General features: G+C 40.6%; 1 pseudogene; it reads right to left on the bottom strand.

The window, feature by feature from the left end:
- Nucleotides 1-54,894: 54,894 nt before the first annotated feature.
- LOC130868000 (beta-arrestin-2-like) lies at nucleotides 54,895-56,114 on the bottom strand (annotated as a pseudogene).
- Between the last annotated feature and the right edge of the window lie 15,975 nt (nucleotides 56,115-72,089).

Genomic DNA, 72,089 nt, shown 5'->3' with positions numbered 1-72,089 from the left:
AAAAATGTTGTTAACAATGCATATACATGTTGTATTGGCTTTGCTTGGATTGAACATTAAATTTGATTTAGAACTTAGTCTTTTGAATTATTCCTTTCCTGGTAGCCTGAAAATTGATTTTCGTAATGGAAGCCTGTGTTGAAACTGTGGATGGGGAGACGTGGATCAATACAGACACCGAGTTACCTGTTAGTCACAAAGGGACTTTCTCTTGTCTTTGGTTGGGAGCGCTCTCTCTCTCTCTCTCTCTCTCTCTCTCTCTCTCTCTCTCTCTCTCTCTCTCTCTCTCTCTCTCTGTGTGTGTGTGTGAAAAGGAATGTATCAAAAGTGAAAAGTGTTAAACTATATAAAGTGTATAAGAGCTTATAAAAATGCACACTCTCTTACAGATAAAATCTAGAACTTCATAGAAAGACAATCTTTTTCCACTTTAAAAATATTGGCTGCATTTCAGCAGGGCAAAATCAATGCACAGTTGTAAAATATTTCATCCCCAGGTTCTCTGACCTTTTTTTAAAGTCAGGTGCAATCAATCAAATCAATAAAGTAACATCAACCAAGGGCTAGGCACCTCTTAGGAAGTTTGGTTCTCTCTTGCTTGGAAGGAACTTGTTTTGTTTTGCTTCTTTACTTGTTTGAATGCTCTTTTGTCTTTGAATTGGTAACATATGCACGTGACAGAAAGTTCAAGATGTGCAAACAATAGAGCATGAAGAGACTCCTTACTACAGTATACTGCCCAACAAACACAGTTCCCCTCCCCAGTGATAACCCTACAACACAGGAGCTAATCCCATGCTAGAACACATAGAATTGTGTCTGTCTTTTCAGGATTGTGTCTTCATTAGGTTTACTATTACTGTGACTAAACACTATGATCAAAAGCAACTTGAGGAGGAAATAGTTTATTTTGTTGGGAGCAGTGAACCCCCAGATCCTAAATTTCTTGTAAACAACTTGTTTTCCCCTGATCTGAGTGCCTACAGCTGCTCTGAACACGAGACCCTCAGGAGTTCCTGATGGCAGCGAAATGGTTTCTGGTGCATTTCGTTGGGGCGTGGCTATCCCTGTATAAGCTGCCCCTGAACACAATAAAGGGGGCATTTTTGAGGCATTCTGGCATCAAGGATGACCTGTGTCTCTGTCTGTGTGTTTGTGTGTTTCAATCTCCAGCCCCTTGCCCTGTGCTAGAGATCAGATGGGCGTGGTGCACTGGTTTGTTCCTTATGGCTTGCTCTGCCTGCTTTCTTATAGAACCCAGACCACCAACCCAGGGACAGCACCACCGATCATGGGCTGGGCCCTCTCCCATCAATCACTAAGAAAATGCTCTACAGGCTTGCATACAGCACAGTCTGATGGAGGTATTTTCTTAATTGAGGTTCCTTTCTCTCCGATGATTTTAGCCTGTGTTAAGTTGGCATAAAACTAGCCAGCACAGGTTACATATGGGATTATATATTACAAATGTATTTTTTTTAATCTTAGGTGTATGCATGTTTTCCCAGCATGTGCCACATGCCTGCAGTCCCCACAGAGGCCAAAAGAGGACAACAGGATTCCTGGAATTGGAGTTAAACTTGTGAGGGCTGTGCACCAAGCCCTGGTCCTGCGCAAGAGCAGAAGTGCCCTTCATCACTGCACCATTTCTGCAGCCCCATGAAGGTATGACTTTTACCAGGCTTTCTTTTTCTTTTTTTCCATTTCAAGAATTCAATACTTACTTTAAAAGGAAACATTAATAGAAAAGACAACACATTTAGGTCGTGTGTGGATTCATTCCTTAGCTATTGGGAACTGGGAAACAATAAATGCGCATGTGCAATAGAATTTAGCTAGAGAGTCATAAGCAGATGAATGGATAAAGAAAGTATATGTGCTATGTACAGAGGATAAAATTTTAGTCAGCTGTAAAGAAAAATGGATCTAAGACGTTTGTAGGAAAATAGATGGAACTGGAAATGATTATGTTCAGCAAGGTAACTCTGGCTCAGAAAGACAAATGCCCCATGTTTGATCTCAGTTGATCCTAGGTTTTAATTTTTTTTTATGTATTTCTTTATGTGTGAATGTGGGGATAGGTCACAAAACTAGAAAGAGAACAAATGAATGTAAAAGGCATGAAAGCAGAAGAGGGGATGGTTAAGGGCGGGGCAAGGAAATAAGTCAGGGAGTTAGAGCAAAGTACAAAGTATGGTTGAAAATACCACAAAGGTATTACTTGGTATGCTAGTGTGGAAAAAAAGCCTAATAAAAGAAGATCTCACATGGAGAAATTTTAAGAACATTTGACCTTCTTAAGAATCCTTTCAAACTCCTCTCAGAAACACAATTTCTAGAGAAAATATAGACACTTGAACAATATAGATATCTGAACAAATATAAATATTTGAACTTCACACACATGCATGCATGCACACATATGCTTTTAGTATAAGTGTGTGCTGTGTATTGTTTGGTAACTATTTGTATAAAAAATTTTGTCATGAGTCTGAAATCCAAATTCACCTGGCTGCCCTATCTAGAAACCATTTTTCTATTTACTGGAGATAGAATCAATCCTAACTTCAAACGTTATGATGATGAGTGAGTGTCTGCTGAAGCAGAAAACAAATATTGCTCTTCTAATATCACAGCTACAAAAATGACCTCCAACTTCTGGCCTCAATATTTCTCTTAATTGCTTTCATAATCCCAAAGAAGAGCCGTGCCTTCCTCAAGTGTTTTATGTAATGCTTTGAGCTAAGACCGTCACGTAGAGTCCTTGGCAATAAACAAATGCCATGTGTTTAAGATCTCTCTCGAGAGGGCTGGAGGGCTGGCTCAGTGGTTAAGAGCACTTGTTGCCCTTGCAGGGGACCTGAGTTCAATTCCTAACACCCACTTGACAACTCACAGATCATTTGTAACTCCAGTGCCAGGGGATCCATCCACAGGCACTGTATACCCGTGGCATAGAGACATACATGTAGGCAAAACACCCACACACATGAAATCAATTTTAAAAATTTAAAAATGTCTAAAATTTTGTAATCCTGCATTTGAACCCCTAGATGAATTAAATGCCCATGGAGAGTTTATATGTAATTCTGATAAGACTTTTTTTCCCCCAAGCAGTGCTATATAAAAAAATTAAGGCAGATTATAATTAAGCCAAGCTAAATGTCTTATTGGAAAGTTAAATATCAACCATGTAAAATTCATATTTTGTTTTCTTATGAAGCCTTTTGGGGAGCTAAAAAATCAATGCAATGTGATTTAGAAACAGCTTGTTTTTTTTGTTTTTTTTTTTTTTTTTTTTTTTTTCCAGATTCAAACACGGGTACAGTCTTCTCTAATGTCACTGACTTTCCAGGGCCTCTCTACTCGTGGGGTTCTTCTGAGCTAGCCCTCACACTAGACTGTTATTCTCATCCAATCTAGAACACTCTGGTGACTTTGCCTGACATGGAGGCAGTGGCTGCTTTGTGGTTCAGCACTGCCTAATGCATGAAGTTGGATCTTAGAGGTGTATGCTTGTGCTGTACTGTGTGTGTGTGTGTGTGTGTGTGTGTTGAAGAAACACTATTTCTCTTTTGCTGAACAGGAATAAGATCTTAAGGCACTTTTTTTGAGACAGTGTCTCACTATGCGTAGAAAGCACAGTTTAGACTAAACTTTGGAGAATCCAGGATTGTCAATCATGCAGGCTTATTTTCTTTTTTTTGATTTTTTTTATTAATTTTTATTGAGCTCTACATTTTCTCTGCTCCCCTCCCTGCCTCTCCCCTCCACTTTCAACCCTCCCCCAAGGTCCCCATATTCCCAATTTACTCAGGAGATCTTGTCTTTTTCTACTCCCCATGTAGATTAGATCCATATAAGTCTCTCTTAGTGTCCGCATTGTTGTCTAAATTCTCTGGGATTGTGGTTTGTAGGCTGGTTTTCTTTGCTTTATGTTTAAAAAACACCCATGAGTGAGTACATGTGATAATTGTCTTCCTGGGTCTGGGTTATCTCACTCAAAATTAACCAGCTTGCATTCCCACCAGCAGTGCAGAAGTGTTCCCTTTTCCCCACAACCTCTCCAGCATAAGTTGTTATCAGTGTTTTTTATCTTGGCCATTCTTACAGGTGTAAGATGGAATCTCAGAGTTGTTTTGATTTGCATTTCTCTGATGACTAAGGATGTTGAGCATTTCCTTAAGTGTCTTTCAGACAGGCTTATTTCCTGCAAAGGAAGGAAATGAATGGTGCCGGGTCATCTGCAATGCCAGCAAAGTGATCAAACAACTCGGGAATCCTTTGCTATTCTATTAGGAGCCAGACGCCACCCGAATTCCCCCAATATCCTGAGCATTGTTTAGGCCCCAGTCCTGGGTTTTGTGACTAGAAGTCATCCCTATGAAAGAGATCACAAGCATTTTCCATCCTCCACCAATAGGATCTATCCTTGTGCTTGTTGCAAACCCTTCCTCTCTAGGTCCTAGCCCTAGCTATGTTTATCAGCCAACAGAATTCATTCTTAGTGTCAAGGTCCCAGGTGTTTTGCTATTTTGCTAGGGAGAGTCTACGTAGCTATGCCTAAAGCGTGGTTGTGATAATTGTCATGTGGTAACCTTTCCCCCAAGTTTTACTATGCTTAAATGTGAAAGAAAAGTAAACTGCAAGGTGGTACTTACTAGCCTGGCATGGTGGCAAACACCTTAGCCTGGTCTAGAGAGAGATTTCCAGGACAGCTAGTGCTCTATCACACAGAGAAAGCCTGTCTCAAAAAACCAACCAAAGAAAACCAACAAAAAAAGATGGTACTCAACTTTCATTCTTCACTTTGAGCAGATGGTCTTCCAGCTAGCTTTGAGGTTTGCAGGGTCATTGACAACTGTGTAGTCTGGCAGTCTTGGAGCTCCTATAGAGTCTACATTGTAGACCAAGCTAGTCTCCAACTCACAGGGATCCACCTGTGCCTGCCTCCCGAATGCTGGGGTTAAAGGTGTGTGATGGATCCCAAGAACTGGGATCCAAAGCGTGAGCTCTGTTTTCCTTTCAGACTGATTCAGTCTCACGCAGCCCAGGGTGACCTTGACCTAACAGAGATCAGCCTCTCTCTGTCTCCCAAGTGCTGGGATTATACCACTACTCCCAGTGGTATTAAGGAACCTGAAAGAAGGCAGCATTCTTTCAGATGAAGAAGATCAGCCCTCTCTTTTGATGAACTTATAGGGGAAAAACACTGGCTGTCACTACTCCATCCTGTTCTTCAGAGAGAGGAGTATGGTCGCTGTTTGTGTAGCCATATTTCTTTTTGTCATAAAATGTAAGAAGCAAGTTAATGATGTTTAGACCTAATTACTTCAATATGCAATGATATCTTAAATTTCCTCTAGACATAATTAAGAACAAAATACAACAGAACAATGGCCTGGATTGATTCCCAGCATGATGGTCCAACACTTGGGGGGTAGAGCAGGAGGAGCCAGGGTTCCAGATCACCCTCAGTGCCATAGTGTTTTAAAGGCCATCTTGGAACTCTTGAAATCCTGTTTCAAAACAAACTTGATGAGTGCATACCAAAGCACTCAAGATGCCAAAAATCCTTGGCAATATATCTGTAGGAATCATCTTGGGAGAACTAGCTCACCTCTCTGAGCCTTGGCTGCTTCTGTAACATGCCGCTCACAGGACTTCCTTCTGTGAGACAGTGTCTACAACATGTTTACCACAGTGCCTGATCCTGATGCTCAGTCTAAGTTTTATTCTTTTGTTCAGATGGCTACAACGAAAACCCTTAGACTGAGAAATTTGCAAACAAGAGCAATTTATTGCTTACAGTGTACAGGGTTGGAAAGCCCAAGATCAAGAAAGAGCCCGGTAGGGATCTGCACTGTTTTAATGATGGCATCATGCTATAGCCTCACATGCCAGAAAGGTCAAGGTCATTCCCTCATATCCTTCTTATAAGTCTTGATCTCATTCACTTATAATTACCTCTTAACAGCACTGAATCTTCATACTATCATGGGGGATTCATTTTCAATGCATAAATTTAGTTGGGGGAGGACTCTTTAGAACATAGCAGTTAGACTGTGAAATGAGTCATTACACAAAGGAAGAAAAGAATACATCTCAGAAGACTTCTATATCAGTTGCTTTCCTGCTACTGTGAGGAAATACCCTGTCCAAATGTGTTTTAGTTACTTTGCTATTGCTGTGAAGAGGTACCTTGACCAAGGGCATCTTATAAAAGAGCGCATTTAATTGAGAGCATGCTTACAGTTTAGGATGGTGAGACCATGATCATCATGGTGGGAAGCATGGCAGAAAAAAAGAAAACATACTGCTGAGAGCTTATAGCTGTGGTTCTCACCTTCCTAATGTTGTGACCCTTTAATACAGTTCCTCATGTTGTGCTGACCCCCAAACATAAGATTATTTTTGTTGCTACTTCATAACTGTAATTTTGCTGCTGTTATGAATCGTAATATAAATATCTGATGTGCAGAATATTTGATACGTGACTCCCAAAGAGGTCATGACCCACAGATGGAGAACCACTGGCTTACATGTGTACACAACAACCACGTGGCGGAGAGAGAGAGAGAGAGAGAGAGAGAGAGATTCTTTTGTTTCATGGTTCCAGAAGAATAGTCTTTAATTGTAGAGGAGGCATGGCAGCAAGCGGCCAGAGCAGAAAGCTGGCTGATCACACATCTTTCATCCATGTGCAGGAAACACACACACACACACACACACAGAGGGGGGGGAAGTGGCGTAGGGATGGGTCTATAAACCCTCAAAGCCTGCCCCTACTGATGATCTTCCTCCAGTAAGGCTCCAGCTTCTAAAGGTTCCACAACTTCCCCAAACGGGGCCTCTAGCTGGGGACCAGATGTTCAAATACATGAGCCTAGGGGAGCCATTTCTCATTCAAATCGCCATGCCTCCCAAACAAAGGGAATTGAGTTTGGCCTCAAAGGATATTACAGAAATACATTAGCAGAAAGAGGGTGAGCATAAGCAGTAAAAAACAGGGAAAAATGAAAGCATGAGAATCAGAGGATTGAATACAAAAACAAGATGTACGTGGGAGTCTCAAGGGAGGGTGGCCTACCTCGTGTTCTGGAAAGTAGCACTAGAGTTTTTGATGGTCTAGGCCTTTAACTACAGTGCTCAGGAGGCCAAGGCCAGAGGATTGCAATATCAAGGCTAGCCTGGGATGCATAGTGAGACTATCTTGCCAGAAAAACTAAACAAACAATTAAAATTGAACAGTCATACTTTGCTTCTATTGCTTTCAGAGATTCCAATTGGGTAAGAAAAGAAGGCCTGGAAAACACCCTTTGTTATGAAGCCAAGATATGGGGCTTTAAATGAGTTCATTGTCATCTCTAGTCCAAGGGCTTAAGAAAGGGACAATGAATAAAATAAGGAGAAGAGCAAATGTATGCTGGGTGGAAATCAGTTTGATAATTTCATAAACACTGAAGGTCCAGATTCCATCCCTGAAATTTAAAGTTGCCTTTAGAAAATGATAGGAAGATTCTTCTGTGTCCTATGTACCAAGCTTCCCTTTTCTGTTTTGACTTTTTACTGTTACTAGGTGTAAACATAGGTCTTCCCTTATCGTCAGGGGAAGATGGTGCCTTTTGCTCCTTGTTATATACTCCTCCCTCCCTCCTCTTTCCCCCTCCCTTCCCCCTTCTCTGTGTGTTCTTGAGTGAGGAAATAAGAAGACAACCTTGGATGTTGGTCTTTACCTTCCATCTTGTTTGAAATAGAGCCTCTCGTTTGGTGCTGAGCTTGCATATTTCTGGGGATACTCCTGTCTGTGCTTCCCATCTCGCCATAGGAAGGCTCGCCACAGGCTACCTTTTCTTTATTCAGGTTCATGTAGGCTAATGGGATCCAAGTAAAGTTTGGGGATCCAAATGTGCACGTTACTCATGGGCCACCTCACCAACCTGCTTAAACACACACACGCACACACACACACACACACACACACACACACACACACACACACTGTGATGCCTTGAGATAACTGGTGATGGAAGGGAGTTGCAGAAGCCCTGGAATGCATTAAGTGTGGGACAGAAAAGTTCTAGGCTGATGGCATCAGGAAATGACAGTGATAGTGGTGTCACACCAATCCTTGGTGGCCCAAGCTGGGCTCCAGTCATCACTTCAACTCAAGTAAACAACTTAGAGATTGAAATCCTCTAGAATTCCAATATTGTAATACGTCCTGGAAATGAAGTGCTTTGATTATTAAATGACCCTGACAGCAGGTGGCGCTATTTGGGAAAGTTATTAAAGCATTAGGATGTGGAATTTTGCTCTAGGTAGTGGGTCATTAGAGACAGCCCTTGAGACTTTAAAGCCTAGCTCCACTCTGCTGATTCTCTGCTTCCTGAGTGTGGATGCAATGTGACCAGCCAGCCTTCTGCTGCTACTCCCGTGCTTTCCCTGCTTGCTGCCTATTTACCCCACTGGGATGGACTGTACCCCCTGAAACTGTAAGGCAAAATAAACCTTTTCTCCGTTAACTTTCGTCAATGTATTACGTGACAGTAGCTAGAAAGTAACTTTGACCCGCAGCTATTAAAGCTGCCTGGGTTAACATTCTTAGAACTTTTTGTGGCTCAACTCACCTGATCAGATGAAATTTCATCATTTCTCCCTTCCCTTTCTTCCCCCAATCTCTCCCGTACACCTGTCCTTGCTCTTTTTCAAATTTGTGGCCTCTTTGTTCATTACTTGTTGTTACATGTATACATATATATTCCAAAATATAACTTGTTCCACATAAGTTAATTTACAAATGCCTTGGTGTTAGAGCCAGCATCTTTTCTAGCAATTTTATCCTTCAAATTGTATATACTATATGTTGAAACAGAAACTATGTGGTAGGATTTGCTATGCTTCAAAACACCTGGACAGAACAACCAGTTGGAATTTGACCCAGCACCAACAGTCGTAAGTTCTTCTAGAGAATTCTCATGTTCTTACTTCTCCCATTCTATTGGGATAAATGAAGAGAAAGTGCCACAGTGGAGTTAAGTTAAAAGAAAAGCAAGCACAAAGTCTTAAGGCTGTATTTCCAAGCCCCAGTACTCAAAATGAAACCTCTTACGTGAGGTCTGGGTGTGTGTTGGGACCTTGTGTGTAGAGAGCCGGTAAGCATGTCCAAGGTTGTCTTGTTCTGTTCCACTCTAGTGATGCCTGCGTGGTATAATCAGACCATAGGGGACCTTTTGAAGGAGATCTGGCACTTCAAACTTCTTTCCACACATTGTCTGTGTTGGGAGTGTGAAATGAGAGACCATTGTTGCTATCCCCTCTGTGTGGGGAGTGTGTTAATCTCTTGGATCCTGCCTGATCAACTGACTCGGGCTCTTTCTACAGTCACAAGTGAGGACAAATTGCACTTAGCCTAGAGTCTCTGTCTGGATGCTTGAACAACCCCTTGGATCTGGGGTTAGGCTTCAATGCTGGATTGGAAACTGTGAGGTAAGTACTCAGTGTAAAGAAGATGAACTGAGTTTATGAGTGTGGAAGATAATAAGAGTAGATTGATATCAAGGACTGTGGCTCATAGATGTGTATGAAGAAACTTGTGGGGCTATGTTATGCAATGCAATGTATTTTTGTATATTGGAAATAAAGAGAGATAATCCAGGCACTTGTCAACCATCAGAAGTCAAACCTGAACACCTTTCAGTAACTAGTACAGCTAAATGGGAAAGAGAATTAAGTAGTGCTGGTTTGCACAAAGGTATAAATTCTCCAGTCTGAGTGTGTGCGTCTTTGTAATGGCAACCACACATAAGATCTAACTTCAAAAGGAAATGAGCCAGCATACTGTTAGAATCCAGTCAGTCCAAAGGTAATAAGATAATATGGAGATAAAAGATAACACAGAGAACAATGGAGTGTAAAGACAGGTGAGCTCTTTTCCTGAATTGCAACCTCAGTAGCACAGACATTGCACAGACATATTAACACTAATCTTAGAGAAGCTGCCCTTGTGAATGTGGATAATGTATTGAGAGAAGCTTAATTAGTTTGGAAGGTGTTGAAGTAGCAGAGAAGCCTAATGAGCTAGTTGTGCCGTACTCAGAATTGATGGAGGAAGTCTTCTCTCCTGAACACTTCTCGGGAAATAATAATGTATCCGTAACAAATAAATGTAATGCCAAGGAAAAGTCAGATAACAGTTGACCAAGTAGCATACTGTGAAGACCCTGGGAGAAATATCTCATTCTAAAAAGAAACCTGAAGAACTCTGCAAATGCATGTCCTGCCCCCAGACCACTCCATGCTTAATGAAAGAAAACATGACACGGGACAGGATCAACCCAAACAAGGCAGCAACATTGAATTTGAAACCATTTCCACTGATGATATGCTTAAGTAAAACTGCGGGGGAAGTTCCTGGAAAGCAACAGGTGCAGCCTACCTTTGAGTTTTATATCTCCTTACACAGCCTTGTAAATAAGACCAAGACATTTCACTTTCTTAATAGCCAGAGGGGAAAATAAGATTATGTACTGACTAAAGACCCTTTCACAAGCCACTGGCTCTCAATCCTCACTGCTGTTGAAACATTTCTCCCAGTTTGAAGTCCTATCATGGTCATGCTATTGCAGTTAGGATGACAAGTGAATATTTAGTATAACGTGTGATGCCCTAGATGATTGACTCCCTGCCTCTATCCCTCATCATTTCTTACTCATACTGGAGCTTTTGGCCATAGGCATATGTGCTCTCACCACTTGCAGCATGGGTTTTTTTCCTCTGGGCAAAACACAATCATTGCCATCTTGGAATAGAGATAAATTTTTCTGCTAACCATGGCAACAAAATAAGCAGAAAAATGCAGCAATAGCTTTATCCATACTAACAGTAATGAAGTTCTTGACACTCTCCTGTAGAAGAGTATGTGTCCACAGGACCCTTACTAAGGATTTCAGCTATTACTCCCCCTTGTCCCCCAGCTGCAAATTATCTTGGGAATGCTAGAGTACATAGGAAGTGGAAGGCTCACCGAAAGGGAGACACCATGATGCAGATTCCATGAGGTCATCATTTATGATGGGTTGGGATTTTGCAGCAGCTGTATTGAGGTCACTCATACTCCATTCATGCTTCTCCAAATGAGCCCAATAAATGCATTGGTTCAGCTGGTTGGATTTGGGTAGAAACCTTCCTTTGGCCTTCCATTGGTGCTCTTCTGGGTAGTTAATGTACCACTACTCTCCTCTGATTTGGGTTGCTCCTATTGTCTGCCATCTTTCGTGTACTGCCTTCCCCATGATGAACCCACTCTCACATTCAAGACTCCTCTCTTTTGGTCAATTTAAATAATCTTGGCTTTGAGCTCTTTACTGAATTACATGTTTTTCTCTTGATCTGTCCACTAAAAATTATTTCTTTTGTTTTTGAGATAATATAATTACATCTTTTCCTTCTTCCCTTTATCCCCTCTAAACCCTCTGATATGTCCCTCCTTGCTCTCCTAAATTCATGGCCTCTTTTTTTTATTAATCATTGTTACATACATGTACATTCCTAAATACATAATCACACCATGCTCAACCTGTATAATGTTACTTATATGTGTATATTTCCAGGGCTGACCACATAGTATTAGATAACCAATTGATGTACTGTTCCCTGGTTTTGTCCACTCTCAGCATTCCCTAGTTGCCTGCAGTTCTTTGTATAGGATTTGGCTACCTGGGCATTTCCCCTGTTTAAAACTTATTTTTCAGCTTCCAGAAAGTTAGATAATTGCATTTCATTTGATCTTACACTAGCAAGCTGACATTCCAACAAGAATATGATTATGTTGATTAGTCTATTGTTTCTAATTTTGAAACTGTCTATGCAATGAGAATCACTTCAAAAATACTTTTATGAGCAGACGTGGCACAGACACGAAGGTCCAAGCATGAAACAGTGAAGCCCACACTGAGAGCAGATCGTCCCACTACAATTAAATCAAGTAGGTTTTTTGGGGGCTGGCCTGCAGAGTGGTAGGCCTTTTCTTGGCAAGGTCCCTGGCGAACGGGGAGCCTGGTCCTGTCCCTGACGATCCTCCTGGGTGGGGAGAGTGTTCTTGGCCCGCGGTGGGACACAGGAAACGAAGTGGGGGCATTCCCCAATCCCCTTGTCTCCCCGGTCATTCTGAGGGAGCTGCTCCCCTCTGCTGGGGCTGCTCCTCCTCTGCCGCGACCTCTCTCTCCCTGGCCCATTCCAGCTTGCGCCCAGGGGCATCCTTCCTTCTCCCTCTCTTCCGCGGGGCCGCGGGATCACCCAGTTCAGCCTGTTTGAGCACTGGGTTGGGTGCTCAGGGCAGAGGGCAGTGGGAGTTTCTTTGTTTTGGTGGTTGGCCTGCAGAGTGGTAGGCCTTTTGTTGGCGAGGTCCCTGGCGAACAGGGAGCCTGTTCCTGTTCCTGAAGACCCTTCTGAGTGGTGGGAGGGATCTTGACCCGCCATGGGAGACAGGAAACGGAGTGGGGGCATTTTGTAAGCGGGGCCCCTGGCCAGCAGGGAAACCTGATCTTGTTTTAGAAGACCCATTAGATAACATCAGTAGGAAGAGATGGGCAGGTGCCAAGGCAAGAATTCACCCAACAATCTGAAAAACAACATGAAAACACCAGAACCCAATGATCTTACAACACAAGGACTTGAACACCCTAACACAGAAGAAATGGAAAAAATTGACTTTATGAAAACAATAGAGTCCCTTAAACAACATGTAAAAAACGCCCTCATAGAAATAGATGAGAAGTATAACAAAAAGTTTGAAGAAATGAGTAAATACGTAAATGACACCCTGGGAAACCAAGAAAAAATGATCAAACAGGTAATGGAAACAGTTCAAGAATTGAAAACTGAAATGGAAGCAAGGAAGAAAACACAAACTGAGGACAGGCGGGATATGGAAAATCTAGGTCAATGAATAGAGACTACAGAAACAAGTATAATCAATAGAATACAAGAGATAGAAGGAAGAATCTCAGATTCTGAGGACACCATAGAGAAAATAAACGCACTGATCAAAGAAAACAGCAAAGCCAACAAACTCTCATCACAAAACATTCAGGAAATATGGGACACAATAAAAAGACCAAACCTAAGAATAATAGGGATAGAAGAAGGAGAAGAGTTACAGCTCAAAGGCCCAGAAGATATTTTCAACAAAATTATGGAAGAAAACTTTTCCAACATAAAGAAAGATATTCCTTTGAATATTCAAGAAGCATACAGAACACCAAACAGACTGGATCAAAAAAAAAACATCCCCTAGCCATATTATAATCAAAACACAAAACATACGGATTAAAGAAAGAATATTAAGAGCTGCAAAGGAAAATGGTTAAGTAACTTATAAAGATAAACCGATCAGACTTACACCTGACTTCTCGATGGAAACCATGAAAGCCAGAAGGTCCTGGATAGAGGTACTGAAGAAACTAAGAGACCAAGGATGCAAGCCCAAACTACTATACCCAGCCAAGCTATCATTCACTATCAATGGAGAAAACAAAACATTCCAGGATAAGAACAAATTTAAACAATACGTAGCCACAAATCCAGCCTTACAGAAAGGAATAGAAGGAAAATCACAACCCAAGGAATGCAACATTGCCAACACTGCCCACAATAACTCAGGCATCTAGCAACCCTTCACCAGCACAACTCAAAGAAGAGAGACACACAAACTCTACTACCAAAAACAATAAGAATAACCAGAGTAAACAACCACTGGTCATTAATATCACTTAATATTAATGGATTCAATTTACCTATAAAAAGGCACAGGCTAAGAGATTGGATGCGAAAACAGAATACAACATTCTGCTATTTACAAGAAAAACATCTCAACCACAAAGACAGGCATCTATTCAGAGTAAAGGGTTGGGAAAAGGTTTTTCAAGCAAATGGTCCTAATAAACAAGCAGGTGTGGCCATACTAATTTCTAACAAAACTGACTTCAAACTAAAATCAATCAGAAGAGGTCGAGATGGACATTTTATACTCATAACAATTCATTAGGATGAAGTCTCAATCCTGAATATCTATGCCCCTAATATAAAAGCACCCATTTATGTAAAATAAATATTACTAAAACTCAAGGCAGACATCAAACAACACACACTGGTAGTAGGAGACTTCAACACACCTCTCTCACCAATGGACAGGTCAATCAGACAGAAACCTAATAGACAATTAAGAGAATTATTGGAGGTAATGAAGCAAATGGACTTAACAGACATCTATAGAACACTCCACCCAAATAGGAAAGAATATACCTTCTTCTCTGTAGCTCATGGAACCTTCTTGAAAACTGACCACATACTCGGTAACAAAGGAAACCTCCACAGATACAAAAAAAATCAGTGTCCACCTGTGTCTTATCAGATCACCACGGATTAAAATTAGAAGGCAACAACAATGCTAACCCCAGAAAGCCGACAAACTCATGGAAACTGAACAGTCAACTACTGAACCACACCTGGGTCAAGGAAGAAATTAAGAAAGAAATTAAAGGCTTCCTTGAATTTAATGAAAATAAAGAGACAACATACTCAAACCTATGGGACACGATGAAAGCAGTGCTCAGAGGAAAGTTCATAGCACTAAGTGCCCACTTAAAGAAAATGGAGAAAGCATACATTGGAGACTTAACAGCACACCTGAAAGCTCTAGAAAAAAAAGAAGCAGACGCACCCAGGAGGAGTAGAAGACTGGAAATATTCAAACTGAGGGCTGAAATCAACAAAATAGAAACACAGAAAACAATCCAAAGAATCAATGAAACAAAAAGTTGGTTCTTGGAGAAAATCAACAAGATTGACAAACCCCTATCCAAACTAATTAAACGACAGAGAGAGAACATGAAAATAAATAAGATCAGAAATGAAAAGGGGGACATAACCACAGACACAGAGGAAATTCAGAGAATCATTAGATCTTACTACAAAAGACTGCATGCCACAAAACTGGAAAATGCAAAAGAAATGGACATTTTTAAAAATAAGTAAAGTTAAACCAAGACCAGGTGAACAATTTAAATAGACCTGTTAGTCTCGAAGAATTAGAAGCTGTTATCAAAAACCTCCCTTCAAAAAAAAGCCCAGGTCCAGATGATTTCAATGCAGAATTCTACCAGAACTTCCAAGAAGACCTAATACCTATACTCCTTAATGTATTTCACAATATAGAAATAGAAGAGTCATTGCCAAATTCCTTTTATGAAGCTACAGTCACCTTGATACCAAAACCTCAAAAAGACTTAACCAAGAAAGAGAATTACAGGCCAATCTCACTCATGAACATCAACGCAAAAATTCTCAATAAAATACTGACAAATCGAATCCAAGAACACATTAGAAAAATTATCCATTATGATCAAGTAGGCTTCATTCCAGAGATGCAGGGTTGGTTCAACATACGCAAATCTATCAATGAAATCCACCATATAAATAAACTGAAAGAAAAAAAACCATATGATCATTTCATTAGATGCTGAAAAAGCATTCGACAAAATTCAACACCCCTTTATGATAAAGGTCTTGGAGAGATTAGGGATACAAGGGTCATACCTAAATATAATAAAAGCTATTTACAGCAAGCCGACAGCTAACATTAAATTAAACGGAGAAAAACCCAAAGCCATCCCACTAAAATCAGGAACATGACAAGGATGTCCACTCTCTCCATACCTCTTCAATATAGCGCTTGAAGTTCTAGCAATAGCAATAAGACAACATAAGGGGATCAAGGGGATTCGTATTGGAAAGGAAGAAGTTAAGCTTTCGTTATTTGCAGATGATATGATAGTATACATAAGCGACCCCAAAAACTCTACCAAAGAACTCCTACAGCTGATAAACACCTTTAGTAATGTGGCAGGATACAAGATCAACTCCAAAAAATCCATTGCCTTTCTATACACTAAGGATAAGGAAGCAGAGAAGGAAATCAGAGAAGCATCACCTTTCACGATAGCCACAAATAGCATAAAATATCTTGGGGTAACTCTGACCAAGGAAGTGAAAGATCTATTTGACAAGAACTTTAAGTCTTTGAAGAAAGAAATTGAAAAGGACACCAGAAAATGGAAAGATCTTCCTTGCTCTTGGATTGGGAGGATCAACATAGTAAAAATGGCAATTCTACCAAAAGCAATCTATAGATTCAATGCAATCCCCATCAAAATTCTTCACAGACCTGGAGAAGACAATAATCAACTTTCTATGGAAAAATAAAAAACCCAGGATAGCCAAAAGAATCTTATACAATAAAGGATCGTCTGGAGGCATTACCATCCCTGACTTCAAACTCTATTACAGAGCTACAGTATTGAAAACAGCTTGGTATTGGCATAAAAACAGAGAAGTCGACCAATGGAATCGAATAGAAGACCCAGACTTTAACCCACAAACCTATGAACACCTGATTTTCGATAAAGGAGCTAAAAGTATACAATGGAAGAGAGAGAACATCTTCAAGAAATGGTGCTGGCAGAGCTGGTTGTCAACCTGTAGAAGAATGAAAATAGATCCATATCTATTGCCATGCAAAAAACTCAAGTCCAAATGGATTAAAGACCTCAATATCAGTCTGAACACACTGAAGCTGATAGAAGAGAAAGTGGAAAGTACTCTACAACATATGGGCACAGGAGACCACTTCCTACATATAACCCCAGCAGCACAGACATTAAGGGCAACATTGAATAAATGGGACCTCCTGAAACTGAGAAGCTTCTGTAAAGCAAAGGACACTGTTACTAAGACAAAAAGGCAACCCACTGACTGGGAGAAGATCTTCACCAACCCTGCAACAGACAAAGGTCTGATCTCCAAAATATATAAAGAACTCAAGAAACTAGACGTTAAAATGCTAATTAACCCAAATAAAAAATGGGGCACTGAACTGAACAGAGAATTCTCAACAGAAGAAGTTCAAATGGCCAAAAGACACTTAAGGTCATGCTCAACCTCCTTAGCGATCAGGGAAATGCAAATCAAAACAACTTTGAGATACCATCTTACACCTGTGAGAATGGCTAAAATCAAAAACAGCAATGATAGCCTTTGCTGGAGAGGATGTGGAGTAAGGGGTCCACTCATCCATTGCTGGTGGGAATGCAAACTTGTGCAACCACTATGGAAAGCAGTGTGGTGGTTTCTCAGGAAATTTGGGATCAACCTACCTCTGGACCCAGCAATGCCACTCTTGGGAATATACCCAAGAGATGCCCTATCATACAACAAAAGTATATGCTCAACTATGTTCATAGCAGCATTGTTTGTAAGAGCCAGAACCTGGAAACAACCTAGATGCCCTTCAATGGAAGAATGGATGAAGAAAGTATGGAATATATACATATTAGAGTACTACTCAGCAGTAAAAAAACAATGACTTCTTGAATTTTGCATGCAAATGGACGGAAATAGAAAACACTATCCTGAGTGAGTTAAGCCAGACTCAAAAAGAGGAACATGGGATGTACTCACTCATAATGGGTTTCTAGCCATAAATAAAGGACATTGAGCATATAATTCGTGATCCTAGAGAAGCTAAAAAAGAAGGTGAACCCAAAGAAAAACATATAGTTTTCCTCCTGGATATTAACTTTCATCAGGCGATGAAAGGAGACAGAGACAGAGACCCACATTGGAGCACCGGACTGAAATCCCAAGGCCCAAATGAGGAACAGAAGGAGAGAGAGCATGAGCAAGGAACTCAGGACCGTGAGGGGTGCACCCACACACTGAGACAATGGGGATGTTCTATCGGGAACTCACCAAGACCAGCTGGACTGGGTCTAAAAAAAGCATGGGATAAAACCAGACTCGCTGATCCTAGCGGACAATGAGGGCTGCTGAGAAGTGGCACTGGGTTTTGATCCTACTGCACGTACTGGCTTTGTGGGAGCCTAGGCAGTTTGGATGCTCACCTTACTAGACCTGGAAGGAGGTGGGAGATTCTTGGACTTCCCACAAGGCAGGGAACCCTGACTGCTCTTCGGGCTGCTGAGGGAGGGAGAGTTGATTGGGGGAGGGGAGGGAAATGGGAGACCATGGCAGGGAGGAGGCAGAAATCTTAAATAAATAAATAAATACCTTTATGAGTCACACTTATTAGAATTATGAGACTTATTCGTAAGCCTAGATACTCTTAGATCCTGCATACATATAATACTCCTGAAATCCTAGTATTTAAAAAATATTTGTTTTTAATCCTATGTGTGAGTGTTTTGCCTGTCTTTTTGCATGTGTACCTCATGCATGGTACTTGAGAAGGCCAGAAGATGATTCCAGATTCCCTAGAACTTGAGTTAAGAATGTTTGTAAGTCACCACATTAGTACTAGAAACCAAATTTGGGTCCCCTGCAAGAACAGCAAGTGGTCTTAACCACAGAATCATCTCTCCAGCCAGAATACTGTCATTTTGCAAATCTATCTATCTATCTATCTATCTATCTATCTATCTATCTATCTATCTATCTATCTATCTATCATCTATCTAATACCTATTCATCCATCCATCATCCATCTACTTCTGTCAGCTCCAAGTGTGCATCATGTCAGATCCTTGTAATACCCTCTTAATGGGTTTTTCTGCTTTTGGATTGTTTCATATGTAGACTTAGACCCTTCTTTATGAAGCTTTTGTGAACCAATTAAATGATAAAGTCATGCTTGGATTCCAAATCTTGAGTGATATCCTGTACCATCCACCATCAAAGCACAGTCCCTTAAAACACCACCAGGTCACAGTCTTCCAGTTGCTCAGGCCCCACCTCTCTTGGTTTTAGGCCCCTTGCACTGTAGTATTTTCTTGCCGTCTCTGAAATATGAGGGGTCTACTCCTGTTCAGTTCTCTTAGTCTGGAAGAAATATCTCAATATCAATAAGGGTTATTACTTTGCCCCCTTTATGTCTTTGATCAAACGCTCCCCAGTCACTGAAGATTATTTTTCTCCCAATTGCAACCCCAGCCCCACAAATGCCCACATAACTGCTATTATCCCCTTTTGTATATGATTTCTATGATTTGTGTATCCTTCTCTTACAAGCAAAGTATCATTCTTATTGTCCATGGTCTCATCTCAGGTGAATACTGGATGCCAAATTATCACAGAAGAGTATTTCAGGAACAGACAGTATGAAGCAGGAGTTTATTACAGAAATTTTAACATGGGTTTAAGCATGGGATTTATAGAAAGAGGTTGTATTATTTAGCATTTTCTAGAGGAACAGAACCAAAGGAATTAATACACACACACACACACACACACACACACACACACACACACACGATTTATCAGAGTGGCTTATAGACTGGTCCAAGTAGTCTAGCAATGGCTGTCTCCAAGGAGATCTTGTCTTTTTCTACTTCCCATGTAAATTAGATCTATGTATGTCTCTTTTAGTGTCCTGTTTGTTGTCTAGGTTCTCTGGTATTGTGAATTGTAGGCTGGTTTTTCTTTGCCTTATGTTTAAAAGTCACTTATGAGTGAGTACATGTGATAATTGTCTTTATGGATCTGGGTTACCTCACTCAATATGATGTTTTCTAGATCCTTCCATTTGCCCGCAGATTTCAAGATGTCATTTTTCTGCTGTGTAGTATTCCATTATGTAAATGTACTGCATTTTCCTTATCCATTTTTTGGTCAAGGGACATTTAGGTTGCTTCCAGGTTCTGACTATGACAAACAATGCTGCTATGAACATAGTTGATCACATGTCCTTGTAGTATGATTGAGCATCCTTTTGGTATTTATATCTGAAATATCTATGTTTGAAAAGAATATTGTTGCTATATAGGCAGCTGCCACAGAAAATTTTGTTAATTATGTTGGAATTCTTAGTCCAGCTGACAAGAGAGACTTCTAGCAGACTGCAGTGAGGGGTTGCTTTGCCTTCCCATCTCCCCTTCATTTTCCTTGTCTTTTCATCCTGTCTCACCCATCAATTTGCTTATGACCAGCTGATCTTTTATAGACCATATATTTTTATAAGAGTAAGCTTTTTTCTTTCCTTTCAAGTCAGTACTACTATCTCTTAGGATGAGAATAGTGCCTGGTGTGTAATGGCTACTAAAAAACCATTAATGTGTATGATGCCATCCCATTAGTTGAGGTCCTGGTTTGAATAAAAAGGAGAAAAGGAGCCAAGCACCAGTGTTCATCTCTCTATGCTTTCTGGATGTGAATGCAATACGATCAGCTACCAACTCCTGCCTCCATGACATCTTCACTATAATGGAATATACCTACCCTTGTTGGGGAATAGTAATTGAAAATGTGTTACATTGTTTATGCTGTGGAACATTTGCTTAATAATGCAAAGATGTGCTGCATTCTTTAATGTTGCATTTGTTTAACTCTGTGAAGTTGTGTTATTTTGCCTGTCTAAAACACTTGATTTGTCTAATAAAGAACTGAACAATCAATAGCCAGGCAGGAGAAAGGATACACGGGACTGGCAGTCAAAAAAGGAGGAGAAATTTGGGATGAAAAAGATTGGGGAACAAAAGGAGAAGGAGGGGAGGACTCCAGGAGCCAGCAACCCAGCTACACAGCAAGCCATGGAGTAAGAAGGAAAGAAAGGTATATTGAATAGAGAAAGTAAAAGTCCAGAGGCAAAAGGTAGACAAGATAATTTAAGTTAAGAAAAACTCACTAGAAACAAGCCAAGCTAAGCCAGGGCACTCATAAGTAAGAATAAGCCTCTACATGTTATATTTGGAAGCTGGGTGGTGGACCCCCAAAAAGTCAAAGAATAAGAAAAGTAAAATACTCTCACTACATACCCTCAAACAGTGGGTCAAAATACAACCTCCCTTTTTTCATTTTTTTTCTCAAAGTATTTCATCAGAGCAACCATAAAAGTAATTAATACAGTGGTGTTTGTGTAAAACAGCATTAGAAATATGCTTGGCTCACTTTTGAAAATTTGAGGATGAATTTGGAGCTAACCTCTTAGAATGACATGATTTCATCCAAGATTTAATTTAGCACGTATGGTATTCCTTTTATGTGATCTAAAATGCAGCCATGTAAGATGTGTGGGGATCCTGGTACAGATAACATAGAATATAACCTTTTCCTCTTCCTACCATGTTCTATTCCTATATTTGAAGTTGTAATGGAATTTGTCCTTTTTATTTTAAAAACACAAGTCATTTTGATTGGCAGAATTTAAGAAGTATATTGTTTTGTGTTGTTTTTGTTGATGTATCTCAGTTATGGTCACAAATACATATTTACTTTATTTATTCTCAACTTCTACTTATTTTGCCTCTAAGGGACACTTGGCAATGTTTAGAGACACTATTCATAATTGTGTGTGTGTGGGGGGGGGGTACAGGAGAGACAGGCAGACACAGAGAAAGAGAGACAGCAAGAGAGAGTGAGTACTCACTGCTAGCGTTTGGTGGGTGTTGGTCAGGGATACTGTGAAGCATTTTGAAATGCACAGAACAGTCTCCTAAACAGCTATTGAGGTCCCAGTGTGAGTAGTGCGAGAAAAGTGGTGACGGAGGTAGGGATAGCAAATGTATATAGGAAGCAAATGTGGGAAAGAGAAGGCTCTCGGAGCTCTATTTCAGAGGTCCTGTTCTGTAAGCTTTGAGCCGATGATCTCATCTTGAGTCTTTTGCAGATTCTTTCTGCTTAATGGCACAAGAAAGTTTGAAATTCCATTCCAGCTGGCGTCTGTGACAGAGTGTGGACTGTTATCTGAGGACTCGATTTGGTTGGCTGACTTACTCATCAGTACACTGCTGTACCCTGTCACGTGTGACTGAGGAACTGAGCAGGTCTGGAGGCTGAGGAAAGCTACTGCTGACCTGAGAAAATAAAAGTGACAGAAATAAATCAAGACCAATCAGAGCAGTTATTTAGCTTAGGGTAGGTTTTGCTAGGCATGGCTTCTCTCCGAGACAACAGACAGGGGTTGAAAGCATTTTAGGGCAGAACAGGAGGGAGGAAAAGCCCAGACATGCAAGCGGAGATCCTGGAAGCAGGAGGCAGAACCTGGATCTCTTTCTGTTTGTTTTTCCCCTCATCGATTCAGATTCTCCCTGTCTCTTTCCCTGCTTTCCCTCCTTCAGCCCCTCCACCCCCCGTCCCACACATCACAAACAAGGATAACTAATGACAGAATGACTTACTCACTGACATTGAATAGCCTTGCCTTTCACCCTTTCATTCATTTTTAAAACCCATGTGCCAGTTGTCAGGGTTCAAGGGGGAGATGGAAGGGTTTAACATTTACAGACTTACTTTCAGATCAAAGTTACCCTTTGGACATCTAAATGTCCTAGACAGCCCCAGCCTGTGCAAATATGTGACATCCCATTCACAGCAATATTCAAATCTTCCCTGCTCCTGAACCTTAGTCCGAATCCAAAAGCTCTCCTGGTACTGTGAGGGAAGTTCTCAGAGTAGGGTTTCATATGGGTCAATGGAGCTTCGGTGGACAAACCTGGGCACTCCTGGCCAGCTGTGCCAGCTGTGAACGCCACTGTAGTGCCCATGTGTTCTATGGCTTCTCACCTTGGCACAGCTGCTACTGAATGGTGTTCCTCATCTGCTGCTGTTGGTTGTAAAGTTTAAGCAAAATGAGGGCCTTCACCCCTGTCTATTACCTAGACTCACATATAGCCTAATCTTATAAGCTGACACAAATGTCTGACTTTTGCATTTAATGTGTCTGTCTATGGAGGCTCAAAATTAACTCATCTGACCAAGCGTGTGTTTAGGTAGAAGAGAATGGAAAGAAAGGGATGATAGTTGTTCTGGTTAGCTTTGACCATCACCTTGACACTGCCTAGAGTCATCTGAGAGGAGCATCTCAATGGAGGAATCGCTTAGCTAAGATTGGCCTGTAAGCATGTCTTTGGGGAATTGTCTTTATAGCTAACTGAGGTAGGAGGGTCCACTCCACTACAGGTGGTACCATCCTTGGCAGGTCCCGAACTGTGTAAGGAAGCTAGGTAAGTATAAACCAGTGTGAGAATCAGCAAGCAAACAGCATTCTTCATGTTTCCGACTATACTTCTTTGACAGTGAAGTTATTTCCACGGTCAGAGGTAGTTCTGTATGGTAAACCAAGCAGGCTTGCCTTCAAGTTCCTGTTTTGGCTTCCCTCACTGATGGGAAACCTGGAGTTGCACGCCAGATAAATCCTTTCCTGTCCTAAATTGCTTTAGTTGTAATGTGTTACCATAGTAACAGAATGAAACTAGAATAGTGGCAGACATCCTTTCACCTCTCGACTGAAATCTTCCCTCTCTCCTAGGAGCGCCTGTGGTAGTTTAAGTAGATATTCCCCAGTACACTCATGTGTTTGAATGCTTGGTCCATAGGAAGTAGCACTATTTGGAGGTATGGCCTTTATGGAGTAGGGGTGGCCTTGTTGGTGGAAGGGCGTCACTGTGGAAGTGGTTTTGGAGGATACACACACACACACACACACACACACACACACACACACACACACACACATATATATATATATATATATATATATATATATATATACATACACTCAAGCCGTGCCTAGTGAGATAGTTCATTTCCTGTCGCCTGAGGATCAAGATGTAGAACTCTCAGCTACTTCTCCAGCACCATGTTTGCCTGCCTGCCTCCATGTCCTGCCATGATGATAATGGATGAACTCTGGAACTGTAGCCATCCGCAATGAAATATTTTCTATTATAAGAGTTGCTGTGGTCACAGTGTCTCTTGGTAGCAATAGAAACACTATTGTGGTTGTTGTCTCACTATGTAAGCTCTTGGTTACTGCTCAGTGCTGTGCCTGCCTTCCTGCTGCCATGCTCCCTGTCATGATAGTCATGGACTAATCTTCTGAGACTTAAATTTAATAAACTCTTTCTATAATCTTCTTGGTCATGGTATCTTATTATAGCATTGGAAAAGTAGCTAGAACACTCCTGAAGTATATGAACTTAGGATAAGAGATACTTTGAGAATAAGCATCAGCCCTCTGAACTGTTTGCACTTGTGCTCCCAGGGTTTCTGGTGTGGCTGTTCTGTTAATAGAAACATACATATGATAAAAGGGTTATAGTTTGTATCATAGTTTATGAAAATGACAGGCCTGGATTAGGCAGTGCACAACCCAAACAGTCATATATTGTGAATCTATTTACTAAATCATCTAAATTCTTCACTAATTTCACTGATAAGCCAATAAAGTGCTAGTCTTAGATAGATACTCCAAATGGTTAAAGAGTCATTTCAATATCTATCTATCTATCTATCTATCTATCTATCTATCTATCTATCTATCTATCTACCTACCTACCTACCTACCTATCTATCTATCTATCTATCTATCTATCTATCTATCTATCTATCTATCTATCTACCTATCTATCTTTCTATATATCTATGTATCTATCTTTCTATATATCTATGTATCTATCTTTCTATCTATCTATCTATCTATCTATCTATCTATCTATCTATCTATCTATCTATCTATCTCTGTCTATCTCAGACTTCATTGCAAGGCCTTACTTCAATATCTGCTGAGTATCACCTCACGACTAATTTCTAAGAATCTTTACCCTGTTTAGAGTCTGTGATGCCTCAGCTAGAACTTAACCAGAATCTCAACAAACATGTTGAGTAGCTTCAGCTATCTCTCATTTTCATGCATTGCGTTCTGAAGAGTTATTCTCCATGCTTAGACTTGGAAGTCCAGAGTATGTGGTTCTGATATCTTCATATTTTGAACAGCTGCATAAGCAACTTTTGCTTGCTTCCTATTCCTTAAGACCCCCATGCCACACCGAATCTGGAACTTGGCAGTATAACATGTGCTTTGTCAACTTGTGAGTTGGGACTGACAAATAGAAACTGAAATAACATATCAGGAGACTGTCGCTATGTGTCATATTTCTGGTTCAATCTTCAGTTTAAAGCCTTGCTGGTAATAGAAGTGGTGACTGAGAAGTGGGAAAAAAGATTTGGACTCCCCATCAGAATGTCAATCAGTGAAATATCTTGACAAGATGACATATTATCTTCAGTGAAAGCATCACTGATGGATGCTCTAACATTGGATTAAATTCCCCAACCACAATCTAATCTCATTTTAGGATCTGAATCTCTTCTTGGAATTTGTTGTGTCAAAAACTATTTGTACTTTGGAACATATTTTATTACTTATTTAATCATATACACTCACACAAAAGAATATATCCCACCTTCAAAATGTAAGAAGACAGCCCATAGAAACATGTCAGTATTGTAACAAAGAATATTTTTTCCTTAGTTGGTAGATGGATGTGTCAGTCCCTCCAGCTGTTAACCCAATCTATTAACAGCTTACACAGACGTGTCCTTTGAATTAACTGGTTTGCTACACTATACACTTCCATATTCTTGGCAATTCTTGCTCACTTTAATGTCTCTGGAAGGGCTGGGGAGATGGCCCAATGGGTAACATGCTTGATGTGTGCATAAGAACATGCTTTCAGATACTCAGTGCCTCAGAGTGTGTGTGTTCACACACACACACAATGTCTAGAAATATCATACTGACTATGTACTTTATGATGTAAAGATTACCATAAAAGTTAACTAAGCCTGCTAAGTATTTAATTTCTTATTTCACTTAATGACAAGGAGCTAAACTTTTAGTTCCAAATCCCACTCATACTCTGTATCCCAGGGAATTACACTCCTGATCTTCCCTCTATGTGGGACATTCCCCTATCCCATTCCTATCCTATTCCCTCAGCAGTTGCTGGGTTAACTTTCTCTGAGGAGGATTTCATGATCCTTCCTCATTGATTAGATTCCCTTCCCGTGAATAATTCTGAATGTCCCGGATGAACATTTTTTTTTGTTATGGTTTGATACTAACTCCTTTTAAAATACAATTTGATTTGTATTTATTTGTGTGTGTGTTGTGGTGTATATGTGATATGCATATGAAAGTGCTTCTATGCGACTTTGTGTGAGCATGTGAGGACTGGAGCAGGACAGAGGATATCTTTCTCTGGCATGTTCCATCATACTACCTTAGGACAAGGTTCCTTACTGAAACCGGAAGTTGCCTAGTGGGACTTTAGGATCAGCCTATTTCTGCTCCATTATTCTGGGGTTGCAAGCACACCTACTCATGCCTGGCTTTTTACATGGATGCTGGTGATTTGAACTCAGGTCATTATGCGTGCAGCTAAGAGAGCTAATGAGTCATATTCCTAGCCCTGTGCTTTTATGATTTGAGACAGAGTCTCATGTATTTCAGGCTGGCATGAAACTTTCTATATAACTGAGTATCCTTGAACTTTTGATCCTCCTGCCTCGCCTCCCGAGTGCTAAGATTTCAGGCATGCACAGCTACATCCAATTTATGTGATATTGTGAATTGAGTCCAAGGCTTCAAGCATTCCAGGCAAGCATTCTACAAATTGAACTGTATCCCAAGTCCCTTCAACACTCATTTCTAATAGCTTGTTTGCTTTCTGTCTTCAGAGTAAATTTTAAGCTTTTGAGGGCATCAAGTCTCTCTCATTCACCTATGCCTAGTCATTCCTAGCCTATGCAGAAAGTACATGTCATTCAACAAATATTTGTTGAATTAAGACTTAAATACTAGCTCAATCAGCTATTCATCCCAATTTCATGTTTTAAAATTCATGCCCGTCTCTTGTACATAATATCCAATTTCCAATTGACAACAGCTCCTTATTTCTATCTTCCTTAGGTGGCTATTTCAGAAATTTAAGCAAATCAACAAAGATGCAGAAAGATGCCCTGTAATTTGCCTTCTATCATTATGGACACAGTCCTCTAAAGTCTGCTGTATTCAGAACAACACACCGTGATTGGATCACTCTCGTGCCCTTGGGAGAATGGAGAGCTGTCTTCAGACCAAGAAGAGCTGGTTCTTGACATTTCGGGTAACCTATCTTATCAGAGATACTTGAAGCCTCTTGTAAACAGAAGCCTTCTTAAGAGGAGAGGACTTACTAAAATTCTCTTCTTTCGTCTTATTGATTGTGTAGCTGAGTTTCAGCTAATTTAATCTTTGATGGTCGAGCACATGAATCACTTTGAGCGGAGCAGAGCACTAATAGTCTTACCATTGGAGCTAATTTGGGGTGTTCTGAGTTCTTAATTGTATAATAAAATTGAAAAAAATTAAACCAATGCTTTCAGGGTAATTCTATTAAAATGAAATATGGCTTGCTTTTAGTTAAGAGAAAAAAGTATGGCTTTAAGGAATCAAGAGAGAAAAAGTGAACCCTTTCATGAGCCTATTCATTATTCTCAGAAACAAAATGGATTTCCTTTCAGCATGTTGAAATAAAAATGGAGTTCTTTCTAAAATCATGACAAGTTTTATCTAGGGCTATGAAATTTTAAATAGGAAGAATAATAGCAAGGGATGGGTCTTTACCCAGTAACACAGAGATAAATGCTTCTCCTAAGGGTATGTGGATGTAGAAAATGAATCATCCTTGGACCTGCTTAGGTTTGCAGCTCAGAAAACCTGTGGATGGTAGCTTGTATTTTTATGGTCAAAGTGCCATGTACTCTTTTCAGCCTGGACAATAGTCGATAATAGTTATACTTCAATGTCATTTGATTAAACAAACCACAATAAAAAGTTAAGGTGATATGAAAATTCTTAACTATAATATGCATTGAATTAATATCAAACCCCTTTAATGAATTTGAAGAGATGATCAAAAATATTTGAGATACTACTTGATTGTTTTGCATAAAATATTTCTTGAACATATGAATTCATGAGCCTTGTGCATACATTCTGTGACTCCATGTTCACAACCATGGTTGGGGCTTATTTCACTTCATATATTACTTCTAATAAGCTTGACAATATTTTTAAAAATCATTTTTATAGTTCCTTATATAAGTCTTCCTTTCTGCTGTCCAATCTATGAGACTATGTATGACCATAACTTCTCCCCTAGTGAGCAGAAGTTTCAGTTATTCACTTTAACTGGATTTTTCAACATCTGATCATTTATTTGTTACTCTTTTTTTTTTAAAATATTTATTTATTTATTATGTATACAATATTCTGTCTGTGTATATGCCTCCTGGCCAGAAGAGAGCACCAGACCCCATTACAGATGGTTATGAGCCACCATGTGGTTGCTGGGAATTGAACTCAGGACCTTTGGAAGAGCAGGCAATGCTCTTAACCTCTGAGCCATCTCTCCAGCCCCCTATTTGTTACTCTTAAAGACTTATTTTTGACTGGACTCGGTAGTAGAAGGTGTGAGCAAGGACAACCTACATCTCTTGGCAATCTATTTCTGATACTTTTCTTTGGCTTCCTTCATTCTCTTGACCGAAAGGTTAGCATATCTGCAGCCTCTTCCTCATTTTTCTTGGTGTGCTATTTCTTCAGAGAAATGTTTCTGCTTTTATGACATAGGACACATGGAGTTAACAAGACACTGAGTCTTAGGTGCCTTGGTCCTGAGCTTCTTACCTTTTTCATTTAAAGTCTTTCTGACAATGTACTGGTGGACATTATCTCCTTTAGAAAGACTGAAAAACTTTTGGATTCTGTTAGTTTTTTTGGACCTTGACCACTGAAGCACAGGCGTATCTGTTAGTCCAGGAATATTCCTTTCTCCCTTTTTCACACTCACCAAGTTGAGAACGCTCAGATTGTCATCCACAATGAATTCTTGAACATACTTGTGCTTCCTCTCCAGTTCCACCTTGGTCTATAAGAGTGCTCCTTACTCATCAGCAGGCCCAGTCTGCCATGAGCCAAGGTGCCTTGCTTCATGGGAAAACCCTGCTTGTTATTCCCACCATTGATTTAGATCACACAGAACCCTTCCACTCTTCACCCAGAGCATCAGCAGCTACTTCTGTGACCATGTGCTTCTCAAAGAAAGTGCAAAGCTTGCCTTCATTGTCTACTTCAGTGAGCTTCTGACAGCTGGTGACTGGGAAGGAGATAGTCAGCTCCATCTTACCGAGAAGGCATGATAAAAAAAGAAAAAGAGCTTTATTGAATTTTCAGTGAGGTATTTCCCAATTGTGTGATCCACAGATGTCACAACTTGTCTTGCATGGTGGTTTGAATAAAAATGGCCTCCACAGGGAGTGGCACCAATAGGAGGTGTGGCCTTTTTGAAGTAAGTGTGGCCTTGATGGAGGAAGCCTGCCACTGGAGGAGTTGGGCTTTGAGGTTTCAGAAGCTCAAACCACACCCAGTGGCTCATTCTCTCTTCCTGCGGCTTATAGATTCAGTACCATGACTGTCTATGTACCACTATGCTTACTGCCATGATGACAATGGACTAAGCCTCCGAATTGTAAGCCAGCGTGCGGCGGTCTGAATGAAAATGGCCCATAGGGAATGGCAGTATTAGAAGGTGTGACCTGGGTGTAGTAGGTGTGGCCTTGTTGAAAGAAGCGTGTCACTGTGAGGGTGGGCTTTGAAGTCTCAGATGCTCAAGTCAGGGCTGGTGTCTCACTCTTGTCTGCTGATCCGGATGTAGAACTCTCAGCCACCTGTCTGTCAGTGTGCTGTCATGCTTCCTGCCACAATGGCCATGGACTAAACCTCTGAATTGTAAGTCAGTCCCAGTTAAATGCTTTCTTTTATAAGGGTTGCCATGGTCATGGTGTTTCTTCACGGTAATAGAAGCCCTAACTAAGACACAGCCCCTATTAAATATTTTCCTTCATAAGAGTTGCCATGGTCATGGTATTGGATTCCATAGCATTGGATTCACAACAATGAAATCCTAAGAAAACTGAATAGCAGGCTCAGGTATTTTTGAAAATCCCACAAACAGAGATAGTTTACTTCTATTTTTAGTTAATATTTATTATATTTGGTTTAAGATGTCTTAATCACAAGGAACTATTTCACAGAAGATTTATAAATCAAAAAATTTGCCAATTAAACTAGCAAGATAGTTCTGATATTCTTTAATTTAAAAAAGTTTGAGATATGGTCTTGTGGACCCTGGTTGGCCTAAACGTTGCTATATAGCTGGGACTGACCTTGAACTCTGGATACTCCTAGTCCTGCCTCTTAAATGTTGGGATTGCAGTCAGGTTCTTTTTATGTGGTGCCAGGTATGGACCTCAGGGCTCCATGCATGCTAGACAAGCACTCTACCAAGTAAGCCATATCCCCTACCCCTTAGTTTAATGTAATTAATATAACTGTTTTCATTTATTTAGAAATGGATTTTAGTCATATGTTCAGAAAATGAAAAAGACACATGGTCTATAATGGTTGAGGTCTTCTTACTACTTCTTTCATGTATGGTCTATCTTGTCTATGTCATTTGCTATTGGAGCCATCATTGCCCATCTTTCCTCATCTTGTCTTGCCTTATTGCCAGAGTCAGAGCTGAAACATTGCTCCTAAGTGTTCTCCCTTAATATGTCTATTTTTTTCAGGATCTTGAAATTCATAATCTGCTAGTTAGATCCCAACAAAACATTTTCAGAACCCTAACATTCACTTCGTTTTCTCAAGGTGTCCTGGAATAGTTTTCTGACTGAGACACCAAAGGGATGCTGGGGCCCAGTTATGCACCTACAGATAAGCTCCGTATTCATAGTCAAGCATGGTGGGCAGCTTATAAAATGGTCTCCAAAGGTCCTTAGCCCTTGATATCCCTGGGTGACTGCTCCCCTAGAGCATGGACTGGACCTAGTGACTTGCTGCTAAATGGATAGAATTGGGCAAATATGATGAGATGATACTTCTGACATTAGTTTACAGAAGACTCTGATTGCCTTTTGGTCATCTCAATCCTTGCATTCTCTGTGTATCTGTGCACACACGTTTTCTCCCAGTAGTAAGATGACTGTGTTTTTATGTTTTAGACGATCTCACTACATAGTGTTGATCACTCTGTAGAGTAGACTGGCCTTAAAGGTGCAGAGATCCTTCTGCCTCTGCATAACTAGCACTGAGATTAAAGACATGAACCACACCTCCGGCAAAAGAGTGCACCAAGGAAAGAAGGAAGGTGTAACATGGAGGGTCCTGTTTGTTATTGGGGTTTCTGTCCTGCCCGGTACCCCACAACTGTTTAGCCCCAAAGAAAATCACACATAGGTCAGCCATAAATTATAAGCTGATTGGCCCATTAGTTCTAGCCTCTCACTGGTTAACTCTCACATCTTGATTAACCCATTTTTCTGATCTATGTTAGCCATGTGACTCAGTACCTTTTTCAGTGGGGCAGATCACATCCTGCTTCTTCGGTGGTCTGGGCAGGAGTGGGAGGAATCAACTTGCTCCTTCCCAGAATTTTCCTGTTCTCATTGCATCATTTCTACTTCCTGTCTGGTTTTCTCACCTATATTTCCTGCTTGGCCAATCAGCATTTATTTAAAACATGATTGACAGAATACAGACAATTCTCCTACACCACAAGGAAGGGAAGTCTTTGGCTGATAGCTCATGAGTAACCAATACTTTAGTCCATCAGGCCATGAGACATTGAATCCATCCAACAACAGCTTGAGCAAGCTTGGAATCAAGTCCAACTCCAGTTGAATCTCAAAGATAATCACATTCCTAGAAAACACCTCAGTTGTGGCCTATGAGAATTCTGTAGCTACCTAAGCCACGCTCAAGTTCTTATCTGCAAAATCTTTGAGGTAATAAACACTGCTGTATTCAGGAACCAAGATATGGGGTAATTTCTTATATGGTAATAAATAACTAACTCAGGCATTAGCAAGTACATCATGAACATCACCTGGCTCATAGCAGTTATAAGTTGCAATCGATTGAAAGATGCATCTCAATTCTAAAGATTATAAATCTAAATGCGTAGTCTATATTTTGAAATAAGCAGAGTGGTAGAATAGCTAGTTAACCCATGAGCTACATTAATCCTTAGATAAAACAACTCTGCCTTTTTCAGTTATGAGCTTTTCTGATGATTAACCAATAACAATATTTGAACAATGTTTTCTGAACTGAATTTTCTGAGTAATTTTATTATTGGACAGAATACACTTGGCTAGGGACAGATCGTGAGAGAAGGAATTTGTCCATGGCCATGACTTGGTGAGATCCTATGTGCTTCTCTTAAAGTCTAGCTCCTCTCAGTTTAACAATAGCAATTACTTCATATTTTTCTGCTTTAGAGGTTTAGCAGAACCCTCATGGATATAAAGGACCTGAATTGAAGATACTATATATATATATATATATATATATATATATATATATATATATATATTATTTTCAGGGGAAGGTCACTTGTGTGCATGTGAAGGTCAGAGAGCAATTGGCAGGAGTTACTTCTTTCCTGCCATATGGGTCCCAGAGACAGAATTCAAGTGCACCTTATCCACTGTGCATCTAGCCAAGCCCAAATCTCTCCCCACCTCCTCTCTCCATCCACCCCCCCCCATGCATTCACAGTCTCATGTATCTAGTCTGGCTTTGAACTCACTGTGTGACTAAGGATAGCCTTGAACTTTTTTTTTTTTTTTTTTTTTTTTTGATTTTCGAGACAGGGTTTCTCCGTAGGTTTTGGTGCCTGTCCTGGAACTAACTCTTGTAGATCAGGCTGGCCTCAAACTCACAGAGATCCGCCTGCCTCTGCCTCCTGAGTGCTGGGATTAAAGGCGTGCACCACCACTGCCCAGCAACCTTGCACTTCTAATTCTTCCCCTTCTACCTGAGATTACAGCTGGCACCACTATGCTTGGTTTATACAGTGCTACGGATTGGCCCCAAGGTTCCATGCAGGTTAGAGAAACTCTATGTCAACTGAGTCATATCCCAAAGCCTATTAATAAAAATTTAAATGTATTTTTCTGAGTGTTGTATATGTTTGCTTGTCTGTGTTCATGTGTGAGTGCATCGGTGGTGGTCAGAGGTTGATGTCAGGTATCTTCCTCAGTCTCCTCCATCATTCTCCTCCTGAGATTTTAAAGATAGAGGCTCTCACTATTCCTGGGATCCTCTTATCTCTACTTCCTCAGTGCTTGAATTACAAGGGCACACCCAATTTTATTTATGTGGATGCAGGGACTAGAACTCAGGTCGTTATGATTAGAGGAACATTTATAATTTGTTAGATAATGTGTTAATTCTGTTATGTGGTGACCTCACTGATTTGCAAGAATAACACTTTTAGTTTTATAGATGAGGTTGCATGAAATGTAGGGAAGGAAATAACTTGAAAAGAGCATTCTGTTGCTAAGTGGTAGAAGCAAGATTTGAACTTGGGACTTTATTTTCAAGCTCTATCATTTCACTTACTTGAATGTGATTGCCTCATCTACTGTTTATTGTTGCATCCCTAACAATTAGTATATTGCCTTAGCTTATGTTGTGTGCTCAATAGATATTTCTTGACTCAAAGTCATTAGCATATACCTATTGATTTCCCATCATGTATGTTCTAGGCATTGACTTAGTTACCTAATTATAAGAAATTTTTACATTTCAACATGGAAGAATTGGTATTAAAAAATCACATCTTTTATATAGCAAATTCACATAGGGAAGTAATAAAGCCCATTCCAGGAAATTTTGATAAATTTGTGTGAGAAATAAATTTTTTCTACTTTGCAACAGGATCTTAAATTGATCAACCAATTGTGCATTTATTAATTAGCCATTCTTTCCCCTGATTTAAAAATATCAATCAATCTACATTGTATCACTATGTTAAATCTATTTTGAGATTCAGATACAGTTTTGAATTATTCAAAAGGAACCACAATGAAATTCATCTGTGAATGATATCAACAAACTGGTGCTCTCTTTCTCTGGTTGTAGCAATGCAGTATCTTTAAGATCTTGAAGAGAAGACCTTGTGATAAATAATCTTTTAGGAGGTTTGTGATTCCCATTTAATTAGAGATCAACTGGATAAGCTTCCTATCTCTCCTTGGGATTTTTAATAAAAGTAAAAAATAATTTCATGACATGTTTTTCTTTGTAAAATAAATGACTTTGTTGAATTGTTTGGAAATATTATTCCAAAGGAAGTAGAAGGCTGAGCAGTGGAAACTCACACCTTTATTCCTAGCACTCATGAGGCAGAGGTAGACAGATTCTGTGAGTTTGAGGCCAGTCTTGTCTATGGAGCAAGTTCTAGGTCAGCCAGGGCTACACAGAGAAACCTAGGGCTGTACAGAGAGTCCTTGTCTAAAAAAAAAAAAAAAAACAGGAAGAAAAAAAAACCAACAGGAAAAAATGTTTCAGGAAGCAGACTAAAAGGATATGGTGATTTTACAATTTTCTTTAAAAATTTACTAATTATAAAGGGCCTTCAGTTTTTTAAAGAAAGTTCTAGATTTCTTCTGACAAGGAGGACAGTAGTATCAGTTTCTCTACTTCCTTCTTTTCCCTCATGGTTCTGTTGACCTTTATCCCAAGGATAGAAGGATGGGGGAAGGGCCAGGGGAAGGGACCCTTGGCTCAATTATCAGAGACTAGATTTTTCTTGACTAGGACACATGATGACTAAAGCTGGCTTTTATTTTCAGTTTTTTGTTTTCCCAACCACTTTATCATTTCTTTATTGAAGATAATCTTCATTGAATGCCAAACTTATGCCAGAAATGTTGACATGGATATTGGCTATAGTAGATCATACAAAACACATTCACTATGAATGAATTCTTTCTTGAAATGCTTCCATGGTACAGTTTGGCTCATGGCGTGGCTCATGCTTCAATGATTTAGGCAGTATACACCTTTCAGGTGCTCACATTCTACAAAGGATCCGGGAAGCACATGGCAACTGTATCTTTTGATAGCTGCACAGAAAATACATTAAGTGTATCAAGAATAATAACTTCAATGAATGGCAGCAGCCTCTGTAGTAACATGAATGTCAGAGTGGCTTGGTGGTAATGTTGGTGCTAAGGGGTTTGGAAAATGCATTCTAGTAAGAGAGACCAGTCAACGAGAAGTCTTGAAAGAGAAATGGATGTGCAATAAGGGGCCAAAGTAGTTGGTGTTTGTTTATAGGAAGAACAATTATGGAAGCAGACATGAGAGTAGGACCGAGGAGGCTATTTTAGGAAAAACAACCGGACTTTTTCTAAATGCACAGCAGAGTTACTAGGAAGTGATCTAGGGAGGTGGTTGACACCATGTGCATTTGAGTATTTGCTCTTTCTGAACATGGCATTGAAAGGAAGACAGAGAGAAAGAAGGACAGACCAATCAGGAAACTACAGCAGAAGTTTGTGTGGCATGGTGTAAGTTATGATCAAGGAGACAAACTTGAGACGTATTTAGAGCTAGAACCAATGGCAAAAGTTGAACATAGATTGAAGGTTTGTGTTTGAGCACCTGAGTAGATGGTGGGACCATTAGCCTGGATCACTTGAAGAGAGGGAGAACTGGGGTGAAAGCCAGTGACTCCACTTTGTACATACTGAGTTTGAGATACTCTTCTGGTACATGTGGGGAAAATGTCAGGATTCACAGAAGGCCAAAAGAAGGCATCAGATCCCCTGGAGCTGGAGTTCCGGGTGGTAAGGAATTACTTGATATGGGTGCTGGGAATTGAACCTGCATCCTTTGGATGAGCAGCCAGTATTCTTAACCACTGAGCCATCTTTTCCACCTCCTAAGGCACATTAATAAGCTATGTCCTTCATTGTTATAAAATGAGGTCAAGTACCAGTGGTTATGTTACTATCTCCGGTTTGGAGCCCAAAGGGCAGTTAGAATACTAGCTGCTCTTGCGAAGGATTGGAGTTTGTTTCCCAGCATCCACACCCAGTGGCTCACAATTGCATGTAACTCTAGCTCCAGGGGCTCCAATACTCTCTTTTGGCCTCCAAGGGACTACACGCATTCTCGCATACATGCTTAAGTAAAAGTTAAAAAAGACAGATCTCTCCTTTTCTGCTATTTCTTATCTTCTTTTTTATTAACTCTTTAGGTTAGCATACAAAGTAATGGCTTTCTTTGTGGTGTTTCAATACATATTTCTACCTTATCTCTCTCTCTGTGGTATATGTGTATCTGTCAAAGTGTGTGTGCTGGTATGCTCTCCTGTAGGAGAACACTTGGAGGTCAGAGGTTGATGCCAGTGTTGTCCTCAATTGTCCCTCACTTTACTCTTTGATCAGGTGTCACTGACCCTGGAGTTCCCATTTTGGCTAGATTGTCTACTTAGTGAAGACCCAGGATCTGCTTGTACTTTGCCCCCAGGACTGACTGGGCTTACAGGCACACTGAGGCTATGGGCAGCTTTTCTGTGGGTGCCAGTGAACCGAACTCAAGTCCTCACGCTTGAGCAGAAGCTGGCCCATCTCCCCAGGCTTTGTGTTTTAGTTTTCTGCATCATCTGATGGAGTATAACAGAAAGAACTAACATTTCCAAGGAAGGAGATGCTATGAAATTGAAAAACAGGAGGATGGAGGGAAGATGTTGCAAAATCCAACCCTCACAAAATTTACCATCTTTCTCTGGATCAGAAAAAAAATGTAAGGATCATAGATCAAGAACTAGAAAGCCCGTAAAAAGCCAAAGCGGAGTATTTTCTCTCTGGATTGCCTTCGCTAGATGGCTGCTGACTTGAGTTGTTGAGGCAAAATTGACCCATTTCATGTTCAAACTGTGGTGATATGTTATTTAATGAGAACCAATCAGCCAGAACCCTTAGCTTATCTAGGCTCTTTCTACATCTGGTTACTAGAAAAGGAGCCACAAAGTCACGTGGATGGGTTCAGGCCCTGAAAGTACCAGTTGCCACATCTCTTCATACAAATAAAAGAATAACTAGGAACTAACTGAAAACTTATTGTTCACATGGCATTAATTTTATTACACTTTCAGATTGCTCTACCAGGACTGGTGGCAGATCTAATTCTTATTCTTACCTCTATTTTTTGTCTTCAATTTTCTCATAAATTTCCAAATAACTTTCAGCATTGGTTTGTTTTAGAAGACCAAGTAGTTCTGAAATATTCCTGCTTGCAGATTAGATCCCTTTCCCCCTGACTAACTCAGTTTGGACATGAAGATTTATTTATTTTACCTTATGCAAATGGGTGTTTTTCCAGCATGGGTGCCTGCACACAATGTGTGTGTCTTGCACCTGTGGAGGTTGGAAGAGTGTTGGGTTTCATGGAACTGGGGTTAGAGACAGTGGTGTGCCATTGTCATGTGGATGCTAGGAATCCAACCTGGGTCCTCTGCCAGAGCTGCAAGTGCTCTTAACTGGTGAGCCATCTTGCCAGCCCCCAGAATCTTTTCCTTTAAGCCTATCACCTTTAAGGCAAAATTACATTCTTTCTATTTGTCTCATTAAATAGGCTTTCATTTTTTCATAATCATAATGCATTTGTTAATTTTGGAAGCAGACTTACACTTTTAGCTGAAGCACGATTAATAAAAACCCAGAGACAGATATTGGGGTTCAACCTAAAAACCACAAAAGCAAAGCAGCCATCCACCGGCTCTTACCTCTACCTCAGTCTGAAATGGCGATCCTGCCTCCAGGAATCTCAGAATGAGACGGTGTGAGAGCTGTCTCCTCCTGTTTTATATTCCTATCTAGTGCTGGGATTAAAAGCATGCACCACTACCACCTGGTTTCTATGGCAAACTAGTGTGGCTACTGGGATTAAAGGTGTGTATCACTACTGCCTGGTCTGTAAGGCTGGCCAGTGGGGCTGTTTTACTTTTCTGATCCTCAGGCAAGCTCTATGTATTAAAATACAAATGAAATGCCACTACATTTAGCATATAATTATGACAGCTTTTTGGAGAAACTGAGAGGTTGATTGTCTTGAAATGCAGGTCTGACACAAACCTAAAAAGTTATATTTCTGATACTTGCCCCCATAAGTGCATGGAATAGTTTAAAATTTATGAAAATGCAGTGGATTATAAAACAGTTAGTTTTATTCACTTCATAACGTTTTACTGATTATTTGTCATGTATCCCCCAAACAAGCACAAAGGTGTTAGGATGGAACACAAACTAGTTCTCCTATTAAAAAAATGGACAAGAGATCATTCGTCTAATGAAAATTTAGCCTAATCAATCCAGTTCAGTGTTGCCAACTGTCATCCAGAGAACAAAATATGTATTCTGCACACCGTCTTAGAGAAATCTCTTTATTCATGACTCCCTAGGTACTCTTCATTGTTTTAGAATGACTTCTGGCTAGTGGTATAGTTAGAAACTTGATCCCCAGTGTGACAGTGTTGACATGTAGGGTCTTTGGAAAGTGTTTCAATATTTTAGGCTTTTCTTTCACAAATGGATTAACTCTGGTTAAAGAAAAATAAACAAATGAACAGCAGCAACAACCTACCAGGCTTGGGGAGGTGGGTTAGTTTTTCCCTAACCTTCTGCTTCTTCCTGTGTAGTGAATAGTAGGAAGGCCTTTAAAATCAGACACTATGCCTTAATCTTAAACTTTCCAGACTTTAGAGTTCTGAGGAAATATATTCTGTTCTTTAAGTTACTCAGCTTTAGCCAGGTAATGGTGGCACACGCCTTTAATCCCAGCACTCGGGAGGCAGAGGCAGGCAGATCTCTGTGAGTTCGAGACCAGCCTGGTCTAAAAGAGCTAGTTCCGGGATAGCTAGGACTGTTACACAGAGAAAGCCTGTCTTGAACCACCCCCCCCCCCCAAGTTACTCAGCTTTATTCTGTTATAGAAGCAGAAAACCGAGTACATGGTGATTTTTCCTGACATTTTAGAATTAGTATCCATAAGGATCATTTCAGCAGAGTCTCAGATTGTCATCCTCTCAAACTCCTGTTCTGGGGCTGAGATGATACAGAAGCATCTGAGGCATCTGATGCAGATGCTTGTGGATGACATTTGAAGAAACATTAACTAGTACAGAGAGGCACATTGATCTTTAGAATTTTATCCAAGCCTTTGTAAGTGAAACTCCTGAAATGAAAAATGCGTACAGCTCTACCTTACCCCAGTCAGAATGCTTATCATTATGAAAACAACCAACAGCAAATGCTGGCAAGGATGTCTGGAAGAAGGAACCCACATACACATATATACATACACACATATGGTGCAAATGTAAACTGATACAGCCATTATGGACATCTGTGTGGAGGTTCCTCAAAGCTAAAATCACAGCTGTCATATAACCCAGCCATACTACTATACTCAAGGGACTTTCAGTCAGCACATTACAGAGATACTGTACAATTCATTACAGCAATGTTCACAAGGGCCAAGTTATACATTTAGCCTATGTGTCCATCAACAGAAGAATGGATAATGAAAATGTAACATATGTACAGAGTGAGATTTTATTTTGTCATAAACAAAAATAAAACTACATTGTTTGTTGAAAAAAATAAGCATGTTAACAGAAGACCCAGCAAGATAAATTACCACATTTGTCTCCCAATGGAAAGAAAACATAACTGAGTGAAAATGTATGCACAAAACATGTACATGTATGTGATATATACCTTTTCATGAGGGCTGAACCGAGACTGTAGGAGGAAAAAGACTAATGCTAGACTAGAGGAGGAGAAAGAAGAAGGTATAGGGATGAATATGGTCAAAGTACTTGATATACTTGAATGAAATGGCTTTATGAAGCCGAACAATATGCCAATTAAAAAGAAATAAACCTACATGATTGCATTGAGAGTCACTTTAAAAATTGAAATTTGGATCTCAAAAGCACATTGGAGTGTGCAATGTGACTTTGCAGTTGTCAGGAACAATGGGAGGCAGAGTTGCTGCAGTATATCAGAAGAGACACAAGGTTGACTATGACGGATACAGATTTGAGAGAGGCTGCAATTATCCACTCAGCTGCAGTCCTTGTTTTAGTCATTGTTACTATTTACATGAGTACACATTAACAGGTCAACATGTATAAAGGGAGTCATGAAATATTTAGGCAAATGATATATATATGTATATATAATTTTATTTTTATTTCTGTACATGTACATATGAGTATAGTTGCCTCCAAGAGGCTAGAGGAGGGTGATAGAGTCCTTATCATTGGAGTTACAGGTCGTTATGAACCCTAAACGTTTGCACTGAGAATTGAACTTGGATCCTTTGCAAGAGCAGCAAATGTTCTTAACCACCGAGCCATGCCTCCAGCCCTTAGGCAAGTGTTTTTTTTTTTTTTTTTTTTTTTTTTTTGTGAAAATAGGCCAAAACATGATTAGTGAAAGAAAAAAAATCCTCAGTTGAATCACTTATCAAAGGATGTTTTTTCCTCAGAGGAATGTCATTAGGTTGCTGAAATACCAGTGGGCTTGAAGGCAACAAGCTATAACCCAAAAGTAAACTTGAAACTTAACTTGTTAATGTGTTACATACCTTTGGGTTTAATCAAAGCGATAGTTAGCAAACAATAAAACAATTAGTAACGATGCAGAAATGCAACATCAACTGGCAAGCTGCATGTGTACCTGCTAAGGTCTTTGTATTGAAAGGAATCCACTTCATTCATCATGGCACAACATTAACTGAAGGCCTCAGTTTAGAACACTCTGAAAAGGAGCAACATTGACATGTTCCATATAGTTTCTGTTCTACAACCTTCTATTCTTTAAAGAAGTTTTTGGAGTGAGTGATTTAGAGAATGAGTTGTTAAACAATGAAATAACTAGCCTGAGGCAAAAAATCTAATTGTTTTTGAGCAGTTGACAGTAGCAAGCTCAGTTAGAAGCCCAGAACTTCATGAAGAAAAAACAGGGCCTTTTATTTGTCTTAGACCCTGGACATTGTAGATGCTAAAGCACTTAAAACAAATAAGGTAGAGGATATTTAAGGAGAAATTGTATAGATGAGGAGGAGGTTATAAACTATGGTACCATGGCCATGAAGCTCACCTAATCATGTTGTAGGTGCCAGCCTTCTTCTATGTACACAGTACTGGAGTTCAAGTTCTCTTACTTATGTAAAGGGATGACGTTAGCTGTTAAGCACTTCCTTCTGTTTTGCTTATTTTCTTGTCTTTTCTACTAATGTCTTGAGAACCCAAGTCTCATAGCTGTGAACAAAAGAGACTTAATAGGATACACCTTCAATTTATAAAAGTAGCCATTATTAGTCATTTATCTGCTTCCATGACTGCGGCAAATAGTCAGTATCCTTGTTAGGGTCGCTATTGCTGTGAGGAAACACTGACCAAAAGCAACTTGGGGAAGAAGGGATTTATTTGGCTTATACATTCACATCACTGTTCATCGTTGAAGGAAGTCAGGACAGGAACTCAGGCAGGGAAGGAACATAGAGTCAGGCGCTGATGCAGAGGCTATGGAGAGATGCTGCTTACTGGCTTGCTCAACCTGCTTTCTTATAGAACCCAGGACCACCATCCCAGAGATGACACCATGCACAGTGGGTTGGACCTTCCCCCATCAATCACTAATTAAGAATATACCGATAGCAGGATCTTACGGAGGCATTTTCTCAGCTGAGGTTCTTTCCTCTCAGATACTTTTAGCTTGTGTCAAGTTGACACAGAACTCTCTGGCTCAATCAGGAAGAACCAGGTTTTGTTCACTTTTCTCTTTGTCTTACCTTATACAAGAGGAAGACTAAACCTTTTTGGGAAGAGCAGTGTCCATAAAAAGAGGTGCTTTGTTTTCACTATAATTTGTTCTCCCAAAACTCATGTTGAAATTTCTCTACCGTCATGGCTGTATCAAAAAGTGGAGCCTTTAATAAACGATTAGGTCATTAAGACTGAATAATGCCTTTCTTGCAGAAGTGGGCGTGTTCTTTCCAAAGTGGACTGTGCTACAGAGGGAAGCTTCTAACATTTTCTCTCTTCTATATGTGCCCCCCTCTTCCTCTACTTCCCCACTGTCTTATGAGGCCCTTATCCAAAGTTACCAGCTGATTTCGGACTTCTAGCGTTTTTGAACTATAATTAAAATAATTTCCCCCCTTTATAAATTGCCAAATCTCAGATATTCTGTTAGAGCAACAAGAAGTAGACTAAGGCAGAACATTGGTATCAAGTAGCAGTGTGTTTCTGTAGCAGTTACTGAAAATGTGGAGTTGAGCAGCAGTGGTTGATTCGGAAAGGAAGGTAACACATACATTCTCTTCAGTGAGGTTTACTAGGCCAAGGTTGACACTTGAGGTGGGAAGAAGAACATTAGATACAAACTGTACAGTATGTGGCACTCTAAACAAAACCTGGAGATGACCTTTATTGAGAGGCACATGGGGGAAGACAGAGAGAAAGGAGTTGACATGAACGGGGAGAGGGGGAACACAGATGAGCCTTTTCAGAGAAAAGCCTTCAGACTATCTCTCCCAGCAAATCCCAGAAGAGAGGAAAGAGCTGATTTTATAAGCTTTTAGGGGTGGTGAGAAGTTTCACAGTAGGTGATTTGGCTTAGCGCAGCATAATAGACAAAGAACATGAAAGAGCCTGGTTACAAAGATTGAGAGCCCTGAAGTTAGAGCTCAGACTGCTTAACTCTGTCCCAGAGATGGGTGTGGCCTGCTTAAGGCTATAGGATCCAGCCTAAGGATGCAAGTCTCTATTTTAACAGAAGTGTCTTTGGAATTGGGTAGCAGGTAACAATGGGGATATAGTGGAAGAAAATTCTCGATAAAACATGGAGTTGCATCGTCAACTGTCATTGGTGATTCTGACAAAGTTTCAGAAGACTAGTTGAGGCAGGAGCTGTGTTGACCAAAATGTTGACAACAAGCTAAAGCTATGGTTTAGTAGTGTGCTTGCCTAGCATGTCCAAGGCCCCGAGTTTGATCTCCAGCACTATGTACACTAGTCACGGTGGTACACATGGATAATGCTAGATCTTGGGACATGGAGACAGGAGGATCAGCATTTCAAGATCCTCTTTGGTTACATAATGCATTCAAGGCCAGTTTGTAGCTACATGTGACCCTGCCTCAAAATGAAATGAAAAAGAAAGAAGCTTGATATTAGGATTGTTTAGAGTGCTTGCCTCGAAACAAGGAGAATAAAGCCTATGCTGATATAGGTGTCAGATGGAAATGAGAAACATCTTATTGGAAGCTTGTTACACAGTGTCACGGGATTTGGCTGCATCTGCTCTATGCCTTAGGGCTTTGTGGAAGGCTGGATTTAAGAGTAATGAAGTAGTCTCTCTGATGGAAGAAATATCTAAATAGCCGAGCATCCACAAAGCAGCGTGGCTGCTTTTAACTACCTATACTAAACTAAGATAGAAAAGGGATGACCTAAAGGCAGGGTTTAATTAAAAGGGAAGCAGAGTGTAAAAATTTGGGAAATGACCAGCCTGGTCACGTCAAGAATGGAAATGTGTTCAAGAGTTCTGCCAGGCAACTGTTTCTAAAATGATTAGCTCGAACAGAAGGGAGCCAGGTACTATTCCTCAGGATAATGAGGGAAAGACCCTTAAGGGATTTCAGAAATCCTTGAGGCTGTCTCTTTTATCACGGGCTCAGAATTTTCAGGCCTTGCGGATGGAAAAGGCTTGTTTCTCAGGGATGCTCCGGTCTCTGCCCTCTGCACCTTGGCAGAGTGCTTCCTGGATGCGCCATCACTTGTCCAGACGTCCCAGGTGCATCCCTGTGCTGTAGCTCTGGAGGGTACGAGCCGTACATTCTAGTGGTGTGCACACAGTGCCAACTCTGCCGGCACACAGAGGTCAGGACCTGTGGAGGTGTAATTTCTTCTACCTAGATTTCAAAGACTATAACAGAGAACCTGGTATCTCAGGCAAAAACTTTTCTGCTTGCTGGGACAGGCCTGTTTCCAGGACCCCTGAACTGTAGAGCTACTGGCAGCATGGGAAGTCCTTTTAGGAAAGAGGCAGGCACAGCCATGCGCATCACCTATCAGATAGCTGAAGCCTGAATGGAGTTAGCGAAGCCAGACGGGAACTGTACAGTGTGCTGAAGAAGAGCCTGTGGGTTCAAAGATTACCTTCTCCCTTTGTTCCAGAATTCAGGCTCTCAGACCCTAAGCTGATAGGGTTGCAAGCAAAGAAAAAACCCTTGTCCCTATCCTTACTACTGCCACATGGCATAGGTCATACATTAGCCAAGCCCATATAGACAAAGAGAGGCTTCTGTCACATAACTTAAGTCACATATGCCCAGTTCCCTTACCTGGGTCACAAAGCACAGGTCACATATTAAATTAAGCCTGCTTCTTTTTTCTTCATTTCTGAAGGGACTGAACCTTCTTATTTCAGTGGACTCCACCCTACTGCATACTCTGGCATTAGTAAACTTCTCGTTTGAATGAAGGACTATTAAACCCTCTCTCTCTCCCTCCCTTCCTCCCTCCCTCCTTCCCTCACTCCGTCCCCTTTCTCTCTTCTCTCTCTCCTTCTATCTCCCTCCATCCTTCTCCCTCTCTCTCCCTTCCTCTCCCTTCTTCCCTCTCTCCCTCCTTCCTTCCCTCCCTTCCTCTCTTCTCTCCTGGCTTTGTGGCTTGCTCAGAATCCCTTCCATCAGACCTGTCGCTCCATTTCTGAACGGGACTGTCTACTCTGTATCTATTCCATGGTTCTGTTTTGGACATAGGTAACTTTTTTGATTCCGAAGGTCCACTTTAGAGTTTAGCTGATACTGGACTCACTAAGAGTGTGGAACCATTGGGACAGACAGAGCAGTTGGATTTTGCACTGGAAGGAAGGAGGACCCTAATGTGGCAATCAGGTGCAGAGCACTCTGGTTCCAACAGGACTGATCCTCTCTGGAATGCAATCTGATTGCTATTGCTGTGGTGTTGGGTGTTGGGGTCTCCAAGAGGTGACTAGGCTGTTTAGAATGGTCAATACCTTTCTTGTGAGAATAAGAGCCTTTTCCTGAGAGTTGATTGTTATTGGAGGGACATGTTTACCTTCGTTTACACCAACTGCTCTTACAGAGGACCCAGGTTTGATTCCCAGTGCCTACATGGTAGCATACAACCATCTGTAAACACAGTCCCGGGGGAGCCAACACACTCTTCTGACCTCCAAGGTATGGTATGTATGTGGTAGATAGACAGGCATATAGAATTGTTATTGTATGGACATATTAACATCTTATGCATTTGCCCATAAATACTTTTATTCTTCTATCATATTATGACACAGGAAAAGATCTGGCTAGATGTGCAGCCAGATTTTGGATTTCCAGCCTTGTGAAACATAAACTAAATCTGTTAATTTTCTTTATAATTACCCACTGTTGAATATTCTATTATAAACACAGAAAATAGAACAAAGGAAAAGGTAATATCTTTTTTCCTTATTGGAGAACAGATGTTCTGAACCATTGGGTGATATTTTCAGGAAAAAGGTTGATCATATTTCAGGGTTAGATGTTCAACTTACCACCCCCATCCCCAAACCCCGCTGAAACCCAGGTGAGGGAAAGAGATACAGGATGGGAGATGGATTTTTGGTTATTCCCAAAGGAATTGTTGAGGATTGAGAGTCTATTATGCAAGGTCTATCAAGACCCTCACCTATGTACTCATGTTCATATACATGTGTAATTACAATCAACCAACACGAGAGGCTCATGTTCCTGGGTAAAAAGGCCAGGGTGCCTTTTCTTGTCCCTTTCATTTATCCTCACACCGGATGTATCTATACAGATAGAAAAACAAGGTAATATTTGAGCCATGTGTGAATAAGGAGCGTTTGAATAAGCAAAGGATCGATGCTATATCCAGACTATCTTTAAAACATGGGATGTGATGGCTTTTATGATTAAATGTGTTTGCAAAATTTTGCTATCCGAATGTATTCCTGAGGGGGCTGCCAAAGAAGACTTTGTGATAGCTAGCCCATAAGAAAATGATTTCATATTTACAGCAGGTGAGTAAACTTTTATCGTAAAAGCCATAGCTGAATAATCTAGCCACGATGTAGGGCCTGGTGATTTCCATTGTGTATGCATGGGTGTGGGTGTCTTTTACGTGTAGGATTTTCATAAGTGAAAAGGGAGACTCCAGGGAGGCGATCTTAATCAGTTACCCACTGAGATTGTTTTGGTACTCCCACTCTTTTTATCGTTCTACCACCTATGTCTAATTCAATAGAAATTCTTGAAAAGAAGCAACTGGCATCTACTGCATCTTTCTGAAGGGATCCAGTTTTCATAACATAGTATTTGTGCTAACTCTATGACTTTATGTGATATTTCTATGAATTACAAAATTCACAAAAAAGTAAAGATAGTACACACAAGTTCAGAAGCTAATGTGAGTAATATTTGAGGTGGATTCAGCATGAATGCCACACGCAGAAGAGAGGGATGTTTTAGAGGTGCCTCTTACCTGACTCCTCTCTTGTGTACCTGTTTGCTTGGGCCCTTGGTGTACACAAAAAGCTCACGGTGAATGGGCTTCTTATGCATACTTTAAGGCCATGAGGGAAAGCACATGTGACAGCTTATATTGATTGCTGACATAACAAGATGGAGAATCACCTAGGAGACAAACCTCTGGGCATGCCTTTGAGGTATTAGCTAGATTAGATCAGTTGAGGTGGGAAGACCCACCTTAACTGTGGACAGCATCATTCCCTAGGCTAAGGTTCTGGACTAAGTATTGGTGAAGATCCTGCTTGAGAGGAGCATATACTGCAAAAAAAGGTCAGCACCATAGATGGTGATTAATATAAAATGACTCTGTGAAGACAAGCATCTTCAAATGGCACAAAAGCACACAATCTCCCTGGAAAGACTTAAGTAGCATCTACTGTTTTCTACTGCATTTTTGACAGCTCTTGAGTCTCAACAGAATTAGCCCCATGTAGTATGCAACAATACACTTGTGTCTCATTTTCAGTCTTGATTCCTTTAGGGAAGATTATGAAGAGCTTTTAAGACAGAGCATTGAGATGGATGCCTGTATTTTTAGTCTTCATCTCCAATTTCCTCATCAAGTTGTTAACCCAATTTGACCTAAAATAGCTGTTCATTGTCTCGAGGAATCTGTTTTTGTTGTTCTCTCCCGTTCCCCTGGTTCATTTTTCTTTTTTTGCCAGAGTATTGGAAATCTCAGCTTGGTCAGTTGAAAGTGTCCCTTCAAGAGATCAGTTCAAGATGGCGGCAGCCACCAGCACCTTTGAGTCTATGGAGCAGCTCTGAGGAGCTTGAGAGACCCACAGAGGTTCTGAGGGGAGATGTGGTGGCAGAGGAGGATTCCGCAGAGACCTAAGTATCTCTAGAACAACTAAAAAAAATCAGGTCTCATAGGAAGATTTTAAAGGTCAGAAAGGTGAGCAGATGCCTGGAGCTCTCATAGATCCTGCCTCCAGAAGTCCTGCCCAGGCATAAGATCAGCCTGACTTTGAGTAACAACAGGATATCTAAGATGAGTCTCAGAGATGGTGCTTCGGAAATTAGAGACATTGAACCACACCAATGACTCATTGCATAAGTATTTGTATGTAAAGCTGTTTGGGCAAAAAAACATGTACTGTGTGACACATTTTAGTTTGCAATGCCACTTTGATGAATAAATGTGCCATGGAGAGGTGAGAAAGACAGTGGAGAGGAGCTGCATAGGAGCTTAGGGCTGGCAGGGTGGTGTGCAGCAAGCCTGGTGCTCGAGAAGTCTCTGCCCAGTAGCATCATCGCCCTGTCTCCTAGCAATGGCAGGATGTCCAAGACAGAGAACAGTTCATTTTCTGGATTGGGGCTCCTTTAAAAACTTCCATGGTTCATGAGTCCCCTGGAGGCCATGTTGGTATCCATGGTCTGCACTGTTGCAGACTGTGTTTATGTCTATGGTCCATGCTGCTGTTGAGGCCATGTGGATGTCTATCATCCATGATGCTGTTTGCAAAGAATCTTCTTTTGCAGTGCTATTAATGATTGCAGACTCATAGTTGAGCATGAGTGACATTGAAAGTTTCTCAAAAAGAAACAGTCTAGACAGGAAGTTATTGAAGAGATGCCTTAAAAATTGTGAGAAAGATGATGAAGTGTAGCTCTTCACAGTTGATGGCTTCTGACAGGGAGGTGGGGGAAGGACTCGGTTATCTTTAAGGAACTGGTCACTGAAAGTTTTACCATGTTCCAGTGAGTTCCTGTGTTGACTTTTTCTCATATGGGAGACTAGTACTTGTGGCTCATGCTGCATTCTAACCCTTCAGGGACACAGAGATGGGACCATCCTCTGAGGCTGGGGGGACACCATGGATCTGAACTTCTCAAGAAACTATCCTTGGTGGTAGCAAAAAGAGATTTGTGGATTCGGGACATCTTCACCAATCAAGGCCCATATTCATATCCCTTCTTTTCTGCCTCTTCCTATAACACAGGGACTCTTTCAAGTCTCCCGTGGGTAGATGTATATTTCTTTCCTCTCAGATTCCTACCTGTTATTTATGTCATTTATTAAACACTTTAATCCACAGGTCTTGAGAATATGAACTTTGTCTCTCACCTCCCTCTGGCGTATGCATGCTTGTGGAAGCCAGAGCTCAATATCAGATATCATCCTCTATTAATCTCCATCTTATTTTTGGAGAAAAAGTCTTTCATGGAACCTGGAACCCACCAATTTGCTAGACTGACTTGCTACTGAACCCAGGACCTTCCAAGTCCATACCACTACACCCAGCTTTCATACATGGATGCTGGGGATTCGAACTTAGGTCCTCGTGCTTATGCAGCCAACACTTTATCCACTGAGCATCTCACCAGCCCTGAGAATATAAACTTTGAGAAATTTACATCCTGATTTCCATGGAAGCTGAACTAGTTTAGATTCCTGGCAATAATGCATATCTATGTTTATTTATAGCATTATTGACAACACTAAGTTAGGGAACTAGCCTATGTGTCCAACTGCAGAGGAATGGATAAAGGGAGTGTGGTTTATATACACAATGATTCTTTTCAGCCATGAAAGAATAAAATTATGTCATTTGCAGGAAAATTATTGTACCTGGAGATAATTGTATTAAGAAAATTAAGCCGTTCTCAGAAAGACAGATGTGGTATGTTTTCTTTCATTTGTAGCTCCTGGATTTTATATAGCAATATAAAATTATGCATATATACATAAGTGAAAGTAGTAGAAGTGAAACAAAGGAGACAAATGAAAGAGAGGGGGGAGGAGAGGAGAAAATGGAGGTATGGGACGGGGAATAGTCTTCAGTATTCTAGATGTGAAAGGTGAGTGTTTGCATCCTGCTAGACTCTAACACAAAGGTATGTTGCACAAGCACCTCTCTTCTGGCTTCCCATTCAATATCTTCTTGAGCATTAACCCTGAACTCACTTTTGCCATTCACTTTGCCTGGTTTCTGTTAGAAATTCCCAGGAGCTGTAGACATCCTACTCTGAGTCTTCCCCTTCGGTAACAATTCTGCTATATGCCATAGTCCATTTGTTACCTTGGCATTCAGTTTGTCTGGTCCACATCCATATGACGTTACAAATGGTCTGGGCAGTATCAGTCAATCCTATTCAGAGCCTTGACTATCCTTTGAGAATAGAGTTACCTAGCACCTGTCTTCCTTATCTCTTTGGGTAAGCCCTTTGCTCATGTTACGGAGAACTCCCGTGGCTTTCTTCATTGGATATCACAGTATGACGGTTCATGACACCACTTTTCCTCTTATGTATATCTAAGTGGCTTGCCTAAGAATGAAATTTTTATTTCTTAAAGATTTATTTTACTTTTTCCGGGCAGTGATGGTGCATGCTTTAATCCTAGCACTCGGGAGGCAGAAGCAGGCAAATCTCTGTGAGTTTGATGCTAGCCTGGTCTATAGAGTGAGTGTCAGGTCAAGCTCCAAAGCTACACAGAGAAACCCTGTCTCAAAAAAAAAAACAAACAAAAAAAGAGAGATTTATTTTATTTTTATTTACATGTATGTGGGTGTCTTCAGAGTCCAGAGGGTATTGGATCAAATCTGAGTTATAGGTAGCTGTAATCTGCCTGATGTGGGTTCTGGCAGCAGTACCAAGTACTCTTAACTGCTGAGCCATCTCTCCAGTCCCAGACACTTTTGGCTTATTTATTTATGTTTTACTTTTGCAAACAACTATTCCTTTTATTATATTTTCCCTTAATTACATTTCTGTTATTAACTTTGCCCCAAGTGAATGTAACTATGTATTGATTTTCATTTTTTACACAGTGTGGACAGAATCTTGGCTGTGTTATTAGTTTGTATTTCCATATTGCTCTAGAGGTTATTGCCAGTTTCATATAGTTTTTCTTTTTATAGAACCTTGTGTTTAGATGGTTTCATAGGATGTTTAGTAAATTATGTAATGTTGGTGGCATCATAGAATGCTACTGCCAATTACTGCCAAATACTTCATATTTTTTAATATTTTCCCATTCTGGCCTCCCATTACTTAAATAAAAATATCAGGAGAGATCCCGGGAGTTCGATAATATTAAGAACACATAGAATTTGGTTATTGTCACAAACAAGGAGATAATTGGTAGTTTCAATACTCAATCACTGAAAGGATCTATCCTTGAATTGATAACAATAGTTGCTTCAATTTCACAGAGTACAATGGCTTCTGTGTTAGCTACTTTTCTCACTGCCATGACAAAACACCCAAAAGAAGTGACTGGAGGGAAGAAATTTATTTTGGCTCAGTTTTTAAGCACAAAGGTACGGGCTTGGGAAATGAGGTAGCTGGTCACTTTGTGAATGGAGTTATGAAGTTGAGAAGGTGGTGTCACCCACATTCAGAGTGGGTCTTCCTCAATTAAATCTTTACAGAAATTCCTTTCTAGATACATCTCTGGTTGGCTTTACAGCCAGTCAGGTTGATAGTGAAAACGAGCCTCCTGCCTTCTGTTATTTGCATGTCTAACTTCCTGGAAGGATCACGTGGATGTGATGCCTATTGAATATTGGATTCAGGAGGTTTTTGTTTCATATGTCACAGTTTCTTTGAGTTGCAAAGATAGCTCAGAGGTTGAGAATACAGACTGCTCCTGCAGACAGCCTGAGATCAGTTCCCATCACTCACGTGGTGTCACATCACAGCCTATAACTCTAGCTCCAGGATATCTGATGCTTTACTTTGGCCTCTTCAGACACCTGTACTTGTATGCAAATTCCCCTAAATTACACTTATTCACGTAATTTAAAATGAAATAAATTGCTTTGGAGAGGCGCCTCAGCAGTTAAGAGCACAGGTCGATCTTTCAGAGAACTAGGGTTGGATTTTCAGCACCAACATAGCAACTCACAATAGTCTGTTAGCTCAAGTTCCAAGGGATCTGACACCTTCTTTTGACCACTTTGATGACATGTGGTAAACAGACATACACACAGAACAAATAAATCTTCAAAAATTATAAAAAATAAAACAAATCTTTTAAAAATCACTATCTTTTTTTTTTTTTACTATTCTTTGTTATCTTGTCTTCAAATCCAATAAAAATATAAGGAACTGAGTATTTTGGTAAGATAAAGGATGGGATGTGTCTATTGTGCATGTCAGTTGGATACTTAGTATCTGTCACAAAGTTTGGTAGCGATAAAAGCCAGATTGTTGTGGTTTGAGACATAAAGGGAAGCGAGGAAGCAGAACTAGCCTGCGGGGAAGATGAGAGAGGTAAAAGTGGATGCCAAAGGAAAAGAGAATGGACAAGTGTTCAAAGAGCAATAACAGAAAGGTAGGCACTTTCGGATCTCTTTAGCTAAGGATAAGAAGCCAGAAATAAGACAGTCTTCGAAGAGAGGTTCTGACAGGCGGATCAGGAGTCTGGGTACAACAAGAGGATGGGGTCAGGTGCTCAAGTGCTAAAGTGGAAGTCAACTTTTAACAAGAGCGAGAACCAGCACTTTCTGAACCTGGAGGATGTGAGTTAAGGGTAGTGATGGCTAAACATGTGTTCGTAAGGAGAACCTGGGCTGGGAGTTAAAAACCATTCTCTGCAAGGAAAGAGATTTTATCATCTGCTGAGAATGTGAGGGGTCACTGATGAAATAATGTCTTTGAGAGAGTGGTGATGGTTTCTTAGGAGAATGTGGGAGCAGTCTGCAGAAGCTCAGGTGGAATGACCAAGGGTTGTTACTGTTTGCCAATTGAGACGCCGCAGCAATGATGGCTGGGTAGCAGTGCCTAGCTAAGAGCTTGTGTGATTTCTCCCTGCTGTGCTCAGCTCCGGATGTCTAGACAGAGAAATGCAAATTACACCCACGACCCAGCCATTGCTCTTCAAAGCCCTGGTGACAGTCATCACAGAAGAGAAGTTCATGGGAATTCAAAGCATCGATCTACGTGTCTAGGAGAGGAGGAGAGGCTAGGGGTGAGGTGACACACTGGGAGAAAATGGAGGGATAAAAAGCATCCTCACTGAGTGCTCACTGTACCCTCTCATGTACTTAGTTTGATCAATCTAACTTCGCACATGAAGAAACAAAGATTCGAAGACGTGAGATGCCGTGTTTGGTGAGGCACTAAGTAACCAAGACAATCCAATCTTTTTCTACTCCACTATATTTAGCCTTGTCTGATTCCACATTTCTGGTCCTGTTCTGTCTCCGAAGCTAAGGACTTCAGTGTGTGAGGGTTAATCTTCTGGTTAACTTGGCTGGATTTGGAACCACCTAGGCGATATGCCTCTAGGTGTGTCTGTTAAGCTGTTACCAAGAGGATTAACTGAAGAGGGAAGACTCACTCTGATTGCAGACAGCACCATCCTATGGTTTATGTTCAATAAAGCTGGACAGAAGAGAAAGTGGATGGACACTAGCATTTGTCCCTCTCTGCTTGCTTTTGGAGAACGAGGTGTGACCAGCTAATTTATGCTCCTCCACCATGGCTAGAACTGCTCTTGCTACCATGCTTATTCTACTGTGATGGACTGTTTTCAAACTAGCAGCCTGTAGTGCTATTTCTAATTGATCTTAATAAAAAGACCCAGAGTCAGTACTAGGGGGTGAAAGCCGAAAGATCAGAGAAGCCGAGCAACCAACCACTAATTCTTACCTCTACAAAATCCTCAGACCAAATGGGGTATCCTGTCTCTATAAGTCCTCAGACTGAACGCTGTCTCTATGAAACAGACTGAATCCTGAGCTCCTGTCTCTTCCTGGGTTATATTCCTCTCTCTGTCCAATTGTATTAATTCCCCTCTCCACCTCCCTAGTGCTGGGATTAAAGGTGTGAGCCATTACTGCCTGGCTCTGTTTCTCTTTTAGACTGATTCAATCTTTTGTAGCCCAGGGTAGCCTTGAACTCACAAAGATTCATCTGCCTCTGTCTCCCAAATGCTAGGGATTAAAGGTGTGTGCCACTACTGCCTGGCCTCTACGGCTAACTAGTGTGTCTATCTAGCGCCGCACTCTGATCTTCAAGCAAGATTTATTTGTTAAAGCACAAACAACACAAATATCACCACAGCAGCCAAAATAGACTCTTCCTTCATTAAGCTGATTCTTGGCATTTGGTTAGAGCATTGAGACAGCAAATAGTGTATTATATAAGGGAATATTTTTGCATATGTAAATTTAACTCAAATCACTTCAGGCCTCACCAGTCTGTATTCTATACAAATGAAGTTATAGCAACTCAAATTTTATTTGCTTATTTCTTCTAGTTTTGCAATACAGTGCTTTATCTTAAGCAAAGCCTCCTAGTTCTAAGCATTTTTTTTAAAATTGGGGGTGTCACATATACTCATAAACATGTCACTTCTTATTACTGGGCAATAGTGCATGCCAGTGCCCTTTATGGTACCTTTTAGTGGTAATACAACCTGCATGATTTTGAGGTTGATCTGACTGGGTAACAAGTGCATCAAGAAAGGACAGACACACAGACACACTTACAGAAAAGCTGGGATCACGTGAGCCATGGGCTCCACCAGATACTGCCAGCAGCTGCCCAGAAACTAAACACATTTATTTTATACATCTGAATTGAGAAGGCGTGTTCATGGTATATATACAGCTGAACAAAGAGGGGGTCTCTTAGGAGAACAGTCTTTGGTTGCAGTCATCCTGGAGAAGGAAGCTATGGTTGTCAGTTTCTACTTATACTGGTTTTATGTAAAGGCTAATCAATTGTAATATCCATTGGACTAGAGGAAGGCTTTGCCATTCTTCAAATCCTGACTCAGGGATGGATTTGCTGTTCCCATGGATCCGAGGCATTAGGGTCCTGGTCATGGCTGGGCCATGTCAACAGTACATACTCACTCAGGACTTCTCTGTTTTCCACACAATGGTCTTTGACTTGCAGAGAAGTCCCTTACCTATAAAGAAAGAGACATTGTCGCTTATCTAGGATAACAAATCTGTTAAGTAGCAGAGAAGAAATGAACACTGAAGTAGATTTACTTTTTATCTGTTTTCAGGCTTGGCGCTACTTGACACCATGCCTACCTAAAACACCCTTGGAGAATGAACTTCTCTTGTTCAACTTCTTACATCACTGGGAGAGTTTCTTTAAAGGCTTTGTAGAATTTGTTAATGACACCTGCAGGGCTTTGAAACTCATCAACAACCTGAATTCTTTTGCAAAAAATCTAAGTTCTAAATTTTTTTTCACACTCAGGCCTATTCAAAGGTTTATTTCTTCCCTGTGCTCAGGAACAAAGAAACAGCCTCACCCTCTCCCCCAGCAAAGTCTCATCTTCAAGGACTGGGAGGCAGAAGTGGTGACTTGGGGGGCGGGTTGGTACGAGGCGGAATGTGGGAGTTCTTTCTACTACTTTTCTCTACAATCACTCCTCATTTTCAGTGTTTCCTTCCCAAAACTTCAGGTGTGCACACAGCTTGCCACCCTAGGGAGCAGGGCCAAGGCAGCAGTGCTGAAGGCATAATGCCCACTTTCAACAAGTCATGGGTCCATTGTGAATCCTGGGTAGATGAGGGAGGAGGAGAGGCTGGGACCCCACACCTGAAATGACAGTGGGACCTTGGTCCTCCCATTACCTCTCCCAGCCTCTTTTCCTAGCAGAAATGGTCATCACAGTCGTCATCCTTCATCCCCTTCACCCGAAGCCGGGCAAAGTCCTCGAACAAAATATCAAATTTGATGAGGTTGATATCCACAGGGACATCTGTTTCCCGGGGTGCTGACTGAGGTCTGGGAAGGGTGATGTGGTCATGGGGCTTGGGGTGCATGAGAACAAAAGGCAGCTCCACAGAGACATCCCTGCCTCGAGACACCACCAGCTTCACCTTGACTCTGCAGGACATCAGGATTCCCAGCACCTCCTTGTTGGCTCTCTCCTTCACTATGGTTCTGGAAGCCAAGTTGGTGTCTTCATGCTTGAGCTGCCCTCCAGGGCGAGGCCACGCTTCTCCTGGTTGTCGCTGAGCAGCGGGGTGATGGTGTACACCTTGCAGAATGTGGAACTGAGAGAACCTGGTCATCTTGTTCAAGCTGAGCCACAGGGCACTTGTACTGTGCGGTGCTGAAGAGGCAAATGTTGACATACTGTCTCACAGAGACTCTGATCTTCTTGACGGTCTTGGCGGAGTTGTTGGTAACATGGACGGTGACATTGAGTGGCTTTCCGTGGTAGTACAGCTCTTTGTCCAGGGAAGCCTCTAGATGCAGGGACCTCCTGTCAGACATGAGGAAGAGGCGTGTAGTTTCAGCTGAGGGCTGGGGGCTGGGCGTCTCTGGAGCAAACTGCACCTTTCTGATGATGAGCCGCACAGAGTTCCTTTTGTGGCTTTTTTCTTCTAGTGATTTGGCACAAAAGGCATGGATCTCAAAATCGACTCCGCAGGCCTTCCCTGTGTCCTCTGGTCCTGGCTGCAGGGTGATGGAGCAGGGTAAATTCTAGGGTATTGTGAAAAAAAAGGATGGACATGCTGATCCAGCTTCGTCAGCAGTCGGCCCTGTAGCCAGGTGGGGGGCCAGGGTGGGGGGCCAGGGTGGGTTGGGCATGGTGGGGGAAGGCTTGGTACGTAGCGATGAACAGATCTTTGCGGAAAGACTGGTCCAGTACATTCAAGTCTTCTCGGCCATAGTGGAAGGCGCAGGTGAGGGTCACAAACACTTTGCGGTCCTTCAAGTAGTCAGGGTCCACAAGTACCAAACCATCCACGGGATCCACTTTGTCCAGGTGATCTACAAAGTTGCGCTTGCCCAAGTACATGGTGAGCTTGCAGTTAGGGCTCGATTTCTTGAAGATCCTGGTCCCAGGTTTTTCCCCCATGGTGCGCGCTCGTCGCCCTCCGCCCGCGGTTCGCGGCTGGCTCGCAGCCTTCTTCTAAGTTCTAAATTTAAATTTATTTTTTATTTCTGTGTGCATACATGTATGCATGTGCATGCCTGCACATGTCTGCTCCATTGCCCTTGGAGGCTGTAAGATAGCATCAGATCCCCTGGAGTTGGAGTTACAGATGATGGTGAGCAGCCTGATGTGGGTTCTGGAAACCGAGGTCCTCTGGAAGAGCAGCAATGATTCATAAGCTATCTTGCCAGGCCCCTATTTATTTAAATTTTAAAATATCTCTTTTGGGGTCAGTTTTTGGTAATGTTGGTTTTGTGTACATAATCTTAGCCTTGTTTTGTTTTGTTTTACAGATGTATTTGCAGGGTGTTTTGTGAAATAGTCTCTTACTGTCCTCAGACCCTTTCATCTGTGGTTTCTGTAGGTCTTTCCAATTTTTCATTTTTCATTTTGTAGATATGTGATCACCTATTTTTCCCTTAATTACATTGACTTGTTATTTACTCACGTTGTTCTTAAACACATTTTGGGTGATTTATTTGTTAATAATACTGTTTTAATTCTGATTTTATTTTTAGACTTAATTAATTTCTCTCCTCTTTTCTTCAGCTGGATGCCTAATGAAATTTTCTTACTCTTCTTTAATTATTTATGACAGAACTTTTCTCCGAGCTCCCATTTATCTGTAGACTGTAAGTACTGATAGTTCTTCCTTTGTCGTTTCTTTTTGCTATATAGTATTGAAAATGTTCTCAAGAACTTTTGAGCTAATTTTAATTTTTTCCAGGTAAAAAAGTTTTTAAAAGCTGTGATTAATTTCGATTTTCATTGTAATGTATTCAGAAAGAGTCTTCTGACTGGGAGATGGTGGCTCACGTCTTTAATCCCAGCACTCATGAGGCAGAGGCAGGTGGATCTCTGTGAGTTTGAGGCCAACCTGGTCTGCAAGAGCTAGTTCCAAGACAGCTAGGACTGTTACACAGAGAAACCCTGTCTTGAAAAACCAAGAAAAGGGGGAGGGGGTTCTGTACCAGCTCTGTCTTGGAAGCTAGCACAATATTTGTTGACTTAACAGGCAGTTGCTTTCTCCAGAATATTAAAAGGAAGGTGTAGTCTATGTGTGCCCTGGCATGAGTGTGGAGGTCAGAGGACATCTTGCTAGAATCTCTTCTCTCCTTCCACCATGTCGGTCCCAAGAATTGAACTCAGGTCACTGGGCTTGGCAGCAAGCACCTTTGTTGGATGAACCATCTCTCTAGCCCTAGTTTGTTTTCTTTCTAAATGACAAATAGAAATTTTAGTAATTAATATTGTAATAAATGTTACAACAATGTCCGGAAAAGTTTCACTGTAGCTAAAAAAACAACAACAAAAAAATGTAAACAGCATCATTAATTAAAATCCTGGAGATTTCCTTCTAACTTGTGTTATTTCTTTCAGGCAGGAAGTATGACTCCACTTCTAATACCCTCATGCATTCTCCCACCAAGGCTTCTGCCCAGAGCTCCATTGGTTGTCCTATGTCAGTCTGTTCATGGCACAACTTGTGTAACCACCCTTAGAACCTCATCAACAGACAGCAGTGGTCAGTGTGGCTTTGCCATCAGACATAACTGTAGGATGCTTTTTGCTATATGGCAAGTTTGCTTTTTTATAGTATTGAAAATTCCCATTATTGTACTTTTAATAGTACGAATAGTATCTGCTATTGTCCAAACATTTGTCCCATCCATCACTCTTGTTGAACTTTGATTGCTAATTATAACTTTATTAAGAAGTAGAATTTGGGCTAGAGATATAGATCAGTTGGTAGAGTGTCCCTCTAAAACACATAAGGCCTTGCTTCAATTCACAGCACTGAATGAATCAGGCATGGTCATACACCGTGTAAGCCCAGCACTCAGGAGGTGGAGGCATGGGAATCAGCAGTTATCCTTGGCTACACATTGAGTTTCAGACCAGCCCGAGTTATGTGAAACCCTGTGTCAGTTACTTTTCTACTGCTGTGATAAAACAGCATGACAAAAGAAAGCAATTTATAAAAGAAATTGTTTCATTTGGTTCGTGGTTTCAAATGGTTAGAGTCCCTGATGGCAGAGTGAAGGAACAACTGACAGATCACGTCTTGATCCACAACTAAGAGGCAGAGAGAGGGAGCCACATGAGAATCATTTGGGCTTTTGAAAGCTCAAAGCCCATGCTCAGTGACACACCTCCTTCAATAAGGTCATACCTCCTAATCTTTCCCAAACAGTTCTATCAACTGGGGACCAAACATTCAAATAAATGTGGACCATTCTCATTCAAGTGACTATACATTATCTCAATTTTTTTTTAAAGAAAGAGGTGTTATTTCTAAGAGATAATGAGACCATGAAAGCTACAACATCATGGGTAGGTAGGATCAGTGCCACTGCAAAAGGTCGATTTCAGGCTCAGTGGTTAAAGTGCTTGCCATAGGAAGCATCGGGACCAGAGATGGAATCTCTAGAATCCTGTAATGTTGGGTGGGTTAGACCATCTCTATCTATCTATCTATCTATCTATCTATCTATCTATCTATCTATCTTCTATATATACCATCTCTAGTATGTGGAGACAGAGTAATCAGCTAGCTAGCAAGACTAGTGTATCAGTGAGCTCCTTGTTCGATTGAGAGACCTTGCATTCAACAAATGGGATGGAGGAAGATGTGGATTATAAACATTAGTGATTAACTCCACATCAGCATTAATACATGGGTGCCACATTAAGAAAGAAATAAAAGCACTTGAGGGAAGAAATAATAAAAGTATTTCCCTTTGGAGTCATTTAACCAAGAGTGAGTCCAGATTTGAATTGTCTACTTTATGCTCCCTGGGTCTTCCATCCTCTGTTTGTTGTATGATTTAAATCTGTGCCTGTCTAAACGCTGTCTTGTGTGTTACTGCTGTGGGAGTGGTGTCTGTCTGTGTCCCTAACAAAGGGCTTCTCTCTGTGTTTATTGACCATCATAGAAACCATCACGTGGGGGAAGGAATGGGATACTTTACAGAAATCTTTAACAAGAGTTTTATAAGGGTTTAAGTCACTGGCTCCAACTGATCTCAACTGACCTAGACAACAAACATCATTGTTTACCAACCAATATCCACAGTGGCTGCTTTCAACATTTATGGTAGACTTTAGGAAGTTGCTTTCCACTTCTGTATTTGCTGCTTTCGGTAAATGATACACATGCATTATCTGGGTCAGGGGCATGGAAGAGTATATAACTTAGATTACAGCTATACATTAGCTTAATTGGTAAAAGTTCATCACAAGGGAAATCCAAGACAGGTAAGGATGGTAGTTACATTGCTTCTTTAAAAGCAGGTTAAACAAACAGTTTGAGTAAGCAGTAGGATGATAGTGTTTAAGTCTTAAGTGACCTCAAGGTGTGTTATTAACTCTGGCTGTGAGGTCCAGCAAAAGTTACACACACACACACACACACACACACACACACACACACACACACAAACATGCATATAGAAGGGGCAAATTCGGCTCCTATTTTAACTCTCTTGCCTTTCTGTCCTTTGCTGTATGAGGATCTAAAGGAAAATGCAGACATTGTTTAGGTTTGGGAAGAAAAGAATAGCCTCAGCAGACATGAAACCAACTGACATCCTGACCTTACACGTTTCAGCCTTCAGAACTATAAAGTAGTGCCTTTTTCTTTATCAACTCCTGAACCTTTGGTGTTATGTGATACTGACACAAAGCAGACTAATATAATCTCTGTCTTTAAAAGGTATATATTATGGGACTAGGGAGATGGTTCAATGGGTACAGACACTTGCTGCTCAGTCTAATGACTTGAGTTCATTCCTTGAATCCACATAGCAGAAGGAGGACAACTTTTGTAAGATGTTGTCTGACCTCTACACACTCACATGCACCAACACACACACACACACACACACACACACACAGAGAGAGAGAGAGAGCAAATAAATAAGTGTAAAAAACCTGCAAAACACACATATATTATTATGCCTTTTCATAAAGATCAGTAAAGCTATTTTGCATTCCCCTCACACTGATGCTAGGGATTTTTTTTAAAAAAAGTCCTCCTGTGCTACTCTATTTTTCTGAGACGGTATCCCATGGGGAAGTGAGTAAAATTTGATTAAAACCCACAAAATAATGACTAGATTAAAATTTTATAATGAGCTTCTTTTCTGTGCTAAATAGGTGATGTGGCTGATGCTAAGTATGAAAGAATGAAATCGGACCTCCATTCTCAGGAGCCTCATGAGGCAGAGGAGCAGGTCCACAAAGGGAATTGGATGAATAGGCCTGCCAGTTGGATAGTACAGCACAACTCCAGATTTCTTACAGGTTTGTGTGTTTACCTGGAGATTTGAAGACATTTGAGAAAATGATCTGCCTAGTTACTTGAGTGCCCAGCATAATGAGCTCTATTAGGACATCTTCATAATAAAACACCATTGCCATGATGAGGTAGAAATTGCTGCCAAAATTTATCTGTGGCAACCACATATTTAATTTATATTTTTCTCCAGCTCAATCTTTCTTTTTTGGATTTTTTAAGTTAAGTAGATAGGAAAACAAGTTTATTTCCAAAAACTTTATTTTTACAAAGCAAAAGTTTGGTTTTAGAAAGGACCATCAGAAGAACTGAATGAAATTAGCATACAGAAGTCTTTATAATCTCAAACACCTTGCAAATAAGGTGCAATGAGGGGTAAATTAACCTCCTGAAACAGAAACCTTGTATCCTAGAGCTTTGAGGTTCTGGTGCTGGTAAGGGTATAGTCAAAGTATAGCCTGAGGATGCAGTCAGTTCAAGACTCAAATGGGGAAAAATCTGCTTCCAGATTTATCCATGCGATTGCTGGTAGGCTTTAGATCCTCGATGGCTGCTAGTCAGGGGAATAATTTCCTTCTGAGTGCTCCTACCCATGGGATGGACCAAAACAGACCAAGTAGCTTCATCAGAACATGTGAAAGAATGAGGCATTGCATCAAGACTCAAAATTTGGGATAACAGTCTTAAATCTAGACTACAATGGTTCTCCATAACTTTTGCCATATTCCATTCATTGTAAGTGAATGACCAGGGCAAGCCTGCATTTGAGGGAGGGACTCATATAAGGGCATGAGAGGATGATCGGAAGCTATCACAAATGCTTAACTTTCCAGGAGTAGATAATAAATAGTTTCTCAACACCAGGTGTGAGGGCTTTACACGCCATCATTCCAGTACTCAGGAGTCTGAGGTCAGAGGGTTATGAATTTCAGGTCAGCCTGGACTGAACAACAAGCTTTAGGCCAACTGGACTATACAATGAGATGAAACAAACAAAGAAATTAACAAAAATGCTATTAAAAAATAAATACAATCTTTGTGTATATGCATTCATATATATACAACATACATATCATATATATATGTTTACATAAATAATATACATCCTTCCATACATAAGAGATGTCCAGTAGAAAGATATTTTCTACTTCAAATGTGCAATAAGTGATATTTCTCTCACTCATTCATTACACATACACATTTAAGACATGGTCTTGAACTCACCATGTAGTACAGGCTAGCTATGAACTTAGGATCTTTCTGCCTCAGCGCCACCTCCACCTCCAACCCCAAGTGCTGCCACCATGCATGGATTCCACAGATATTTGTGAAGTGCTTGTATTTTTTAGACATTGAGTTTATTGCTGAGAGCTTTGATAATGGATAGGAAGGCATGAGGCACAGAAAACATGTGTAGTCCAGTTGATGGGTATGAAAAATTAGATGAATAACTCATCTTAGAAATTTGATGACTTTATTTTCAGAAGCATGAAGAGAACAGTTTTTCTTTTTCTACCCATTTGCTTTCTTTGATTTTCTTCAATGAATAACCATTCTTATTCCAAGACCAAGCCATCCTTAAAAGTTTTTTGAGACACATCTGGAGTGCTGGGAATAGACTTATTAAACCATGTCCAATTTATGCAGTGCAGGGAACTGAATCCAGGACATCAAGCATGCTTGGCAAACCCTTTATCAACTGATATACATCCTGATCTCCCCTCACCCCATGCCAAGCCACTGTTACATACCAAATTTAGCAACTTAGCACCATATGTCTTCCCTTCTTTCTCTCACATCATTTATCTTCTTGCTGGTTTGTTCCCATCAGCATAGAAACAAATGGACATATCTCCCATCTTTAAAATGAGAATGCCTTCTAACCCCCCAAGCCTTGTTTAACTACCAATTTCTCCTATTGAGAACCATTCTCCACGAAAGAGTTGCCTCCGCTGCTTCAATTCCAATGATACTTCCTCCTCTACCTCTCCACAGAATCACTCTTCTGATTTCATCAGTGATCCTCATCTCACCACATCCCAGAGCCTCTCAACTTTGGCACTGTTGACATTCTGGGGCCTTGGAAAACCTTTGCTAAGGCAAGCAACCCCCTGTCTTGTAAGGTGTTATCTAAATCCCTAAGTGGATGCCATTGCCATTGCCTCAATAGTAACAATTAGACTTAGCTTCCGGCATTGATGACTGAATCTGGGGTCTAATCACTCAGAATTGAGATGTGGGGTTGTCCTATAGTCAGTGCTCAGCAGATACCTACCTTACTTACTGCCTTTCACCAGCATGTACCACAGTCAATCGCTTACTCTTCCTTTTTTTGTGGTAGAATATATCCCACATAAAGCTTATCTTTTTTTTTTTTTTTTTTGGTGTTTTGAGACAGCATTTCTCTGTAGCTTTGGGGTCTGTCCTGGCACTAGCTCTGTAGACCAGGCTGGCCTCTAACTCACAGAGATCTGCCTGCCCCTGCCTCCTGAGTGCTGGGATTAAAGGCGTGTGCCACCACTGCCAGGCAAAGCTTATCTTTTGAACCATTTTGCCTGTATAATTCCAGTGATGTTAAGCACACTAACACTAACTAGCTGTTCAAACTCTTTCTTCTCATAATTTTAGTAGCAATGTCCTGGCTTTCCTTCTGCCTCACCAGATGCCCCTCCTCAGTCCTCAGTGATTCATTTTTATTTTCAAGAAGTATAATTTTATTTTGGGGGAATAAGTTTTTTTCAGATTTTACTTATTTTATTGATTTTATTGGTATCAATAATTCCTGCTGGCTATGTTTCAGTGTCTGAAGAACAACCATTGAGCACCTCTGGGACTCAGAACTCAAGCCGCATTTCTGTATCTATTTTATTTCTTAGGTAATCCCATGATCTAAATGACATTTAAGCGAATAACTTTCAAAGTTGTGTCTTCAACACATCTCCTCAGAGCTTCGGCCATGCATATTTAGTTGTCTACTCAACATGCACATTTGTGGTTGAATAGACTCAGCATACTCACATCCTGCTAGCAATAACTTCCGTTGCTTTCCAAGGTTTCTCATTTTAGCTAAACACACCACCAGTCTGCTATTCAGGAGACAATCTAGACATGATCCTTAATTGTCTCCGCTCTCTAGTATATCCTATCCGAATATACACAAATATAACTACTTGGTTTTACTCCTGTTGCTCATCTAAATTAAGCCAATCTACAGATGCAGTCATCAAAATGGCCTCAACGTGTCATCCTATATCTCCTATGGTTCAGCTTCAGTACTCTGCACACAGCACTGAGAGTATCATATACATAACTGTGAATGGATGTGTATGTGTGTGCACACATGGTCACACACATGCCCACCATTCTAGTAGCTTTCTTTCTCCCTTGGGATTGAATCCTAACTTCTGTAATCCTTTATTAACTGGGGTCTGCCAACACGTTGACATCTTAGATCCTAGTGTCCATTTCTTTCCCTTTGCTGTGGCCACAACAGTTTTGCTGTTGTTCCTCAAGGCTTACTTTTTTGCTACTGCAGGGCCAGTGCTCAGTACATCTGGTGTTTCCTCAGCCTGGGGTACGTGTCCCTGGGCTGTCACATGATAGATTTTCTCCTGTTATTTCTAGCCAAGCTATAATTTCATCTGATCATACCATAGAATAAGTGCCTCTCTCCACAGATGGCTTTTTAAATTTTAGGTAGGTTTATTTATTTATTCAGAGAAGGTCTCACTATGTAGCTCCAACTGGCCTAGAACTCTCTCTATAGGCTGATCTCAAGCACACAGAGATCAAGTTGCCTCTTCCCCCCAAGTGCTGGGTTTAGAGGCATGTATCACCATCCTTTGTCCTAGGTTGATTATGTGCAGTTTCTTGTGTCTCTGTGGGTATGTGCACATGACCACGGTGCCCATGGTAGGCAGAAGAGGGTATAGACTTCTCTGTAGCTGGAGTTATAGGAGGTTGTGATGCAACCAATGTGCGTGTTGGGAACAGAACTCAGTGTTCCCACTGTCGCACCAACTCTCCAGAGCCTGTCTGCATGACTTTCCTCCCACAAATGCCTAAAACCTGTTTGATATCTTAATGCACATTTATTTGTGTACTGTCCAGTTTCCCCAGGAGTAATGTAAATTCCATGGGTGAAAATACCATGGTCACTGCAGGAGGAAGTGGCTGTGTTCCATAGAGAGAAAAGAAGCAAACAATGGCAGCTACAAATGTTTGGTTTCCTGAGTCAGGGCTGAGAATCACTGCTGTAAGCCATGGTACATACATTGATACTAGACCATAGACAAACAATTTTTATTCTAATTTTTATTGTATTGAAGTTCAGTATTTGTTGTTTGCACAAAAAAACTGGTTCCTGTTACTGAAATTATATATATATATATTACACACACACACACATATATATACTTTAGCTTAGCTAAATCTTTAAATAAAAAGGCAAAATTACTTAATTCTTCACTGAAGCAAATAATTATCATAGGGAGAAACAAAAAGACAATTAAACAATTTGTTTTCATAGATGTTGATGGGGAGGTGAGACCTGTGCTTGAATTTATTATGATCAATTTACTTAAAACAAGTTCTCTCCCTAGGAAAAGAACTCGTTTCCATTATCAAAAATTTCAGCGACTATAGTAATTGAAAAACAGAAATACTACCAATAACGTCCCCTTTAAAACTAAGCATAATATTTGTTTTAGTATTTTTATGAGACTCCTAAGGGGAACAGGAGGATTAAGGATGAAATCACGCTAACAAATGATAAGCAATCTATTCTAGTTATTTTGCTATCACTTCTCACCATGATCAATACCGAGTTCCCAACAGAATGCCTTATCCGCTAGAACAACTGGTGTGCTCTGTGCTTCCCTAACCTGACCCTGAGCAATGGAATATGGTATGATTCGGTCACGCAGGCTCAGCTCAGGGACTGATGGAGACCTTACGCATGGCATATGTAAGTGTTGAATGATTGGGTGATGCAAACCTACTGTTGTCAGAAAGATGCTGAAAAGTTCAAGTGCAGCTTCCAGTGTGTTATGTGGGAGCAGCTATGACTTTTGTTTAAAGTCAGAATTTGGAGGGCTCTGTAACTGATGTGCTATGAAACGGGAAGAGGTGACATTAATTCTATTGATGATGGTGGCATACACAGAAACCATAAAAGACCTCATGAAGGAAGTGCGTGCCAAAGAATGAGTGTGTCGTTGACATGTGGATGGGTTCAGGGAATTTAGGTGAAGGAACAAACCGAACCATTTCCAAAGCCTGAAAGGGAAGACTTGCTTAAGGAACGGTGAGTAATAGAATCGATTTCTTAAAAAGGACGGGGAGTATAGTATTGTATAAGGGAGCTACATTGAAAATATAATATCTATGAAATCCGTGGAAATTGTGTCTCTGTGACTATTGCTGAATCCTGGCCGAGGATAGGTTTAACTGACTGGCACAGCCCTGCCATGTAATAGAAAGAGAACAGAATAAAACACAAGGGACTGGAGTATACCAGGCTTTTTCTTTTAGGCCACCAACCAGCTCCCAAATCATGACACAGAGACTAGTTATTAGTTTTGAATGGTCGTCCTAGCTCTTGTTCTTCTCTTCTCCCTCAAGCCTAGATTTCTTCTATTTATTCTCTCTGCCCTCCAGTCCTGCCTATCCCTTCTCCTGCCTAGCTATTGCCCGTTCAGCTTTTTTTATTAGACCAATCAGGTGCCTTAAGCAGGCAAGGTGAAGTAAATGCAACACATCATTACATAATTAAACAAATGCAGCATAAACAAAAGCAACCCATCTTTACACAGCAAGAATAATGTTCTGCAGCATAAACAAATGTAACAAGAGCTAGTTCCAGGACAGGCTCCAAAACCACAGAGAAACCCTGTCTCGAAAAACCAAACCAAAACAAAACAAAAAAAACAAATGTAACACATCTTTGCCTGGATAAAATAATATTCCATAACACTGGAGTAAGCAACAAACATGTCAATGGTGACCATGTGATAACAGCTTCAGGGAAATCCTAGAAAATGGAGACAAGCTGGGTTAACCAATATTTTGGATGGATCTACATTTCTTTCTGATTCTGTTGAAATATGTTTTTAAAGTTGCATTTGAAAACTTTGGCACTTAACATAGGCAGTACTGTAGAGTGTGAGCATGCGAGCAAACCAAGATTGAGGTAAAAATTAATTTGATCAATACACATTCCAACTCAGGAGAAATGCGCATGGATTCTGAGACTGAGATGGAAGAAAATCTCAGGAAAGTGAAATTTTCACAGTCCACAAGGAATGTGATTGAAGGGCTCCATGAAAGATGCATTCAAGAAAAAAATGGGATCTGAAAGAGTACCATAGAATCATTCTCAGAAACTATGTAAAGGGGAAAACCAGTAATATAACCTAAAGAGAATAATATTTACAGAGTACATTTCATGGGGAAATTCAAGAAAATTAAAAATCAAACAGGCAATTATTACCTTTAGTTAAAATGAAAGTAAGAAATAACTTACAATATTTTCATGCTACAGTTATCAACTGAAGATATCGAATTACATTTGCTTAGGCAAACTAATGGAAGTGCCCAATACTGTTTTAACAAAAAAACTACAATCTAACAATACTTAGAGATGAAGTAGAGAAGCAGAGGGAACAGAGATGTTAAAGAACTCATAATGACCTATCATTGTGGGAAGAAGATAATATCTACAATTGATAAAGTACAAGGTTATATATATATATATATATATTATTTAGAAAAACAAAATTACATATGTATGTTCAAAGAAGCCCCTGAAATAGTGTTAAGTGGGGCTGCTAAGATGGCTTGCCACCAAGCCTGATGTCCAACCCTGCATATATGCACACAAAATAAATAAAATTCAATAAATGTTTTTTGAAAAATCTAAACAGTTTACCTCTTTGTAGATGAACAAGGAAGAACAGGGATGGGGAAGACATGAGCTGCTATTTTATTCTTGTGTTTAATATAATGAAGCTTTAAAAATCTGTATTAACTTATATTACATTCATAAAACTCCATTGGAAGTGGAAATGCCTGAAAAGTATTCTGAAATGATTAAGTGTAGGTATCTCCAAGGATTGGATTTGATGGAAAAGGGACCTTTTCTGGCCCATTTTTAAATCTCTATGCTCTTTTGAGATTTTCAAAACAGCCACTCAAAACTTTTATCACTGGGATAATAATTAAACAGCAAATTTTTTTAAAAAAATATTACTGCCAGTTCACTTTAGAAACAGGCAATCAGTAACTTGTTACTTCTTCAAAAATCAAGTTAAATTTGGACAACAGAAATGGTTGAAAATCAATTAGTGATATCATGTTAGAAGTGCCACTGTTCACTGTCACCAACCCTTTTGACACAGTGACATGGGACCAGGAGTTGAAATTTCTTCTTACCTTAAGACTGCTATCATTTTTATTTAAGAATCTTATTTATGCATAGAATATATTTTGATCAAATCTATTCCCTTCCTTATCTCCAGTTCTTCCCCTATCTTTTAAGTGGTTCCTATTTGTGCATAGGTATAGGTATGTCTATTGGAACACAGGTAACTTCTCAGGGCCCACATTCCTGAAGAAAACTGGCTCTCTCCCTCACCCATCCCAGCAGCTATCAATTGCCAATAACTCTTCAGATGAGTGTGAGAATTCACGAGCTCTTTCCTTCTCTATGCTGGAATTCAGACTGGCTTGATCTTATGTAGGTCTTGTGCATGAAGTCACTGCTGTGAGCTCATACGAGCACCACCTCTGTCATGTCCAGAAACTACTGTTTGTTGCCGATGTCCACTGCCCTTAACTCTTACCGTTTTCCATTTCTTCTTCTGCTATAATACCTGAACCTTGTTGGGAGAGGGCACAGTATAAATGTCCTATTTCAAAATGAACATCCCATGATCTCTTATTTTTTGCATGTTGACCAGTTGCGGGTCTCTATATATGCTGATTAATTTTACCTCAACTTGACACAGGTTAGAGTCATCTGGGAGGAGGGAAACTCAACTAAAAAAAATGCTTCCATAAGATGGGATTTTAGGTCAAGTCTGTAGAAAATTTTCTTAATTAGTGATCTGTGTGGGAGGGCCAAGTCCATTGTGGGTACTACTATCCCTCGGCTGGTGGTCCTGGGTTCTATATGAAAGCCGACTGAGCAAGTCATGAGAAGCAATCTAGTAAGCAGCACTCCTCCATGGTCTCTGCATTAGCTCCTGCTAATGCATTAGTTTCTTGCCCTGTTTGAATTTCTGTCCTGACTCCTTTCAATGATGGACTACAATGTGGAAATGCAAACCAAATAATCACCTCCCCAAGTTGCTTTTGGTCATTGTGCTTCATTGCAGCAATAGAAACCTTAAGACACTAGATTTTTTTGGTGTAAAACTTTTTTAAAATTGTATTTTAAAAAACTATCTTTTCTCATTTTACATGCCAAATCCATTTCCCACTCCCTCCCTTCCTCCTGTCCCCTCCACCTTCCCCCATCCTACCCCATCCCCCCATTCACTCCTCGGAGAGGTTAAGGCTTTCCATGGAGAGTCATCAAAGTCTAGCACATTGTTTGAGGCAGGACCAAGGCCCTTTCCCCTATATCTGGGCTGAGCAAGGTATCCCTCCAGAGAAAATGGGTTCCAAAAAGCCAGTACAAGCAGTAAGAATAAATCCTGGTGTCACTGCCAGTGGCCCTGCAGTCTGCCACAGCCATGCAACTGTCAACCACATTCAGAGGGACTAGTTTGTTCCATGCTGGTCCCCTCACTGTTGGGATGGAGTTGGAAGGCCTCCATTAGCTCAGGTAAGCTCTTTTAGTGGGTAACCCCATCATTGTCTTGACTTCTTTGCTCATATTCTCACTCCTCCCACTCTTCAACTGAAGTTTGGGAGCTCACTCTAGTGCTCCACTGTGGTTCTCTGCATCTGCCTCCATCAGTTGCTGGATGAAGGTTCTATGGTGACATTTAAGACAGTCATCAATCTGACTATAGGGCAAGGGCCAGTTCAGGTACCCTCTCCACTATTGCTTAGGGTCTTAACTGGGGTCATCCTTGTGGATTCCTGGGAATTTCTCTAGTGCCAGGTTTCTTGCTAGCCCCATAATGGCTCCCTCAATCAAAACATCTCTTTCCTTGCTCTTCCTCTCTGTCCTTCCTCCATCTCAATCAACCCATTCCCTCTAATTCTCCTTTGTCCTCACCTTCTTCCCTCCCCATCCCCTTCTGCCTTTCCTTCTACCCCCACCCCCACGCTCCCAATTTTCTCAGGAAGAATAAAGATGCACTAATCTACAGGAATAAGATAAGAATTTAAGGGACAGTTTATTTCTTTATTCATTTAGCAGAATAATAGCATTAAATTCTCTTGCAGGGCCCATGACCTAGCCAGGCATGTTGGCCTAGTTAACAATAATAGGTATGATGAGTTCTGTCTTGTACAGCAGGCTTTAAATCCAATCAGAAAGTAGTTACATAATCCCATACCACTCTTTGCCACTACTGCACCAGTTTGGACATATTCGCCAAGGCAGTTATTATTGCAGCTCACCGGGCACAGGTGGGTAAGGCTGTTGCTTACTAGTTTCCTTCTGGTAGCATACACAGAACCCTTCAGCACTATAAAAGCTAGCTAGTAGAGATGAAACTTTCAGGTTCATACCAATTTAATTTCTCCACACTCTATGACTCAAGTGAGTGGTATCTTTGACAACAGGACCCTACCATTAATTTCTGGAGTGCAATCAAGGGCATTGGTAGTGCTTGAGGTGAGGTCTATGGGATACTAAAGTCTACTAGCTAGCAACTTGAAAAGAGGTAACCATTACCTGGCACTGGGTTTTTTATCTGATAGCCTGTGGTGTCTGGGTGAGGGGGTCTCCCCATCATAGGGTAACCCCTTTTAAACTCCGTGTGTGTGTGTGTGTGTGTGTGTGTGTGTTTTAGGAAGCTTCAACAGTAATAGGTTTCCATATGGCTTTCCCAAAGCTCTCTAGTCTTAGTTAGCAGTCCCTCCTCTACCCAGCCCTCCCATTTCTTATCCATTTTGACCTTATCAGATCCATTATTCTTTTGCCCCTGCATAACACCTGTGATTTAGTTTCCTTCCACTGAAATCTTCCTGTGTTCGATGGCTTCTCCAATTTAAACACTCATTTAAAGATTCAAAACCAGAATCCATATATAAGAGAGAACATGTAGCATTTCTCTTGGGGGGTTTGGGTTATCTCACTCAGAACAGTTATTTCCAGTTCATCCATTTACCTTTGAATGTTAATTTTTTTAAAGGCTGAATAATATTATGTTGTGTATTTGTACTGAGTTTTCATTATCTACTCATCAGTTAGTGGACATCTATCTAGGGTGTTTCCATTCCCTGGGAATAGTCATGAACATGGATGAGCAAGTGTCTCTGTAGTAGAATAGAGAGTCTCTCGGGAAGATAACTGGGAGTAGTATAGCTGGATCATGTAAAAAATCTATTTCTGACTTTTTGAGGACCCTCCACACTGATTGCCATAGTGGTCGCACCAGTTTATATTCCTACAAACAATTAATAAGCCTTATTTCCCTACGTCTTTGCCAGCGTTTGTCATCGTTTGCGATTTTTTATATTAGCCATTCCGACTATGGTAAGATAACATCTCAAAGTAGTTTTAATTGAATAATGACTAAGGATGTTGAATACTTTAAAAAATATTTCTGAAACATCTGCATTTCATCTTTTGAGAACTTTTTGCTTGTTTTCTTGATGTTTATTTTTGTTGTTGCTTTGGTTCTTTGTATATTTTAAACACTAACCATCTGTCAGATATATAGCTGGTAAATACCTTCCTCAGTTTTGTACGCTTCCTCTTTACTTAAATGATAGTGTCCTTTGCTGTTCAGAAACTATTTAGTTTCATGAGGCCCCATGTGTTAACTGCTGATCTTAACGCCTATGTTACTGGAGCCCTGTTCAGAAAGTCCTTTATTATTTGTATAAGTTTAAACATATCCTGTGTCTTCTCTATCAGTTTTGGGGTTCCAGGCCTAATGCTGAGGTCTCTGATCCATTTGACATTGAGTTTTCTGCAGGGTGAGAGTTAAGGGTCTGTTTTCCTTCTACATGTCCCTGAGGAATTAGACAAAATTCTCTGTTCAACACTTGCAAACTGAAGTAAAGAGCACATCATAAAGATCAAGTCAGCTTCATCCTAGAGATGGTTCAACGTATGTAAATCAATGAATATAACGCAATACATCAATGAACTAAAGAACAGAAGACTGCAACTGTTTTAAAGAAGCCTTTCTGAACTTCAAAATTAGCATCTAATTGGAGAAAGGACTCAAATCTAGGTGATTCATAATCCACACAAGGAATGGGTAAATTCTATTCTTTTCCTTTGTGGTTGTATTGCTATCTAGTACTTGAATGATTTTTTTTTATGTGTGTACTTATATGTATATATGTAGGTGCATACAGGTACATGCTTGTGTGAGTGTACGCATGTGTGGTTAGAGGCCAACTTTCAATGTTATTCCTTAGGGTCTCTCCTTTGACCTAGAAGTCACCAACTTGGTAAGACTAACTGGCCA

This window comes from Chionomys nivalis, chromosome X (genome assembly GCF_950005125.1).
Source record: "Chionomys nivalis chromosome X, mChiNiv1.1, whole genome shotgun sequence".
NCBI lineage: Eukaryota > Metazoa > Chordata > Mammalia > Rodentia > Cricetidae > Chionomys > Chionomys nivalis.
This window is presented reverse-complemented; position numbering and strand designations above follow the sequence as displayed.